We start from the raw sequence: 72,089 nt of genomic DNA on the forward strand, positions 1-72,089 counted from the left end.
TGCAATTTTCGGCTATTGAGTTTTGTCGAGTTTAAGCTGCTAGTTACAAACTAGGTAGTTGCAATTGGGAAATATTCTACACAGGAGTTGGTATCATCCGGCGTAAACGGGTCAGTAACTAAAGGAATTAGATTTATCTTTTGCTGTGCTTTTATCAGCTGTGTTTAGGCCTTTCTAAATTAGAATAAATCCGCACTATTATTTTACTGATTAGAAGTAATTTTCAGTGATCTGAAATAAACGAAATTTTTCAATTAGATGTGGGTTTTAAAAGTTACGTTCTAATGTTGACACACTTGAACTATAATAGTTATGTTTAGTGTTAATAATTATGATTTTGAAAGTCTGAAGATCAAACTTTCTAATATTAAATCTTCAATTAAATATCTGGCTATAAACAAAGCAAGTGAAAATAAATTGTTTTTGTAATGAGGGTAAATTTGTTTTATTAAAAAATGAGGTATCATTGGAAACTTGGAATACTTCTTCGCTGGCATATCGGCATGTATTTTATGCAATTGGCTCTGAAGGTTCCGAAATAATATACGATACGTTACGATGAAATGTAGATTGCTGTCAAGATTAGATTGATATTTTTTAGATTTTAGCTAAAAATATAGCAAAACGATCCCTAAAACAGTTGACCATAAGAAAAATATTAAAAAATAATAAACGATGCAATGATGCAACGAATGTGCATTGCTCACAATTCAGATTACAAAAAGATACACTACACGACTTACACTTAGGAAGCATCAAATAGTGCAGCACTAGAGCTCCAATAGACAATGGAGAAACCTAAGGATAAGAATGAATACAATTGATTTACGAAGCAAACGAAAATATGAAGTGTTTCATGCGTATCAAATATGTGCAATGAAGGATTGGCAGCAGTTTCATCGACCCATTACATTCACCGTTATTATAAATTTAACATTAGTCAATTTGGGTATTTCAATGTAATCGAATGAAAAAGTTCAGTAGTAATGTTTCGTGGTTTTTAATCAGAAAAAGAAAGGTAAATTACTAGATCAATATATTTATTGAGTTGTAAATCTTCTTTTCTTCTCAACAAATATTTCAATTGAATAGTAACACATTAAATTGCTTAGTAGCATATATCCGGGAAATAAAGTGTTTAATAAGCTATTATGCAGCAAAAATGTTTGTTGGGTTTTCATTAAATCTTCACATATTTTAGCGGCATGTTACGATTAAACAAAGTTTGTTACACAGTTTCTAGTCTGTTTTCATCCTGTATCCTGAATTAGTTGCTAATGCTCACTTTTTCACACTAATACAGCTTAAAAGAACATCACAATATGTATCTGATTCAGTCAGTCATAAAATATGAGCACAATTTATTCGAGGCAGCAATTTAGCGCATCACTATCACCATCCTTAGTCTCGAACGAACAATATACAGATTCGGTAGAATCACTCGCTGCGTCCGATACTATGTCACCATCACCGGATATCTCCACCGGCAGGATAGGCATATTTACAGCGAAGGCAGGAATATCGGCGTCGATGGCTATGATGGAATCCATCATACTGCTAGCGGTCCTTGTGCTAAATGAGAGCTCAGTTAAATCTTGTCGATCGACGGTTGGTGCAGAAGCTACTGTCAGTGGTGCCTGTCAAAGGGCAGTTTGGGAAAGCGTTAGTTTTGGAAATATTGTAATAGCTCTCCTAGCGATTAAGCAACGAATTTTTTTTCTATCTGATATATGAAATATTTCAACGTCTATCTCCCACCAATTTCTCAGGTTATATCAAAAGCATCCATTATAGTAAGTACCATGGTAGTTGATTGTACCATCGTTTATTATTGTATACTAGAGGTTAGTATTCACCATAATACCCATGTCATGTTTGTATAGTTGCATAGAAATAGAAATGGAGGCACGACACTTGTCTAACAAATCAGTTGTCGCGTGTTTGAATGTCTCCAGGGAAGGGACTGGTTAGTGTTGTAAGCGTGAAATACATTTAATGAAAAATTACTTATTTTCAATGACACTGACAAAAGCTTTTCAGCTTTTCAGCTTATTGAAAAATCAGAATGTAGTAATTTAATTAAAATGAGCGATGGTGTTCAGGGAAGCAAAATGGATGCATGACATTGACAGAGTAAAAAAAAAGAGTATCATATTATTAGGAACGTAACCTCGCTGTTTTTGTTTTTTTTTTTTAATTTTGTAAAACAATGATTGCAAATAATTCAATTAAAAATATTGCCATCGCTAACTGCTAACTTTTTTTCATCCTTTGGCACGCATCAAGCCATTATTTGAAGTCCTCATTTTAACTGTACTGCCGATCGGCTACACTATGTGCCATCAAACGGAATTCGATATCATTCCCCATTGATGATTTCGTTCGATTTCTACAGCTCCTAATAAATAACACCAAACTGGTTCCACGAAATACTCAATTACATTACTATATTACATCCAAGGCCAATCAAAATTTGGGCTTTATATTTCGAGTGTCCAAAGAGTTCAAAGATCCATACTGTTTACGCGCTTTGTACTACTCTATCACAATAGAATACGCTGCTGTAGTTTGGAGCCCTTATACTGAAATTTGATCTTCCAGACTAGAAGTAGTTCAAAGGATTTTTTTCACGATACGCATTGAGACACCTTCCCTGGCAAAACCCTTTAGTTATCCCGCCGTATAAAGACCGCTGTAAACTGCTCGATATGGAAACTCTCGCCAAAAGGAGCAATATTGATACTTGGTCAGGAAAGTTTTGCTGGGCGAAATGTCCTCACTCAAATAACATAAACGCTGCTCCACGTGCCCTTCGCAGTGCAGAATTTCTTCGGCCGGATTTTAGAAGAACCGATTACGAACAAAATGAGCCATTAGAGCTATGTCTTCAATCTATGTAAATATGTAAAATTATGATATGTAAAATTAGTGTATTTTATTCATGGAGACGCTGAGATGGATTAATGTTAATAAATGTTAAATGTTCATAACCTTCGCAGCGTGAACATTCGTCCAAGCAGATTATGTAGAACTAAGTTATCTCCATGCATGACCCCAAGAATTTCTTGGGTCGCTGTAATTAATCCATTTTTCAACACCCGTCATGATGCGACTACCTTTTCGCCGCTGGAGCGGTTGTTTACCGAGTAAAAACGACGCGCAACGTCCCTTGGTCTCAAATCAGGGCTGCGCTGTTCTCTGTGCACTGATTTCACATATTATACCATTTCCGTCAAACAAAATTTGAAGATGTTACGTATGGGACATTTGTAGAGCTAATTACAGTGGACCCCCGTTCGTTTGAACGATTCCTCATGCAAACTAACGGGATTAGTTTTTAATTTGAACAACTGGCAACCATAAATATGCTGAAACTTGTATGAACTGACCGCCCTGTGGATTGATTCAATTGGTAGTTAGTAGTTGGCGAATACCTATATCATTCTTCGATCGGATTTCCATCATAATAGTTGGGAAAACGGAATGTGAAACAGAGTAAACACGCTAGATCAGTACAAACAAATTGAACTTGGCTAAGGTGATACGGACAAACAAGCAAGAATAAGTCAAATCTGAGCACAAAAAGCAGGACTGTCTTGCAGTCTTGCAAATGACGATTATTTGCCATATTAGACCAAAAAGTGTGTGACGCTAACATGAATTACCTACGAATGGCCGAAACACAAATGGCCGAATTACGAATGGCCGAAACACAAATGGCCGAAATAACAAATGGCATAATATATCCACAGACTAACAGACGTAACACTGAAGCCTGATTCCATCGCCAACAAAAACGATCATTTCAAATGTTCATTTAAGCCAAAACTCAAACAACAATCGCTGCGCGAGAACGCCGCTCACTTTCGTTAGCGCTGTTGTCGGATAATATACAAGTAAATTTATAGCATTGCTAAATTTATAGAAAGCTGGTTTGCGTAGCGCGAAGACTGCTAGCGATTTCTCCAAGTTTTAGGGGTGTCATTGAAACGACGTTTTGTTAGAAAATTTGTTCGAAGTGTTACGTCTGTTAGTCTGTAATATATCCATAGGCCGAATCACGAACGGCCGAATCACGAACGGCCGAATCACTTCATATTCGGCCGAAAATAATCACGGCCTTCAGCCTGCACAAATGTTGGGTATATGCTGTCCTTACTCGCTTCCGATCGTTCGGAGTTAACTAAGGGATAATCCCTACTAGTCAGTAAACCTAGGAACATGCATGCCCCTAAATAGAAGTGGTTGACCCCCACCCCCGCCCCACCCTGGCCGGCACTTCCGACCACGGGTCACCGACGCACACTCGCGGCAGTCGCGCCCTGTTGGAATTCGGCCATTTGGATTTCGGCCATTCGTGATTCGGCCATTTGTGTTTCAGCCATGCGGTACCAGCCCCGCTAACATAAAGTATTGTTCTATCTTATGTATTGCCACTTTTATGACTATTTAGACTACTGTGATAATCATTTAGTGAAACATGCCGTATTTTGCACTGTTAATCTGACACTAGAATGACTTTCAACTTATGAGTTGGACTTCTTTATCCTCCTTGCCCTTCTTTTCCACTAAATTTTCCTTGAGCGAAATCGTGTGCGAGATTCGACTGTAATAATCGTGTAAATCGGGGTAGTCTAAATAGGGGCAAATGTCGCAATATTTACGGCGTACCTTTTATTCTTACTTTTTCTATATTGTTAGTAGACGTCTAAAGAAGACTTTTATAATTTCTGAGCATTGGGGCATCTTCTACAGTGATCCAAATCCCGGTTTTTTTGTCCAAATGTTTAGACCAAACAGAAACGTAACGCCGGTGTTGTAAATCTAATTTTATACCAGAGCAAAGCTACAAATTTTTTACATCTCTTATAACATAATTTTGGTGTCATACCCTCAACCCCAAGCACACGTCGGTCAGCTTTCTTTAGCGTCCATGATTTATGTCCGTAAAGGGCCACCGGGAGGAGGATTAGTGTTCTCCCAGTCAGCATTTTTATATGTATAATTAGATTGCAAATAAGAGTTACGTACTGATATGTATCCAACAAAATCGTATTCGACGCGCAAAAGCCGCTTATCCGTACCATTTTGGAGGCGATATACGCACTGAGGGAAAATCTTGAGCGATACACTTATATAGGTATTTCAATACGATTAGATCCGATTAAGCGCGACAAGCCTTATACAGCTATACGACTTTGTGCTGAAAATCGTATGTTTGTCAGCTACTAGCATTATAAACGATAGAATATTAACTTATGCGCACTTTGTTAGGCTTTATTTACGAATCCGAGTTTGTTAAGAGATATTTACGATAATTTTCGTACATTGAAATACGAGTTGGTGTTGGCTGGGTTGTAGAGCGCCAGTTTTGTGCGAATTTGCAAACTACGGGACTTCAGCTGGCTACTAATTCGTAAAAAGCCCGATTCGTGGCTGCAATTCGTCGTTTCACTTCGCGGCTTACATCGTTACCACATGTCACGAGTGTACCAAGGTATATAAATTCCTCGATTTCTTCATATCTTACTTACTTTGTGTTCATGTCCGCCGGTCCGGCAGAACAAAGGGAACCAGAGATCTCCACCGCTGACGGTTACCCGCCATGGCTTTTACCTGTCGCTAGTACAGGTTCTCGTCTACAGCTCGGATGTCGTTGGCTAAGCTGCGTTCCCATTGGCCTCTGGGTCCACCTCTTCTATGCTGTCCCTGTGGATTTCAGTCGAGTGCTTCTCTGCAGACCTCGTTCGCTCCTTTGCTCAAAATGTGTCCGACCCACTTCCACCTACGTTCACGAATTTCTGTGGCTATCGGCGTTCACAAATTTCTTTGGCTACTTCATATCGTTGCCCATCAAACTCCACCTCGGCACCAACATCACTTGGTCGCCGACGGTCCCTGCCAATAATCATGTACTTCGTTTTGGCGGTGTTAATGGTAAACCCCAATTTCACCACTTTCTTTTTAAAAGGCCTGAAGGCCTTTTTCACTGCTCTATAGTTGATTCCGATGATATCGACGTCATCCGCAAAGCCAAGAAGCATGTGAGATTTCGGGATGATAGTTCCATTCCTTTCCACGTTTGCTCTTTGTATTACATCTTCCAAGGCGATGTTGAATAGCAGATTAGAGAGTGCATCCCCTTGCTTCAGCCCATCCAACGTCACAAAAGCGGCTGAGGTCTCACCCGCTATTCTAACAAATGATTTGGACCCGTCCAGCGTGGCATGAATCAGCGTAACTAGTTTCATCAGAAAACCATGTTCTAGCATTATCTGCCACTGCTAATTTCGTTTGACTGAATTGGACGCCGCCTTAAAGTCCACAAACAGATTATGTATCTGCAAGTTGTACTCCCGGAACTTGTCTAGTATCTGACGCAGGGTAAACATCTGATCCGTCGTGGAGCGAACCAAGCCAACTTGGTACTCGTCGACGAAGGACTTCGCTAACGGTCTCATTCTGCAGAACAGGATACGGGAGAGCACCTTATAGGCAGAATTGAGCAATGTAATTCCTCGATAGTTTTTACACTTGAGTCGAGGTCCCTACCCTTTTTAAAAATTGGGCAAATGATGCTATTCAACCATTTATCCGGCATTTGTTCTTCCTCCCAGATCCTGACAATGATCCGGTGAATTGCTTCGTACAGCCACTCGCTCCCCGCTATTAGAAGATCAGCCGGGATACCGTCCTTCCCAGCAGCCTTACCGTTTTTCAGCTCACTGATTGTCTTCTTAACTTCCTCCTGTGTTGGTGACTCCACAGCTTGGCCATCGCTTACAATTCTTAGTCTGTCCCTGCTGATCTCCGCGTTTACCTCTCCATTCAACAGTGAACCTGGTTGCTACAAAACGGTTTCACCTGGTTGCTACCGCCGTTTTGTCAGTAAGCACTATCATTGCATATCACAGACATGGCAAAATTCCTGCACCTGCGAGCACGTGCTCCTCGTACTCGTGTTTTTGTAGACGATGAGTTCTTTTCTCCGCAGCTCTAGTCTCTCTGTACCTCTCTTTGTTTTGACGCGTTGCCGCAGTGAGCAAGCGGCTCCTTGCCTGGTTCTTTTCATCTATCACTCTCTGGCATTCGGCATCAAACAAGCTGTTACGCTGTCTTCCACGCGGCGTGTCTACCACCTCTATCCCAGCTGTTTCGATGGCACTATGGATGTCCCTCCACATCCCATTTATATCTTCTCCTTCTACTTGCTGTTCTGCGATTCGTTCATCAAGCTTCCTGGCGTACTCCACCGCCACGCAATCTGCCGTCAACCGCTGGATGTTGAAACGCAGCGCCCTCACGGTGCGAGCCTTCGTCGTGTTCGACAGCCCTGCGCGAATTTAACACACTAAAACACTAACACATACCGAAACGACCATACATCAATGAAATTCGAAAAGTGTCGACTGTAAATTAAGACATGATCGATCTGAAAGCTAGAGTCTCCATTTGGATGCCTCCAGATGTTTTTCTGAATATTCAAACGTAGAAAGTAGGTGCTACAGATGACCATTCTTCTAGCCGCGGTAAAATTTATGAGCCTCCGACCGTTATCATTGGTCGACAGATAAAGGCTATGTCTTCAATGACTGAATGAAAGAATTCCTCCCTCCCGATCTGTGCATTTGTATCTCCGATGATGATTTTCACGTCATGTTTTGGGTATTCTCCATAGGCCCTTTCGAACCTGTCGTAGAACTCGTCCTTAGCATCATCGGATTTATCGTTTGACGATGCATATACGTTGATTAGGCTGTAGTTGAAAAAATTCCCCTAATTCTCAACACACATATATGGTCATCTACGGGCCTCCACTGGATAACTCGTTGCTTTTGCTTTCCCAACACTACGAAACCGACACCATATTGTGCTTTTCTACTGCCACTGTAGTAGATAAGGTACTCGAAAGAAATGCCTGCAGTATACTGGCACCAGTGAGCGACACGCCCTGGCAGGTGTTGTGGGTTCAAATCCGGTTATAATCTCTGATTACAGCTTGGTTCGACCCATGCACCTTCCAGCATTGGACAAAAGGTAGCAGTCGCAACGACAACTTGTTAAGCATAGCTACCTATTACCCCCCCCCTTCCTTTCCACCCTTCCCCTTCATTCCCGAAAAAAATCCTTCTTCATTACTTTCCCTTACCGTCCCTTCATCAATTGTAGAATCATCGTTTCAAAAAAATATTTCAAGTTTTGTTTTTTGTTTGGATTTGTCCTGCATTAAGGAGAAACCGAAAGTGGCTAACGTTATTGTGTTAGTGCGACAAACACTGTACTGTACATCCCATGTGTTCGTTAAACACCTAAAAGTTTATTTGTATGTTGCATAAGTATTGGTAATGCATATCAAATAGCAGAGCTTGCATAAACACAGCTGATCCGCAGCCAAACGCACCGACTATGAACATCCCGAAATATAGTTTTCTTTATCAAGACATTTCGATTCATTTAAGATTTGCAGCAGCAACTGAATAATGCATAGAATCAAAAGGATGATTAATTAATCCGTTTGCATTCAAGCCCAGTTCAAGGCAAAAGTTGAAAGCTCTTTAAAGGCTCATTGATGTGGCGAAACTTTAAGACCGTGGTGCTGTTGTTTCGGAAATCGCTAGTGCAACGAAATATGTGCACAACCAAATATCTATTAACTAATTCCAGATTATACGTATTATGAATACGTAATGATCTATATGATCAGTTAAATTTATTTTCCATTAGCAATTATGTTTTGCTGAGCATTTATTGGTATATAGCGGATCGATAAATGGAATGATGAGTTTTTGGAAACTATAACAGCACTGGAAGCACTGATTACGTCGCGAAAGTGTGCACTACCAATACAGATGCATTTTTAAGGCACAAAACAATACATGCATCAAACGGTAGTCATTTATTCAGTCATCTTTGAGCCATTTTCGGTTTCCCCTTAAAGAAGGTGAATGCAGAAGCAACACAAAATTTAATGAAAGGTCTAAAACATAATGCAGTTGGAAGATCGGAAGCCCAACCAAATAATTTTCATGTGTTTTGTAGTTATCAAACTTTAAAGGAAAATAAAATTTGATTATTCCTTCATATAACATAATCAGTGTCCACTTAATCATGTTAACCAATTTTTGTTTTTCTCAATTCATTAATCAATCATTAATCAACGTGCACGTGGGATAGTACTAGTTGGGACTTTACTAAATTCGCTAATTCTTCGATGCAACAGAATGAACCAGTTTTAAGGATAGTAAAAGAAGCTAAAGAAGTACATAGTAATCAACTCAAAAGGTTTTCTTTTAGAGGGATAGTTATCCAAAAAATGCGCGTCCGATTAAGCTCCAAAAGGTGTCTAATGGCAATTTCCATGTTGGGCCATTTTGCATAGAAAATTTCGATCATTTTTGGCATTAAATGCCAAATAAAGTTGAACTTTTCATTAGACCAATTAAAATAAAAAAAATTAACTATTTTAATTGCACTAATTTAAATCTTTGAAATTAGTCCGTATCACCCCCGAATATCCACATACTAATAGTTCAACGTTTTAAATTTTATTTGGAAAAACCAACCAATTTTCAGTCACACACTTTGTAACAATAAATTGGCTCGTTACCATTTCTAAACTTCAACCCAAACTTTTGTTGCGGGATTAGCGGAAGCGCAAAACGCGTACTAAAACATGCAAACAGCAGAATAAACTGACACAGAAAACAGCACCCAACAAGACGGTACACGCGACAATAGAACAGAATGTTAAATGAAGGCCATGCAGTGAATATCGAATGGATGGCATTAAGCAAAAGGACTTTGACGATGAAAAAATACAGCCATGATTATTTTTTCTAAACAGTCAAAACTTTATTTGCATATTTTTTGCTCCAGTTTTCGCTATTTTGTTTGCTTATTAATTTTGTCTAAAAGTAACATAAAATGAATAAGTCCTTTCCCTTAATAATTCGTGTCTGTGTCTCACTATAATTTTGTATCAGCTTCTGATCTATCAATAATACACCTTGCTAGCGAAAGAAACGCCACATAAGCAGCATACCGAACTTTGCTAGTCTTTCTCGCATGCCTCTATCATTCGTCATCGTTGAGAAGAAGAAAAGCTCTCAGCAGCATCAGCTGTCGGAATTATTAGTTTTGGTTCGTGTTTGCAAGTGTTTTAGGATGTTTTGTAGTTGGCATCGAGCAAGGCGCGCGCCCAAAAAGAACAAAGAAAAAAAAGAAATAATGTAAAGCCAAAAAGCGATTTTTTTATTTTTATATATGGCTCAAGCTATACACCAAAAATGGTACAACTTGATTATTTTATAAAAAATGTATATAAATATTATCAGAAAATCTGCAGCCCTATAAGCAAAGCTCATAGATAAAAGCGTTTCTAGTACGATCTATGAAAATAGCAGCTTTAAAATGGACACATTAGTATGTGGAAAGCACGTGCAATTGGCAATGATGAAGAGATGAAAAATGAGAATCGAAGCGAGTCCATTAGTGTTTCTCAAGAGAACTACTAAAGAAGCCAATGAAGATCACTCGAACAGTATTTTAGAAAAAAAAGCGTACCTAACACTGGGGTGCCACTGCCCAACCCGATGCAGGTGTGAAAATATGCATTGTATGTAAACGAAGAGTGTGAGTGCCTAAATACTTTTATCACAAATAGAAATTTACCGTCGTATTACTATTGTTGTCTTCGGGTTGCACTTCTTCGTCTTCCTCGCACACGCTTTGATAACGCAGTCGGTCGTGGTCTGCAGCGTCAACGCTGCCACTGGCACTTCCACTGTATGTCGCTTCCTCCTCGTCCGTTACGCTAATGTTGCGTTCCTTCGAGGTGCTCTTTAGCTCCTCTGCTACGGCAGAGTCAACCATGTCTTGGGTGGAGCAAGGTCTGATAGAAGAATCCTCCATCGGGGGAGAACTAGTAGTTTGTTCAGTTTGTGCAAACGAATCGACGAGCAACCCGGAAGTGCCCGCGGTTGCACTCTGTTCCGTTATAGTGGACGAGGAACGACTAAGCGTTGTTACTTTACCTGAAATCGAGATTAATATTGGTGATTTTTTGATCAACGTTATGGTTACAACAAAATGATAAGTTTAACAATTTTAGGATCATTGGAAGTCCCATTTTCACCACAGTTACCACAACCAAATAGCCGAAATAGCCAAAAATGTCGATAACACGGTGTGACAAAAATTTTTTTTTTAATATACTTTGCAAGTGACCTAGTGTACGTTGTTAGTCGCACCTAGTACATCATAAAAACACGTTTGACATCATTCTAACACCCCCAAAATTTCAAGTTATAGCAAAAAAATAGTTTTTTGGCTAGGTATCCACATACTATCATGAATAACTCAATTATTTTCCAAGCAGTTTTAAGCTTTTTATTCATTTTTGGAAAGTTTATAGGACTAGCTTTCTGAATATATAGATATATACACATTCACGATGGTTCACACAAAAGTTAGACGAGATTTTTTCAATTCAATATGAAATTTAATAAAACAAATGAAATTTTTCTCACTTCAGGGGTCCTTAAAGCGACCTTAAAAATGACCCACATTCCTTAGCTCAACACCACTTGTTTTATATTCCATCTTAAGGCTTTGGTCAAAATTTCATATCGGTCAAATCGGTCGACATTTGCGAATTTGAAATCATTTTTAAGAGCTTTAGAATTTTTTGATTTTCTTATATCACCCGCCTAATCTTACAAAGGAGCATCTTTCTATCTAGATACCTAGTTGAAAGATTGAGCGGGATTATTAGCGGATATTAGAAAGTATATCCGGAGTGATTCGCGATAAGGGCGCAACTAGCTAAGTGCAAACAATGAGGAATATCACTGTGATAATTTGCCAGTACATTTACTTGTCTTAATTGAAATAAAAGTTACAAAAATCAAGTTTAAAGACATAAATTGGTGTAGAATAAATCAATCTTATAATTTTACAACAATACTGCATAAAATTTGTGCATTCTTGCTCAAAATCTAACTTTTATAGTTGAACCCCTTGGAATGAGCCTCAAAGCATTTTGACAATGAGATTCGGCAAGCCCTTGTTTCGCCTTGTTTTGATTTTTTTATTTAGTTTCGCCTGTTTACAATGCGCCAGTGCTTTGAAAACAACGCAGTTTACTATCGCCTGTTTACAAAACGATTTGCAAATAAGCCTGTTACTTCATAACATTGAAAGGGGCTAAACTGCAAATTGTCTTTTGTTTTGATTAAACACTTCTACATAACTGATTATGAAAAACAAGGCGCCTCCGTCTAATGGAAAATCAAAGGGAACCCATGGTAGTTTTTCCAGCTGCAACTTAATTTAGCGAACGTATAAAATCTCCTGAAATATCATTGAACTACACTGCAAGCCGTTTTTGAAACACACCAGGAAGTTTCTTTGAGTCGCTACGCCAGTACCAAACGTGTATCATTAGGTTGTATACTCCTTTTTTTTTTTCCTTTTTTCCTTTTTTTCGGGTTATCCAACTGGTCGCTTAATAGCGTATAAAACTCTGCGCTGGGCCCTTTTGTGATGTCAACAAAGTGTCAGGGAGACCTCAAACATCAGTTCTACCTGACGAGACAGGCACTGTCGCCCACTAAAACACAGGTAGAGCCCCAAGCATGGCCGTCACGCCTATACCCGCAGGCGGAGGCGTTTCGGCCCTGCGCGGACTCCACGAACTGACTCTAAGATCTCTCTGCCAAAGGCCGGAAAGTCATATTTTAAATATAATGATGATGATGACGATGATGATGATAATGATGATGATGACGATGATGATGATGACGATGATCATAATAATGACGATGATGATGAGAAGAAAAATGATAGATCGAATTTGTAAATGTGCTTTGGACTTTTTGTACCACTCGAGTTGCAATATGTGGTATAGTGAAGAAGTGGAGGATTCGTCAGCCCCGCCTGACACTGGTCCTCAACCGCGCGCCCGCTTTCAGTTATCCAACACAAACAACCACAAATGAACCAATAGGTAAGACAAATTTCGGAGCATTAGTGGTTATCAACTTATCAAAGCAAATTAAATCTTTCATCCCCTTAGCATACACAGTGTATTCCCACGATACAAAGTAAATTGAGCGCAGCACAAGCTGGACGTTCGCGGTAGTCGACAGAAGCTTCAAAATATAGAGACTCGCTCGCCTTCCAACCCTCGAGACCAAAGTGCTGTAAAGCTCTGGGCTTAAGCGTCTCTTTAAGACTCGACCCCTTCCCATCGACAGAGCCCGCGGGCGGCCATCAGAGCTCAGGACAGCCACGGGGCCAGTGCAAAAATCCTACTCTATCTAGCAGCACCGCCCAGCCAAAACTCGAACACGCGACACGAATTGACCTAATTTTCCCATCTGCTACCTAAGAAGTGCTATTACCCGTAATTATTACAGAGTGGTTCTTCGGCATCCAATCGGATCTGGTATCCCGCTTACATCCCCTTACTAACCCTAAGCCCCCGACCAACTCAATCAATCCGACATTTTTCGGAGATATTTGTGACAGTTGTGATAAATAGGGATGAATCCCAGAAAACTTAATCTATTGTCAGAGATCCCCATACTGGCCTTATTCTTAAACGGAATAAAAGCACTTTCTGAACAACGCAACAATCACATTTGGTAAATTTTTACCCCTAGTCCCACTTGAAATCACAAAAGTATTTTGATATATACCCACATTCAGAAGTAAACGTGACCGCTGTTCATTTACTGATTAGTCAAAAAGCCCTACACCACGACAAGGTTCAGTTTTATCGTAGGGGTGTATCATTAGGTTGTATACTCAAAACAAAACAACCGCAACTTGTTTTGGAACAGTATTCCAATTACCGGTTTTTAATACTACGGTAAAACTCGATATCCTGCATATAAAAAAACTCGGAAACATGCTGGACGTCGTTGGCAACTATTCTTTTTTTCGTATTCCTCTTAGTCTGCTATCATATATCCCATAATACAAATCCCAGAAACTAATGACGCGTGTTTGAACCTTAAAATATGAAATCGCATCACAAATGATGCCATTTTTTGTGGTTGAAAAATCATATAGGTATCATAATAATAATCAAAGGAAACACTGAAAACGCTGAGCTACGATCACTTACTTTTTTCCTTCTTACTGGAGTGTTTTTCGAAATCCACGGATCTCGATGTGTAGCTGCCACCTGTGCTGCTACTACCACTTGACAATGGTTTCACTTTAACCCGATAAAATCGGGTGCCTCGGGATACTTTATATCGGTTTTCGTCCTTACGTGCGTGGCAGTAATCTTTATCTGTTACAATACCGATGCAGGACACTATAAGCGGCACTTCGCCCACTACCAACGGCGTCATATTGAAAGCTGGATAACTATCCGCGTGTAAAAAGTACAGCACAGGAGAATTCTAAGCAACAAACAAGTTGAAGATTATTACAATTATACTTGGTACAAACATTAACCAATTGCATACCTGAACTATAGTGTACTGATTATAGGTGCTATTGTATTCAACCAACACGGTGTTTCCTTTCAAACATGTCTGCGTTGATACTGCTACAGATAATCGGTTCTGTTGTATTTCTAAATCTCTCGTCAGTTGCAGTTTCTCACGTTCCAACAACTCAATCTGCTTCTTAAAGTCAATTTGATTTGAACAGAGCTCAGGATCTGTCAGCGATTGGATAGTTTCCCTGTACCGCTGGTTTTCTTTTATTAAATGTGATTCCTTATCCCGCATCTCATCTAACTGTCGTTCTTTTTCTTCCAATATTCGCTTGAATACATCTTGACTGCTGGTTGGAGTTCCAGGGGAGCTTCCAATCGAACGTTGCGGCTGAGCAAGCGACTTTTGCTGCGAGGATAACTCCCAGCGTTGCCGTTCTTCTTCGATGGCGATTTTAATTGCACGTTCTTTTTCTCGGTTGAAATCCTCTCGAACCTGAGATAATAGCTGTTCATGGCTAGCTATATCGATCATATCGGGTTTTTCGATCTTTTCTAAACTGGTATCCGACGGTGAACGGTCCATACTAGTCATTAATTTGTACCTGCAACGCAGCGATTCGATATCAGTTTTGTGCTTGTGTTCGAGCTGCTCAATGGCTTCTTGTATGGCCTTCTTTCTGTCCACGCTCACATCCGCTAACTGCTTCTCCAATTTGCAAACGACCTCTTTCATTTCTTCGATTTTGTCGGTCAGTTCCTTTTTTTCGCTTTCGTACTTCGATACCGTCTCAATCAGGTTCGCTTTCATTGTCGAGTTATCCGATCGCAACGATTGGATTTCGTCATCCTTCTGGTGGATGCTTTTGCGAAGATCGTTCATCTCGAGCTCATGATCAACAGTCAGCTGCTGTACGGTTTCCCGCTCTTGATTACGAGCTGCTTTTTGAATGTCGACCCAAGACCGATTGATCGCTTCAAGCTGCACCTTGAATTCCGTTTGGTGTGCTGCATTTTCCGATCTGAGGGCTGATAACTGCTCACGAAGAACGACAATAGACGATTGCGACAGTTGACATACATCGCGCAAGAGAACCTTGAGTCTCTCTACTTCAATGCGTGTTGCGCCGAGATTTTCCTAAGGAATAAAGAACGGGGAGAGGGTTAGTTCGCAATGCACACATTCATTCTATAAAACGATTATAAAACAGAATACTGAGAAGTTATGCATAGCGATTATTTCAATTTTGGCTTAATTTTTTGATCAACAGCTGTTGCAGTTACTGTTTGAACATTTCCTTTCCTTGTAATTTTTTCTTTAATATTTTAAGGGTCTGTCACATTTCCTTTTTTTTTTATTCGATTATAGACACGTTAACAGCTTGGGTCATTCGTGACTTTTGCAGGGTTGGAATTTGAACCTAAATCCTCGGCGTATGAGATGTCAACTAACCACTACACATACCGGGATTGACCTCTCCTCAATTTTTAATTTTTTTTCTTGAACAAACTCTTATATTTCATAAATATATATTTTATAAAGTATAAAAAATCAGTAGAAACAGAGAACGTGATTCGTTGTTCTATTAGAAAGTAATCATTGAATTATTGTTAGTAAAAGTAAAATAGTAAAACTAAAGAAGTAAAAAAAAGTAAAAATAGTTAGCAAACCTCTGTTTGGAGCAAGAAATTCTTTTTACAACGGTAAAAATTTGAAGAAATTCTAGGACATCAGCACAAACTGACGGACCGCAATTACCCGAAAATATCATTTCAGTGCAAGCAAGGGAAATCCGCCGTAGATAGAAAAATTACAATCAAGGAGCGGATCTGGTGTCCCGAACGTTCGGCTGCTCAGAGTTCGGTAAAATTCACCGGACTCGATACCTTTTTTTAAGTGCCCTACAGTATTTCTGGGGAGTCGTTTCTGATGAGCACAGCCTGGGCAACGAGTCTATTTTTGTTCCAGTGTTTGAATACCCAGAAATTGACAGTGATCACTCGTGATCCAGGTGCTTTGGTACCGACACCAAACAATAGAACTGGTTTCGAGTATCGGTCGCACTAAAGCATACATAGTATAACGACTTGAGACACAACGGATCCCGAAGATCAAATGCTATTTTAGAAATGTAACCAAGCTGTCGGTTAGCTTTCGTAATAATTGCAACCTTGCGGTACTCCTGCGGCATTTATAAACTGTACTGAAAGTTGCAATCCGATTTTCACACAGAGTGCGGTTCTTCAGGTAAAATCGGAACTATTCCACAAGAGCAGGCAAGATGCCTAGTTTTTTGAGTTTTGCTAAAAGATTTCCGTGATAAACTCGGTCAAAAGCCGCTTTCAGATCGGTGTATAGCGCATCAATTTGAGCACCAGCACTCATGTTCAGCAAGCATGCCGAGCAGAAATAAACTAAATTAGTGATTGTCGAACGTTTGGAATCTAACCCGTGTTGCTCCGACGAGATGTAGTGTTTGCAGCACATCATAATTCATAATTTCAAAAATCTTAGAGTGATGTAATGCCTCCGTAATTCTGCACATTACATTTACCACCTTTTTTGAATACTGGAAACATAACGGAAAGCTTCCAGCTGGCGGAAAATACGCATTGCCGGAGCGATAGATTAAATTGTAGGCATAACGGACGTATCAATACAGCAGGAAGGAGGATTTTAGTTTATCGATAGCAGCGATTTCAACGTGACGATGCGTGATTTCAGCTAGGTTAAAATTTATAACATTGCTAGGTAAGTTGCGTAGAGCACCATCACCTTCAGCACTCGAGGCAGTAGTGTTATGGAATGTACGGTGAAAGTTTTCAGCAAAGAGAGTGCATTTTTCAGCTAGCGAACTGCCATGACTATCACCAAGGAACATGTCAACAGGTAGCACTGCTTCTTTACTGCTTGGTATTTACGAACGACCAAAATAACTTGAAATTGCGTGCAAGATTATTCTGCATTCGGAAGGTGTACTGATTGTAGAGGCATCGGTTATATTTTCGGTAGAAGCTGCTAACATGGTAGAAGTGCTGTTTAGAAATTGGACATCGCAGTTTACAGTATTTTCGCAGAGCCGAGGAGCGCTGTCTTTTTAACTGCCGGAGATGCTGCGGGTCTTCGGCAAGGAACAAAACGAGCGATTGCTGACACAATAGCCGAGTTGAAGTATTTCAGGGCTTCATCAACCGGCGAGGAGAACTCCAGAAACTGCCAGTCAATTAGGGTAACGGCAACGCTCAGTGACTTGAAATCAGCTCTGCGGAAATCCAAACTCGAAATGTCTGGGATATCCCAGACAGGTGACCGTCAGAAACAAGTCGTCAATTTTAGTCCGAAGTCCACGAACGTCCTGGTAATATGTCGGAAGTCCAGTAGCCGGTGTACCGTCAGTAAGGTTTCGCTCTACAGAGACTGACGAGCATCAAGTTTCGTAGTACTAGAAGCAGGGTAGGAGTCAGTGGGTGAATGAGAATTATCAAATTTGTTTTTGCCATGGAGAGTGTTTTGAACACCCCGTTCCGCGCACCCACACCTAGGACTGGGACGACAGACGAACGCTGGCAGCGGAGGCACGGCTACGGTGGGGGGGTCGAGAGCATCCATGATACCAACCACGGTGCGTCCCATTGTCACGTTATTTGAAAAGATAAGCGATCCTCTGAAGATGGCGGAAGCATGGGGGCAGCAGTCGGCAGGCAAACTCAATGAGCATAACGTAACGTCGGTGTTTCCCAAATTATGGTCCACCTACAACTGCAGGAGTCTGCGCGAGACCGAAGTCGATGGGTGTCATAAAGGGACTGGAGAAGTAACCACTATCGGAGTCACCGATGATGAGCCGGAGCCAGAGTTAGCGCGAGGTTCAATCGATGGAGTAATAGGAGGCAGTCATACCGCTGAATTCGCCGAAGCATCGTCAAATTCCTTGAATACAGTGTTCAAGGCCGCAGTTTTGTACACCAGAAGAAAGCCAACTTTGAACGAAACGAAGTTGAGCGATAGAAGAGCGGTCCATTTTTTCACCAATGGATCAACACGAGTGAAATCCGTAATTTGTTAACGTAATACGAAGATGACTATTGTGGCACGAAGCTAGGTGCTGGAAGCCGATTGCGGTAATGCGACCTGAGACCTCAAGATGAGTGAGGTCTGAGGTGCTGTGCGCGTCTGACCTCGCGATTAATTATCTTTTGGTAGATGGCCTCTACGAGCTGTCCGAAAGGAAAAAGCTCGTTGTGAATTTAGTTCAGGATGACGCACGCGAGCTGTGGCATCGGTGGACATCTCTTTACTACGGGAAAGAAGGAAACCGTCTTGGAATTCGACGTAAAGGATCTTGTGAATCGAGCATCCAACCTAAACATTGTCGTCAACATGAACATCAATATTCATATTTTTTTTGTAAACGTAGCCAAATTTGGAACGCACTTGGTGTATAACATGAAAATATATTTACTCTACACTGCCGCTAGTCGCATAACAGTCCCATTTTCTATGGAGTTTTCTATATAAATGGGAATGTTATGCGAGTAGCGGCAGTACAGTTTCTACAGGTATGCTACCATGGGACAGAGATGGTACATTTTGTTTTTGTTCTGCTACCATAACCTTTATGTCTCTTTGACAACTGTTTGCGAAAAGTAGACATAATGAAATAGGTGCTGGATAATGTTAAAGTAGTGCTGCACCGAAAAGTTCTAATTTGGGAGAATTTTCCAAATGTTGTACACACTATTTGCATCCGTATTAGTGAGAATTCAAGCAAGGCTAAGACTTGCGTCTATGAAAGCATATGTAGGATACTAGCAAGCAAGTGTACCGGTTTATTATTTTCAGGTTGTGTCGATCGTGATGATGACCCAAACAATCAAATAATAAACATCTTTTATACACCTCTTTATAGCTTACTGCATGCTGAGGGTTTGACGAAAGAATGAATCGCACATTTTCATTTCTTCTCTCGATATTTTCTTGCTCAATATAAAAAACCGAAGCACCGATAATGGTAGATGATAGTCATGTAACTAATTAAAAAAATTGGATCAGCTCATGTTAACCTATGGATGTACCCAGCTCGTCGTAATTCTAAAAAATCATACTGATGTTCTATACTGAGTAATATACAATATTTAGATACTTCGTACGAATAATTTGATTATTCAGAAGAATCATCAAAATTCGTACTTCAACTTAACAGGCCGATATACTTTTTTTTAAATCAAGAGTACAAACCAATTATTTGCAAAAATTAAAATTCATGCCAGGATATAATTAGAAAAACTAAAAAATTACACCTGAATGAAAACAAAACTCGAAAGTACCTGCAGCAGCAAAATAACAGTTTCTTCATCATAATTTCCCCCCGGATTGTTCTTGGTCAAATAGTCGGCAATAGTCTGTCGGATTTCCAGCTGCTGCGTCATCAGTTGCCGCTGGTACAGTCCGGCGGCTGCACTGGTGGCGCTTGACGGCAACGATTCATCGATGTAAAACTCCGAATCGATAAATTCATCGTCCTCGGCCGAACCGAGCCCTAGCAAGCGATCCTGAGAGTGTGATCGTTGTTTACTCGCAATGCCGTGAACCGCTGACACATGAAAGGTCATAATTGTCGAGGATCGTATACGAATTGCACTCTGACTACTGGTAGAACGAGGCAGCGATGGCAAAACACTACCACGGCCATGAGACAAATCACGTGGAATACTTTCATCCGGCGTATTAGTCGAAGAAAGCTGACATTCGTTGTCGAAACATTCATTAAGACAATGCCTATCACTAGCAATTTCTCGCATTAATAAATGACTGCTACGCAGTGCTACTTTCTGAGCTGGGTTAACAAAAAGTTTTTCGCTATCGAATTTTTCGACGGAAACGGCAGTCCCAAGATCAGCAACGTTTTCATTATTGTTAAAGTTAGTGTTAGTAGTGGTAGTATTTTCGATTGATCGCACCTCTGTTAAAGTTTCTGCGCTAGTTTGCAGTACTCGTTCGGTCGACGTGGCTATATTGCATGTGTCCACTTTCGGACGGGCTCTATGACGCCGATCGATCGGGCTTTGCCCTACTTTCTCAAATTCTTCCGTATCGGTTTCGGACTCACACGCTCTGAAAATAGGATATAAAGTTGAAAATTAGATACTTAAATAGTTGAGTACACTCAACACACATACTTTTCATCATCTTTTGGTTGCAGTTGTGATTTCTCTTTCTCAGTTTCCGGAATTTTCATTTCAGCCGAAGATGCTTCTAATATCTCGGTAACTTTTTCCTCAGCATCACCGGCACTAGCTTCCTGCGTAATGTTACTCTTGCTCTCATTAGCCTCTACCGGTTTAGAAGAGAAAAAATCTATCACAGAATCAATATTCGGTAGCTGGATCTTCTCTGTTAGCTCAGGCAGGAATAGGGTCAGCTCTTGTAGATCTGTAAAGTATATAGAAATATTTTAAAACTGTTTCAGCGATGCATTACTGTAACTAACTTACCTTGCTTATTCAAGCCCGGCAGACTAGAATCGAAAATAGGCGGAGCTTGGATACCGTACGATGGTGGCATGTCATCCATGCCAGGAAAAAGAGAACTCAAAAAGTGACCCTCAAATTGCGAGGTGAATTCGTGCCTGCGCATTACTTCCTCGTTGTGGATCGCCATCAACCGGCATGCTAGGTCAGAAGCCCACTAGAAAAAAAACACGAAGGTTATTTCAAACATCAATTGATGATTTATATGATTCGGAGCTTACTCGGAGGAAAGCAGTCGAAAACATCTTTCGGCGTACAACTTCTGTAACGGCAGTAACGTACATGCAGGGGGCCATATGTATCTGCTCAATGATTCCCAAATGCTTTTGCAGACGCTTCAAGCAACTGTGGTAGAAGAGCAGAGTGTTGTCAATTTCGGACACCTTTGTCTCAACGTGAATGATGTACCTGAGAAATAAGCATTTACTTGTAGTATTGTATGGGCACAAAGTAGAACAAGAACCACTTACTTCAACCGTTGAAATAGATTACATCCTAATTCGTCTTTTGCCTTGGCACAGCGACGTCGGATGTCTCTCAGAAGATTGTGATTTTTAAGCATAACCACCAATTGGCTTCGATGCGATGCGCAGAGATCTGGAAGGATCGATGTATCTCCTAGCGTATTTGCCCGATTCTGGTTTTGTTGAAACGATTGGGCAAGCTCGTTCTGATCTTGTACGATCTTTTTTGCGTCAAACATTAGACGATCTAACCCACAGAGACGTTCCTCTAGTCCCTTGATTTCCTTCATATCCTCCTATGGGATAAAAATAATGGAAATAAAACCATACACTTGCACAAATTGTAATATCGACTTACCCTTTGAGATAAATCAATTGCAATCTCTATTTTATCTTTGAGTGTAGTCATACGGGGCGACTCGAATTGCCCCAGCCCTTCGAGACATTCATTAGCCATACGCTGCAGCGTTTTTTGCCCTTCAGAAGCTGATATCCAATCCAATAGCGAAACACAGTTCGCTCGAACTTTTTCCGCTGTTATCGCTTCCAACTCAGCCGTTGGTTCGCTGCCCGTTCCATTTTCGATAGATCCTGAACCTTCCGGTCCGGTAGCACTTTCCGCACTAGTACTTGTTGGCTCGTGATTACTGGCAGTCTTACTACTGCCGGTAGATGTGCTTGTTGCAATATTACTAGCATCTGCGTAAACTTCGTCAAAAGCACCATAGGGGCGTGATTCGGCATTCTCCATTAACGTTGATAGAATCGGAATCTCTGAGAGCTGCTTTAGGGCTTCACCGAAGCTGCAAAATAAGAAACCCCACTTTAGGATTTACTCGATGAAAATAGTAACTGAAATTACTCTGATAACATTTTCTTGTTCTCCGCACTACGCTGCTGGTGGTCATCGTACCGCCTGTAGTAATCAACGACGCGTTCTTGGAACTCAGTTACTGCGTCCTCCATGTTAGCAACAACGGCTGCCCATCCCTGTTGTTGCAGGTGTTGTTCGTGCACCAGTGTTTCACAGGCTTTAACCTCCTCCTTGGCCATCTCGCAAATCTGCAGTGCTAGTTGGGCCCGAGCCACAACCGTTTGGTAATTAGCCGGCATTTCGAGGCACTTATCCACCAGAATTTTAAGATCATTGTCTGAACAGAAATATTAATGTGTGTAAAAATTTAATATGTGCTAAATTAAATGGTAAAAGGTATTTTTAACTTACCGGATTCTATGCTAGGCCATGGTGGTGGTTGATTTTTGGTATCCAACAAACACGTGCTAAACATGTATATCGGATTGGTGTCAGTACCGGCAGAATAATTGCACACTCGTTGCGGGTCCTGCAGCACTTCGCCTCCGCTGACCAACAGAACCACGCTGTTGGCTGGTATCCCATGATGCCGTTCAATAGTTTCTTTCAATGAGCGGACACTGCAAAAAAATTTTGTTGTACAATACTGCCTCAGTTTGAGTGACAAATAAGTAAAACTTACTTCTCAAAAGCCTTGTTCATTTCGAACTTCAGCATCCGGCCGGTGTCAACATGGAAAACATAAAGCATGTTTGCGATTGAGCTTATTCCTTCTGCCCGTCGCAATAGATCAATAGGCCTTCCAGTAGCAGTAATTACCAGTTGGTATTATGAGGCATTTAAAAAGCGTGGTCTGCTGCAGATGGTATGGTTACAGAATTATCTGGTAGAAAATTTCAACGTTCAACGAGCACATTTAGTCGCACAGAATATGTCTGCACAGAGCAGGATGATGAAAGCTCCTCGGGTGCTCGCGAGACTCCGTTAGTGTAAATTGCAACTAAACACAATGGCTTCCATTCGGCAGCGAAAAGCTTACTCAACGTTATCTTTTCCTCTTTCACTGTTTCTCGGACTGGTGGTGTTGATAGCTAACTCTCTACTCCTTACCTTTCACTATAGGTCGTACATTATCACTATATGTACAGAAGCAGTCATTGAAAAACACAACCAACGTGTGTTTGTATATTTACAAGTCTCTCTTTCTATTTATATTGGTGCCTGGAGGTACCTGAAAGCCGCAGAATAGAATGTATTAGTCATTGATGTTATAGTGTCAATAATCGGAAACAGAATATCATATTCAACTAACAGGATAATCGATGAAATCAGGCGCTTACAGTAGTGATCAATATTCGCCACATTAGGAGAGATGCGGTTGTAGGAGTAACTTAAACTTAAACTTTAGTATTGTTATACTCCAGAGAACGTAAATCACAGGTAATACTCAGAACGCATGTTTTATGTATGCGTGAGATGATGCTATTTTTTTTAATATAAACACAGGCCACAACCAAAAGATTTGGTTAGTAAAACAAACAAACCTTGTCTGCACTATAAATATACGTCGGTGTAAATCTGCGAAAATTCGCTTGCGTAAAATGTGGCATATATAGACTACACATACATTTAGTAAAACATGTGGTTATAATCAATTATCGTTGATCAACCCGACCTAATTAAAAATGGAACTCGACCGGTCGTTGCTACTAGATCTTATAGATGTGTGGAACGCCAAGCACGCCCGCCGTCCGTCAGTTGGTTTTCCTGCGACCGGTCGAGGCACGTTTCATCCACATTCACACGCTAGGCAAACAAAACCTGCGGCAATCCGCATACGACCTCGTTCGAAGTTGCTTCCTACTAAACTCGTATACACAGTCCAACGCTGGCGAAGACGTCAATCACCTCCGCGGATGTGTACCTTCAGCTGTAGTAGTAGCGCTGATGATGAATCAATTCCGCACCGCGAAAAGACAACAAAAATCATATGCTCTGCACGCGCAGGATTTGCTTTATTTTGTTTTTACTTGTTCTTCGTTTTGTAAGGTGCTGCGAAGCGCTCGCGTGGGAAGATGTTTTTAGTTTCATCACCAATCAAACTCCACGGTGATGATTTTCTTTGTTAGATTCCTGATAAATGATACAACTGCACCGGTAGATAGAGGATGGTAACTGTTATATTTATCCTCTTTCAATATTGTATCAAATGATGTTAAAGGTCAAAAAGCAACCTTCGAGATTTTTATAAATACAATGTATCCAAACCTTATCTGAAGAGTACACAGAACGCCTCCGTTTTCGATACTATTCCTCGATATCGCCACAGACAACTGACCACAAACCTAGTTTCGTAAAACACTTACTTGCAATATTCGTTCACGAATACCAAAGTCATAGCAGGTTTTGAAAGAAAACACACAAATTCAGTGAAAAGTTAAATAAACACTCGCGCTCACCATGAAGGAACGCCAAAGAAAATCTGAATAAAGGTTCCATATGTACAAGCGGCCGTTTTCAATTGTCCAGCAGGTATGAAAAAGCTCTGCTATCCTTATTGCCTGCCTAGATTTCTATCAATGTCTTAACAACTGTTGTTTTAAGAGAAGACACACACTAAAACATAACGATGGTACACCGGGGTTAGCCTGGAACAGCAACCGGGTTGTTCTGTGATGAATCACAATCTCCGAGTAAAAAAGAAACGTAAGGCCTAGGTGCTATCCTTCGTTTTTGGAACTTGACCTTCTGTTTTTTATTCGGTAGACTTCGCAGCTAGCTATTAGGGCATAGAACAATTGCAAGACTAGTGCTACGATCCTATTGGTTCTCAAGGTTACCCCCGGGCGAAACTCGAACATGCAACCTCTAACTGACTTATGTTAGACCAGACATCGGCGCCAACTGGGAGGATAGTGATGTGTCCATATGACTAATTCATAACTTGCGTGATTTTAAATGAACCTACTAATGCGCGAGAATAAAATGCCATTTTTCCTTTTTTTCGGGTTATCCATCTGGTCGCTTAGTAGCGTATAAAACTATGCATATGCCTGGCCCTTTTGTGTTGCTATCATTAGAGTATCAGGGAGACCTCAACTGACTCTGAGATCTCTCTGCCAAAGGCCGCAATGTCAAATTTTATATATAATGATTATGATGCCGATGATGATGAGACGAAAAATGATAGATATAAATGTGCTTTGCCCGGGACATTTGCTGAAAAATTTTTTGTTGACATGAGTTGTAAAATATAGTATAGTGAACAAGTGGAGATTTTGTCAGCTCCGTCTAACACCGGTGGTCCTCAACCGCACACCCGCCATCAATTTTCCAACAGAAACAATCACAAATGAATCAATAGAAAGACAAATCATGGACCATCAATGGTTATCAACTTATCAGGGCTCGACCCATGGAACAAATCTCATCTTTCATTCCGCTGGCATTTATGTATTGTCCCAAGATAGATCCACAAAGTAAATTGAACGCAGCACGACCTGGGCGTTTGCGGCAGTCGACAGAAGCTTTAAAGCATAGAGTCGCACCCGCCTCCCAACCCTCGAGACCAAAGAGATAGTGCACAGGGAGGATTTATAACGAGAAGTCCTTGCCAACCCCAAAACCATCCGCTAGAAATATTATTGTGAATTAAATGTAATAAGATACCCCGGGGCAAGTGGGAATACGGAGTAAGTGGGAACGGAGCCCATAAATCGCTTCAACATGATTTTCTCAAACTGAACCTTTCTAGAAATGAAAGATGCATCTTCAACGCATACATAAAAACTATAGTTTAATTATAATTAGATATTTCAATTTGGGTGTCGTTTTCAATTTATATTATGGTCTTATTCTCAATTGGAACAATGGATCGGAACTAGGGCTGTCTAACCGGTAGTACCGGTACTACCGAAACCGGTAATACCGGCCAATTTTTGAATACCGAAATACCGGTTTTGTAAAGGCAAAAAACCGGTATTTCCGGTTTTTTTCTAATATCTTAGTTTTTTTAGTTTCCTTATTCAAAGAAGAACCAAGTTGGATAGAAAATTGCAAAACTCATAGAAAAACAATTTCGTGTTAATCCTGACGAGATTCTTCGATTACTAGCAATGAAGAGAGTGAAACTGTGGATCAAATAATTATACCTCGTTTAAGGCACAGTACAGCATCTTTGGTGAATGTTTCATGCAAATGTTTCATTGTGTAAGCCAGACGTCTGGTTTGAATTTATTTTTGAACAAAGGACTGAATTTGGAATACTTTTCAAGTTTTTCGAGTGATACTTTGATTGAACAAGCAGATGAACTCTCCAAGCCACTATCTGCGAATAGTGGGATTGATAACAGAGAACAGAATGTACCTGTGAATGATGCTTAAGAGGATGACGCTATCAAGAGTTCCGGTTGGGGAATGGAGGAAAAATTCGTGAAGAGATTGTAGGAAACCGAGGCATTCATTATAGTGGAAGCTACAATCCCGGGATATTCGAAAATAGTTAAGCGCGGGTTTCCCTACTATAAATTTGAAAAAATAAAAGGAAAATTCCTGATGCGCTTAGAGCCGTTCCTAAGATTTGGATGAAAGCGGAAGTTTTTTCAATTGTTGGAAGTGTTGGCAATAAAATCCGTTCTAGCAAGGGAAATAAATCGCTAAGCGTACTATATCTGCTTAAATTCTACTTTGCTAAGCAACTATACTGAAGCTAAAGTTTGAAAATAAAGTCATTTACTGAAAAACATCAACATTTCTAGTGATTCTGAATGATCTGCCAATACCGGTATTTTACCGGTACTACCGGTATTTTCTACGCCAATACCGAAATACCGGTTTTCACCAAAAGAGCCCAATACCGACAGCTCTAATCGGAACTTTCTGAACAACGCAATAATCACATTTGGTAAATTTTTACCCCGAGTTCCACTTGAAATTAACAACAGTATTTTGACATATACCCACACTCAAAAGTAAATGTGACCGTTGTTCATTTACTGATTATTTAAAAGGGCCTACACTACGTCAAGGTTCGTAGGGATTTGTTTATGCCCAGTTTTCATAAAGATAATAAAATTAAAAAAATTGTCGAATCAAATTTAACGTATTCATTTCCAGTCGTATATTTAGAATCATGCACCGTGATTTTTGAATCGTGCATCACGGAATATTATTGGTAAATGGTCGGATAATGCGCAAAACAGACCCCATAGTGGTCCTTAGTCTCTTATCCAGCAACTCCTAAATATCCCTATCGCCAAGTGGTACCAGCCGTAATACGAGCAACCTTAGCGGAGATCGGGTAACCAACCCCTGGTGGAAACTAAGGTCGTACACCAACAGGGGGGGGAGGCACAGTGTTGTCGCGACACTATAAGATTGCAGCCCCATCATGAGACTCAATAGCGTAGGCCCTAGCACGACTACCTATCTAAATCCAACACCCTAAAAAGAGTCAAGAAAATTCTACTCGGAACAGTCGGCATGAACGAAATAAGGACATGGAATGGAAACTTTGTACCTGGAACAGCAGATCACTATATTTCATTGGTGGCGACAGGGTGCTGCTCGATCAGTTAGAACCGAGAACCTCGAAAGTTTGGCATCGTGGCACTGCAGCAAAGTCGAGAATGTGTGGAGGATCCGTGGCGGCAAAATCCAATTTTAGCGGTGGAGCGACCATCGAGCCGGGAACTGGCTTCATAGTGATGAGCAACATGTAGGATCGCGTAATGGACTGGGAAGCGATCAATGAGAGGATGTGCATGTTGAGGATAAAAGGCCGTTTCTTCAACTACACCATCACAAACATTCATTGTCCACACGAATGTAGATCCGACGACAAGAAGGAAGTGTTCTATGCGCAGCTGAAAGCTACGTACGAAAGCTACTCGCCACGAGACATCCAGATTTTCATCGGGGATATAAACGCCCAGGTCGGCAAGGGAGCAATGTATGGAACGATGATGACCGGGCCCCATAACATGCACACCGACACAAACGATAACGGCCAGCGATGCATCAACTTTGCAGATTGCTGAGGCTTGGTGATCAAAAGAACTTTCTTTTCCCGTAAAGATATCCACAAAACTACTCGAGATCACCTGACCATCGAACCTTTAGATAAAATCGACAATATTCACATCGAGGGCCGGTTTTTCTCGAACATCACCAACATACGCTCCCTACGGGGTGCAAATATCGACCCGAACCATTACCTAGTAGCAGTACATGTACGGCGAGCGGGCATCGAAACGAGAGGAACGATCTTCAGCAAGAATAGCCAAATCCTAGCCTTCGCAGACGACCTCGAGCTCATGACTAGAAACATTGGGACGGCGGAGGCAATCTACGCCATACTAAAAACGCAGGCTAGGAGGATAGAGTTTCAAATCAATGCGTCGAAAACCAAATATATGGTAGGAAGAGGCTCCACAAAAAGCAACGTTTACCTCTCACAAACAGTGACTATTGACGGCGATGAACTGGAAGTGGTTGATGAGTTCGTTTATTTGGGATCTCTGGTTACCGCCGACAATAATACGAGTAAGGATATCTAACGACGCATTCAAGCTGAAAATCGGGCCTATTTTTCCTCCCGCAAGACGCTTCGATCAAGGAACATACGCCGCCGCAGAAAGCTGACAATGCCCAAAACGCTAATCAGACCGGTAGTCCTCTACGGACTTGAGACAGTAACTTGCTTACGAAAGACATACGTGCACTTGCCGTATTTGAACGAAAGGTGTTTATGGCGAAGTACAAATGAAAAGCGGAGAGTGACGGAGGCGTATAAATCACGAGCTACAGGTACTGCTTGGAGAGATTCTCATCGTACACCTGGTGAAAGTTGGGAGGATGCCGGACGACTGTGTAGTGAAATCCGTTTTCTTTAAGAACCCCACCGGCACCAGGAATAGGGGGGCCCAACGTGCTAGATGACTCGACCAGGTTGAAGCCGCCTTGGGTGTGTCGAACCGCGCAACGAATTAGCGAGGAGTAGCCCAGGGCCGAGTACAAAGGAGAGGAATTCTTGATACGGCTGCTCTCGGCTGCTAGAGTAAGTAAGTTTTATTCCTCCCAGTCGAGATTCGTATGATTGCGATAGCTGATTTGTGAAATCAGTGCTGTACATATCTCAAGGTCAACTGGGAAACTGATTTTCCGTAATCTGTAGTCTGCGGGGGGTTGACTAGCTGGACGCTGATGAGCGCATTACTTCTACACTAGGCCCGAGGGGTGATCTTATATCGGGGCCTCCAAGAGTCATTTCTGCCTGCCGAGACAGCACGCGAAAGCTAATAAAACGCAGTAGCGAATTGACTCTGGAGATTCCAAGATCAGACAATGTCAAGTGATTGGTCAAATAGTCACGTATTAGTCTAGTTATCAATGTTCTATGTTCTATTCTATCTAGTTTTTTTGCCAAAAACTCGCAAAAAAAGAAAAAAATAGCATTCGAACCTAAGCTAGACTTTGCGCAATCAATGAAGTTGGGTTGTATAATAACCACTAAGTAATTCCAATATTACAGGACATTATTATTATTATTATTAATATATAAGTTTCCTTGTGTCTGACTGTACGCTAGATCCTAGCAAGCCAGTAAATAAACTGGGAAACTGATTTTCAACCAAAAAAAAGCCGGAAAAAGAATTAATGGCTGGACAAGCAACTGACGGTTAAAAGTACATTGTCTACTGCATTGTCTAATTTAATTCTTCCACAATCTCTTGAACTCAGTTCTTCGTCAAATTATGAAATCGCAATACATTTCAACAAACAGAAAAGTGAGCAAAATAGGAAACAGAAAGTAACATATGAGGTTTGAAAACACTTCCTAGTTTTTCAGGTAGTAGATACTCTGATCAAACTCTGAAATTCATTGCAATATGCTCCGCATGTATACATATATAGTTATTCCAGCCTCCGCTGTTGCCGTTACTTTTTGGCGAAAATAGATGAGCCATGAAATTATCAAGCGATGTTTGTGTTAGTTACCTCTACTAGTGGTTGAAAATGAAGTAAAAACCCTATTGACAAAGTATGGCACCATTTCGTCACCAAAGTACGGAATTATTTTGTTTTCTGCTAGCTTTAATGACTGCCCATTTTTTATAATTTTAAGCAGAATATATTATTTTATTTTTCGGCTCATTTACAAATCATATTTTCCCTCAACTACATCTATGTTCTGCGTAGATCTGAAAATTAGGAGATTAAACTATGCTGAAAACTATAACGTGCATACATACATGCGCATATTTTGTTCACGTATTACTCGGCTTAGTTTGCGACTGTCGGAAAGCTCAATCAACTTTAAACATGTATGAGAGAATGTGTCACAGAGATATATAAAGGCATATTGAGGGACATGATGATAGGAGTTATTGCCAAGCGTAAGTGTATTTCTGACTTAGGGGACATATATACCTTAAAGCCGGGAAAAATAAATATTATTCTTTAACTTTTAATTTTTTCCTCCCATCCAATGGACAGTCTTGGTTTAAATGGATTATCTACACATTTTTCGGAGGTCTCAATCCATACCACTTGCCACTGATGGGAATTTTTCACACAAACTTTACTAAAAAACGTTGCATATTTTGAAATTTTTTTTGAATAATATCTTTCAAACCGTTGAAAAGACCTAAAATTTATAAGTAGTATGAAAATGTGAAAACCCTAAGGTGGTAATAACAGCGGTATAATAGTGTTAGTATAATCCTTTATTCTTTTCTACCGCTTTGTCAGTCCTTCGTACGACTAGAGTTTGTGTACCAGTTATGTATAAGCTCTTTCCCTGTTAATGACCCTCGTATATATTGAGCTGCTTATTTCAAACGATATACAAGCCACATCTCTTATCATATAGAATGTTTTTTTTCGGCCTTCGATAACTAATACTCAATTTTTACATCAACCATCTCGCAACAGAGTGGTCTATTAGCACTTGAGTAAAATTTACAGGAGAAAACACTCTAAAACAGTTCTATTTGATTATTTTCTTTCGAGCATCAGGGGTTGATTTAATGCAGCAAGAATTCATAAAAATTCTGCTTCAGTCAAAACTAACTAAAAATAACCACATTTTTGGCAAAATGTGATTTTTTCACACTAATGTACATGTAGCAAAGCTTTGGGCTTAAACATTTTTCTAAGACTTGACCCTTCTCTAACGAATGACTTCGCAACCGGCCGTTAGAGTACAGGGCAATCACGAAATCGTACCTTGAATCGTACATGCTTTTTCAAAAACGTTCCGAAACAGTGGATAATGTGTCTGGAACTTGCAAAAGACAAAAAATGATATAAAATCGCCTATAAATTGGGTGGTAGATAAAAAAGCTTGGCAAGTAAGAGTTGAATATAGTTTTCTGATCCCTTCTTTATATGCTAGTCTAAGTCGGTCAGTCAAAGATGCATAAAATTTTATTCAGCTAGGACGATTGCCTTTCGACACTCGCTTAGTAGACCTGAGAGCCAGTGAAGAATCGATGGATGAGCAGAACAGAATCGTTTGACACCGTGCGTATTGCAATTCTATCCATTGGTCATACACGTCATGTCACCGCACAGCTTGCACTCGACAACGCTGGTAGCCGATTTCTGAGCACCGTATGTTAAGTCGATTGTCAAGCACAGGTTCTTTAAGATACGGTCAGTATACGTCTGGTCTTCCCCCATCCACCAGGACATAAAGTCACTGGATTTCGTGTGATAATTGAACGGATAATCAAACAAATCATATTTGTATCAGAACGAGCCTGTATCTGAAAACGAGCCTGCTTGATGTACCCCCAACAAACGCCTCCAACTACCACTTTGTCATCGCTCAGATCCGTCTGTGCATCGCTTGCGTATAACGATGCGAAGAAAAAGCTGGATGCCGTTTACTACGCCCACCGAATCCTGAGGTAAAAAGGGCACCGTCGAACGACCAGCATCCCTAGCCTCGGCGTCCGTAGTAGAAACCTTCATCACTAGTGGTAAAACAATTGTCAAAGTGCGCAATGGAGATAGGTTAACCGAGCTGGAGCGTTGTTAAAGTCATAGACGAGACAAGAAAACCTGAATCAACTCCTTAGTTTGGGAGGAGTAAGGAGTCCTTGAGTGGCTCTACTCAGCATTGTCACTGCGGATGCACCGCAAGTGGAATCCGCAGTGACAATGCTGAGTAGAGCCACTCAAGGAAAAAGTTAGCTCATAGATTTTCGGCCTTCGATAACTAATACTCAATTTTTACATCAACCATCTCGCAACAGAGTGGTCTATTAGCACTTGAGTAAAATTTACAGGAGAAAACACTCTAAAACAGTTCTATTTGATTATTTTCTTTCGAGCATCAGGGGTTGATTTAATGCAGCAAGAATTCATAAAAATTCTGCTTCAGTCAAAACTAACTAAAAATAACCACATTTTTGGCAAAATGTGATTTTTTCACACTAATGTACATGTAGCAAAGCTTTGGGCTTAAACATTTTTCTAAGACTTGACCCTTCTCTAACGAATGACTTCGCAACCGGCCGTTAGAGTACAGGGCAATCACGAAATCGTACCTTGAATCGTACATGCTTTTTCAAAAACCCGAATTAATCCACCTAGCGGCGTGACCTAGCCTTTCTACTGCCACAATAATCACTATTTAATTTCTCAGGAACATCTATAATTAACTTGACTATATTTTTAAATATGTGTTCCGTATTCCTCAAAATCCTTGTTTGCCAGTAAAATTCACAACGTATTGCGTAGAATAATTATATTTTCTTTCCTTGGGTGCGTAAATACTTGTAAGCGTCATTTATGTTACTTGATGAACACCTTATTTAGTTTTATAATATTTACGTGATTTATCGAGAAATAATACAAAAGATAATTTTTACAGATTTGAATGAATATATATATAGAAAATTAGAAATTAACCCACTAACGGGTCTACAGACGGCCTTAACTTTCGGGATTCAGAGCCATATACGAAACTTGTTTTGAATTGACAATTCAAGATTTTTTGATATTTTGATATTAATACCATGCGTTCAAAAGGTTAGCATCTTTGAAAAACAAGAGTTCAGAAAAATCATTATTATACTTCGCTTTTGAAGAAAAAGGATATCGACAACAAAATGATTAATCTCAAAATTTTACTATTAGTTTGCTTGGCATCAATTTTGCAATATGTCTGAATTAGAAAAAATAACTAAATAGAGCATTAGATATGAAAAAGAGAAATTGAATTTTTTCTTAGCTGGCGCTCCTTCAGATAATTATTTTTGCATGAAAATCAAAACTTAAGCTTCTTTTGAATGTACCTTCATGAAAAGATAGTCATTAGCTTGATCGCATCGTTTTTACAATGTTAGAGGGTTAGGAAAACAAAATGAGGTCGAAAAATAGTGCAAAAGCTGCGCCATTAACATGCTTGAGAATGGGAAATATGATCGATATGATTTCCAGTGCTTGTCTTTTTTTGATTTATTTATTAAAACATGATACATGACATAAGACATCTGTCCTTTAAAATGTCACTAACGAAAACAAATCTTACAAAATTACTATCGTGCAACGTGTACTTCCAATTTTTCATATAACATTTCTAAGCTCTAGTATCTATTGATTGAAAAGAGCATCTATTGATCAAACAGAATTTGTTTGAAATTTGTATAAATTTATTTGGAAAAATCGTCTCACTAGTATTTTTAATCCTATACACTACTATATCTACATGCTTAAATTAACTGCTTTTCTTCGCTTTTTGCTTTTCTTGTACAATTGTGAGTAACAGCAAATGAACAAAATGACAATTGAAATCTGAAATCAAAGAAAAGAAAAAGCTTTTCGATTGAATCCCACTATTTAATATTTATTTGCAACAGATACGTAGTTCGCCTACGACGCGCAGGCTTCATCAGTGTCTTATTTCAAAGCGTATACGTTTCGTATTCCATTAAGAGGCTTCAAAAACTTCAGTCAATTGACATGTTTCTCACTTTTCTTGAATTTCAATGCAAATTTAAAAATTGCAAATTGTCATCACATACATACACATACATATATACATACATACATACATACATACATACATACATACATACATATATATATACATACATACATAGATACATACATACATACATACACACATACATCATACACATTGCATACAATCAACATTTGTTTTGATTTCACACGTTTTAACGGTTTAATATACGGTGCTTAAGTGTGCTTACGGCGCTTAAGTTTATATAACTTTTGAATGAACCGTCCGATTTTAAATAACTCGGTTTCGTTTGATAGATCTCAGCAGTAATTTTCAAATAATCATAAAATGTGTGATGTTTTTCATTAAATTAATGCTTATATGTTACATAAATATGTTTTAAATACTATTTTTTCACATTTCTTTATGTAACTTTCAAACTACAAGTCCAATCGTCATGAAATTTGGAAGTTAAGGGTTTGCAAGGCTCCTCTTTCATATGCAATCAATTTTGTTCAAATCGGTTAAGAGACCTATGAGATAATGAAGTCCCATATTTTTCGTATTTTTATACATAACTTTTGAACTAAAAGTCCGATCAGTATGAAATTCAACAGCGACCAATGGGACACCTAGACCTTTCATTTGACACTAAGAACATTAAAATCGGTCCAGCCATCTCCGAGAAAAGTGAGTGAGATTAAAAGCGTCACATACACACACACACACACACACATACACACACACACACATACATACACACACACAGAAAATGCTCAGTTTTCGAAACTGAGTCGAATGGTATATGACATTCGGCCCGCAGGACCTTCTTTCCATTTCCGGTTTTCCAAGTGATTTCTATACCTTTATACTATATATTTATATAGTAGAAAGGCAAAACGTTCCGAAACAGTGGATAATGTGTCTGGAACTTGCAAAAGACAAAAAATGATATAAAATCGCCTATAAATTGGGTGGTAGATAAAAAAGCTTGGCAAGTAAGAGTTGAATATAGTTTTCTGATCCCTTCTTTATATGCTAGTCTAAGTCGGTCAGTCAAAGATGCATAAAATTTTATTCAGCTAGGACGATTGCCTTTCGACACTCGCTTAGTAGACCTGAGAGCCAGTGAAGAATCGATGGATGAGCAGAACAGAATCGTTTGACACCGTGCGTATTGCAATTCTATCCATTGGTCATACACGTCATGTCACCGCACAGCTTGCACTCGACAACGCTGGTAGCCGATTTCTGAGCACCGTATGTTAAGTCGATTGTCAAGCACAGGTTCTTTAAGATACGGTCAGTATACGTCTGGTCTTCCCCCATCCACCAGGACATAAAGTCACTGGATTTCGTGTGATAATTGAACGGATAATCAAACAAATCATATTTGTATCAGAACGAGCCTGTATCTGAAAACGAGCCTGCTTGATGTACCCCCAACAAACGCCTCCAACTACCACTTTGTCATCGCTCAGATCCGTCTGTGCATCGCTTGCGTATAACGATGCGAAGAAAAAGCTGGATGCCGTTTACTACGCCCACCGAATCCTGAGGTAAAAAGGGCACCGTCGAACGACCAGCATCCCTAGCCTCGGCGTCCGTAGTAGAAACCTTCATCACTAGTGGTAAAACAATTGTCAAAGTGCGCAATGGAGATAGGTTAACCGAGCTGGAGCGTTGTTAAAGTCATAGACGAGACAAGAAAACCTGAATCAACTCCTTAGTTTGGGAGGAGTAAGGAGTCCTTGAGTGGCTCTACTCAGCATTGTCACTGCGGATGCACCGCAAGTGGAATCCGCAGTGACAATGCTGAGTAGAGCCACTCAAGGAAAAAGTTAGCTAGGGCTGAACACTTTGGAAAACTCTTCCGAGTTTCAAGTGTCGCAGACTAACACCAGCCAATGATAATAAATAGACACTTTATTATCATTGAACACCAGCAACACGAGACGGCCACAGTACGTCATATAAGCCGCACCAACAATTGAAGTGCTGTCGTAAATAGAAATAGAATAACAATTCAATGTTATGTTTGAAACCCAGTAGAGCACCAGGAATAGATGACATTTTAGCCGAGATGAATAAAGCTGACATCAGCTCTGTTGCACTCAACAATATCTGGGAAACCGCAAAATTTTCAGTGAAATGCATGCATGACGTCTTGGTAAGTCTCCAAAAATCATGTAGGTAATGCTTATAATACTCCCAAAGTGCACTGCAAGTTCCATGATCCAGGAAAAAGTCGATGCTGCTCTTCACTGCATTCAGTGTTGAACGATCATGAGTGGAACATATCATGACATTTCATATTATACTAGAGCAAATCAACGAATTCCAGAACTCTCACCCAGTGTTTGTTAGTTTTAAAAAAGTATTCGACCGTCTAAACGACGAAAACATCTGAAGCATACTAACGCGTCAAATCCCCGATAAGCTAGTCCATCTCAACGAGGCTCAGCAACGGCCAATTACCAATGCAGACAGACAGAACAGGAGGGCCAGCCTTGCTTTGTGGGTCTACGGAATATTGGCGAAGACAACGCGTAAACTGCTGGCTTACATTAGCCGTTACACGCTATACATCAGTCGAATTTGGTGGTCTCACACATGGAGTTTCAATTCAAAATTCCATCGTCAATGTATCAAACGCACAACAGGAACAGGAATTATGATATGCAGGGGGAGGACTGGATCGAACCTACAGTCGCCTGGAAGACGCAAAGACAGTTCTGAACAGGCAGGCCCAGAGGCTCGTGGCGACGTAGCCAATATTCTGACTTTTGATGCGAACCTCCCCCTGGGGACAGGTAAAACCCATAGTAGGTGACCGGCGACAGTGAAACAACCTGACGTCATTTCTTTGTTCTGCCAAACCGACAAGCATGGACACACAGATAAGTATGAACTTTTGAAAACTTGTAGTTATTTCAATTTTTTTTTCCCAATTCAAAACATAGAGAATCAATTTGTATCTGATCAACATTCTAAACAACTGCAGCACATGTACCTAATACTGCAACTCAAAAAATAATTACGCTGCTTGAGTGATAGTTATATACAGTTCAAATAAACAGGATTCTCGCAAAACTATAGCCAATCATAATTTAGCACACCATATTATCTATGCCATTGACCGAGCTTGTATTATACTAATATAAGTATGTTATTATATATTATGAATTCCATCGGACTGCATTAGAAAATTTACTTATCAATAGTAAACAGAAGATTACTGCAAAGGCAAATTTCAATCAGAGTTTCATCATTCTTTCTGGGTGACGAGGTAAAGTTGTTCGATTGTACACAACATCCCGACAACCGTTATCAAGAATTTCAATGCAATACTAGGCATATATCAAATAGTATACTAAATGTTTGTACAGCAACAATCGACAAGTAGCATCTGGAAATACGCAGTAAAAATATGTAATCATGCTTAAATTTGCTTTCCAATAAATAGAACGTTATTTATATAGGTAGGTACATTATTCGATATTTGGTTTTAAATTATTATCTTGAATTGATTAATATCAGTCCTAATTCGCTGAGTTAATTACTTACAATTAGCAGCTATTCGCACAGTCTACTTCACTACCTCAAACACTCAACTTTTATTTAGTTGACTTTAATAGCAAGTCGTAAATTTCTACACCTAACTACTACAAGCGGAGACTCTACAGAAACACCCGCTCAGTTCCCAGCTTGTCCGTTTGCTCTTTGGTTGCCACGATGTTAGCTGACGATAGAGACCATATAGATAGGCCAACCATTTGCAGGACTGATGCAAAAATGATGACAAATGCGTTGCACGATAAAATTTCTTATTTGTAAACACCATACCATGTAATGACGTGATGCTCCCATTCACTGTTTGTTGACGAGAATTGAAACACCACAGACACAAGCGCGCAGTTCCTAAATCGCAGCTACGGCAGCTACCATTTTCTTGGTGTTCTTCCACACTTTACATTTATAGAAGAGGCAATATAACATTTCTCTCACTTAACTTTCAAACTGTTACAATCCGGACACTTATTTTAGTAACATTTAAAACATACAAATCCTTTACTTTACTGATTTCATTCAACACAATGATACATAATGTTTGGAATAATTATTATGAAACGAATGCGTACTCAAAATACTTAATTCTTCCCGAAATATATTTTCGGAACCAGATATCTACACCACCACTTATCACGGTTGCTTTTAAAGTACGTATAAAATGTTATTTCCTGCCATTGGAGTTTGATTAAATTGAAATGATAATTAAACACTTGATTATAAAACAAAATGAATATGTCCATTCATTCAGTAATTCTCGGATTCAGCTAAGTGCAAGGAAAGACGCATATAGCGTTTCGCCTATGCCCCCTATGCCCGACAATGCAGAATGCTTGGAAGTGAATCGATGAACGGGAGTACAAGCGAGATGGCTACAACGAAAAGGTAACACGCAAAACGGCAAAGGAAGCAGGAAGCAATGCCTCCATCGCCTCCATCAAACAGGCCAGCAGAATGGTTCGACGAAAAATATTTTCCACTGCATCATTTTTGCTCAGAAACATACAGCTTTGATTGAATACAAATAGCGCAAAACACTACGCGAAACTTAAGCTAATCTTTGACGATAAAATTACACCAAAAACTCTCACCTTCGGAAAAAATTCCGTTCTTCTAAGAGCAACACAACTAGAGACTTTTGCTTAACTTTTCAAAATGGATTGCCAGAAAAATAATTTGTTATGAGACAGTCAAGCAGCGAACAAAGAAAGACAAAGAGCGACAATCAAAACAGCTAGCGCGCGAGCGAAACACAAACAGCTGACAACTGACAGCTGACATTCGTCGATTGTGCAAATTAAAATACTCGATGAAATAATCAAGCTGTCAAACTCACGCTAAAGAACATTTCACGAAGGTATAAGCTTTTACCACAGAGAACAGACTACCATCAGGTAATTAACAAAAAGTGTGTAAAAGGTTTTTATGTAATCTACGAGTAATCCTTCAATAGAGCACCCCTCGAGCAGTAAGTGGCAAACTAAATCTTGATGTCGCTGTCATCGCCGCTATGTAACTCCAGCACAAAGAAATAGTGATAAAGGTACATGGATATGTGAGGATGCGTTTGACAAACTATTTCTGGAGGGCGCCACCGACAGATTTTACATACAAAAAATCGATTACTTCCTTCGTGCCTGTTAATCTGTTCTCTGTGCTTTTACGACTTATTAACCGTTATGTGTGCAACAGGGTACCCGGGTACCTTTTCAGTTTTAAAATAGTTATAACTCATTCAGTTTAAAACATACGCCATTGAAATTTTGCGACATCGTAAAACTCGTTGATCTTAAGTAATTGAGGTGTTTTTGGTGCATATCCACAAAGGGGATTAGCCATGACAGGCACTTGAATTTTTTTATTACGTAGGAGGGCGACAAGGGTACCCGGGTACCCATGATTTGCTTTGTTCATAACTTTGTCTATCTTGAACCGATTTGGATGAAACCAGTGGCATTTGATTCGTACATTTATCTAGTTTTGATTAGATAAAGCATTTGGCCATTAAATGACATGTAGTTCCCGGGAATCGGTGATTCCGGAGCAATGTCCGGTAAAACGTGGGAAGTCGTTTGTTTTAAAAGAATATCAGCTTTCAGCAAAGCTATTAGCTTTGAACTTGACATTGTGGACCCTTTTTTTCATATTATTATATAAATTGGTGACTTTAGATAGCATTGGCCATTCCAGAATTGGATTTCTGTCGGGTTACAGATGGCCAGTTGGGCGCCTAATCCAATATTAGAATTGGTTTAGCGGATCTTTTAGATGTTTTGAGCGATATGGCCAGTTTAGTACTGATTAATACTTTCGGAACTGATTCCAAATGTATAACGGATGGTTCTACGTTTTGAACTGTTCTGATAATGCTGGGCATTATCTTAAATCCTGCGGTATCATCTGTGACCCCGTAGAAACCATTTTCGAAATAACCAATCAAAATACATCGAAATGTAAAAAATATCACCTACCGAACTAATTCCAAGAACTTTGATACCCATATTGCTAGGTTTTACCTCCAATCCTAGACTGGCCACCCATGACCCCACAGGAACCTACTCCGGAATGGCCAACCTGATTCATCTCATTATATAAAATAGATCATTGTATGAATTTTTAGATTTTTTATATCCGCATGACTGATTTTCCTGCAATACAGTCAGTTCTCTACCTCACAGCGGACACTCTGTCGGAATTCCGGATTTTCAGGCCCCGTATGTCTTTTAATGGCCAAATGGCCAAGTAATTCAAGACTAGATTAATTAACGAATCAAATGACACCTATTTCATAAAAATCGGTTGAAAATTGTTGATGCTATAACAATATCAATTTTGGGTACCCGGGTACCCTTGTCGCCCTGCTAAAGGTGTTTTTTTTTGTCGCACACATAACGGTTAAACATGGTGCACTGAAACGAAAGCACAGAGAGCGCCTTTGTGCACCATCTAGTACTTGATCCAGTATGAACTAAAACTGGGGAGTGCGCCGTTAATACGAAGCTGGCAGACAATTTAAATACAAAAATAAATTTTGTTACAAGTTCATGGGAATGTTCTTCATGGATAAATGTGTCTAAATGAGATATTAAACAACTCAATTGAATCATTAGCACAGAGAGCAGATTAACAGACTCGAAGAACGTAATCGATTTTTTGTGTGTAAAATCTGCCGGTGGCACCCTCCAGAAATAGCTTGCCAAACGCATAAAAAATATGCATGCACCTTTACTAATATTATTTTGTGCTGGAGTTACATATAGTAGCGATGTCAGCGACATCAAGTTTTAGTTTGCCACTTACAGCTCGAGGGGTGCTTCATCGTATAGGATTACTCGTTGATTACACAAAAACTTTTTACACACTTTTCGTCAATTACCTGGTAGTCTGTTCTCTGTGTCATTAGTTCACACATTCATAATGTTACAAATAAATACGTACAACATAAGCGCATGCATGAAATCCATGAAATAGACATGGAACACTGGACGATATCCTCTGTGACTATATATTTTTAAATATATGGGTCAACCCAGCCCAGTTAGCTACGAGTTGGTCTGACAAAGATGGTGCTGCTAGAGGCAGTAGGATAATTGCACTACTTCATGGGCGCAGCAACGGGGGGGGCGCCCCCCTCCCCCAGGAGAGAAAATTTGTTATACACTTTCAAGCTTGAAATTTCACAGCCAGCTGTTGTTTAAAGCACAGGATAATATACGGGGCTGATTGTACGATCCCCGTCGGCGTCGTGAACTCGGAACTCGGTGGTTCGTGCTGTTTTAGGCCCCATTTAATTCGATCTTGGGTTACTCGACGCCCATTTTCCAGGTATCTCTGAAGCCAAGTTTTTTACTTAAAAAATAAAATATGTTGCTGGACCTGGACGAGCTATCTCGCACGTTGAGTCGCTCTGTGCCGGTGTCGGTGGGGTTGTTGTATGGAACCGTTTTCCTTACGACGGTTCACTGTAGTTTACCGACTTTCGCCAAATGTACGTTGGCAATCTTCCCAAGCAGGGGATGTTGCCCTTGATTCATGCCCCTCCGCTACTCTTCGCTTTCAGCTCGTACTTCGTCAAATGTCGTCCGCAAAGGCGCGTAAGTCCTCCGTGAGCTTGGCCTATCGGTCTAATAGGGGGTGTGTACATTGTCAGGTTCCTAAGGCGGCTTATGCCCCTTAATCGCAGCGTTTGGCGAAGCTCAAAGTAAGCACGTTGTCCTGCCCAAGTAACCAGTAAGCACTAAACACTAGTCCTTGGACAACATTGTATAAGCATACAAAACTATGATTAAAAGCATATTTTTCTTTATATACTTCTGTAGAACTCACATAATGCTAAAAAGGTGAAATAGCGGGTTGTTAAAATGCTACGCCACAAGCATCCAATAAGCATTATCAGTGTTTGTTTGAGGCTTAAACGAAACGTCATTTTGTCTACATTATCGACGTATCGAAAAAGTATCGATGGCATATCGTTTGCTTGTTATGGTAAATAAAAACATAGATTCGGTCGGGATTTAAAAAACTAAAAAAGCTAGCGATTTTTTTTTTTTTTGCTGCATCTCAAGGGGAGCAGGATAAACAGAACCATTTTTGGAAATGCTGAATAATCTTACCACCTAGACAGGGCTCGAACCGGGAGTTAATCATGCAACCTCATTCGTTTCCTTGCACCTTTGCTATCTAAACCATAGCCGATGTGATTGAGTGAGGTGAAATTAGTCGTATTTAAATCTTGGTGATATTCCCTCTCATATCATAGCTACTTGTCCTGCATTACCAATAGGGTAGAAAAATACGGCAACCATTAGATGGAAGAGGGCACAAATAGTGGCCGCAGAATAGCAAAATAAGAAGTCAAGTACAAGCCGTTCATCAACACTTACGGCTCGTTTTAATGCAATTGACTAAATGCATTATATTGTTACGTTATATGCGCATATATTGCTTTCTTTAATGCTGATTTACGTTAATGCTTCTATGCATCAACAATGTTAATATACGTTTTATAAGCATTAAGATTGTTAATATACAAAAGTTTGGCACTTGGGATGCAGAATTATTTCCAATATACGGTTTTAGATTAATGCTTATGGTTACTTGGGTGCTTGAATATGCCGCTGGATCTCCTCCAGCAAATTTTGAACGCGTTTTTCTCGAAATAAGATTTTTGTCACTTGAATCGGTCTGACTTAACAGCGACCATTTGAGCTATCATTCATGTATTTGGTCTTCGACGCGTTGATTTAAAGCCCAATCCTGCTAGACTCCGCCTTGAGTCTAGCACTGATGGCCTTCGTCGTGGCAAAGTTTCTGTCACCTGCTTAGCCACCTGGCAAAGTCATCTGCTTAGCCAATAAGTTTGCTTCATTTACTGTGAATCAAACCTCTCTTTTTGAAATCTGATTATCGGATCACCTTAAGAGCGATGTTGAGAATCATACAGGATAAGTTGTTCTTCAGCACCCTCGCTGCGTCTTGAAGAGACTCAGTTCTATGGACTTTAACAGCCTCTCCCAGCCTAGATTCGGACATACAACGTACCTCAATGCCGGCTGGGAAGCCATAACTTTAACTCTGTTATTTCAATTTGATTTTTGATCTGATGAGCAAAGAAAAGTGGGATTAAACGTCCTTTCTAAGACTTGACCCTTCTTTATCGACAGACTTCGCAGTCGGCTACGAAGGCAAAGTACAGGACAGTTACGGGGCTAGTGCAAAAATCCTACTGACTCTATCTAGTAGCATCGTCTAACCGAGATTCGAACATGCGACGACTGGCTTGTTAGACCAGCATCGTACCTCGAAGCCAACTAAGCGGCATTTGTCTGATGAAGAACACTCAATTTCAACCAGAATAGTTTTTAACTGAAAATAATTCTCCATTTCCTGAATAAGCTGCTTAGGGTTACTTACTTACTTACTTATGTGTCCATGTCCGCCGGTTCGGCGGAACAAAGGGATGAAATCAGAGATCTCCACTGCTGACGGTTACCCGCCATGGCTTTTTTGCTACGCTGTCCTTGTGGATTCCAGTCGAGTGCTTCTCTACAAACCTCGTTCGCTCCTTTCCTCAAGGTGTGTCCGATCCACTTCCACCTACGTTCACGAATTTCTGTGGCTATCGGCCGTTGATGACACCGACGATGGAGTTCCTCATTGGATATCCAATTATCAGGCCACCAGGCACGAATGATGTATCGCAGGCACCGGTTAATGAATACCTGCAGTTTTTGCGTTGTCTCCGCTGAGACGCACCACGTTTCGCAGGCATACAGCAGTACGGATTTAACGTTTGAATTAAAGATTCGGGTTTTCGTACGTAGAGTGATCTGGTTTGAGCGCCAGATGTTTCGCAGACCTGCAAAGGCACCCCTGGCCTTCCTGATCCGTGTGGCTATATCAGTCTTGGTACCACCATCGGGCGTTGTTTGGCTACCAAGATATTGAAAGGCGGCTACCTGCTCAACTTGTTGTCCCGCTACTGTGAAGTTGGTGGCATTCTCAGTGTTCACTACCATAGACTTAGTTTTCGCTACATTGACTGTGAGACCTGCTGCTTGGGAGCTCTCGGAGAGGTCATCTAACTTGCTCTGCATGTCGTTTCGGCGTTGTGCGAGCAAGACAATGTCGTCGGCTAGGTCGAGGTCATTTAGCTGCTTACGGTTAGGCTATGTCAGATTTGTTCGTGTAAACCCTCCCCCCCCCAAGGAACTTTTCTGGCTACGCCCGTGCACTACTTCCTTTAATCATTCAGAACTTTAATAGCCGGCTGCGAAGTTTGTCGATAAAAAACGATTAAATCTTAAAGATGTTTATGTATAACTCAAGGCTTTGCTATTTTTCGCTGCGTGGGTTTAGGAGAAATTTTGTAGATTTTTGGAGATTTTTTGTAATTTTCAGGGTGTCGACTCTAATCCAAAAATGAAATTCTCTGACTTTCCCTAATTTTCCCTGATGCATCAAATATTTTTCCCTGACCGTCAAAACTCGAATACAAAGCTTATTTGGGGGATTTTTTACTTTAGTTTTTAACCCTTTCATATCAAAGATTCCTATCCTATTTCCTACCAGCGTTTCGAAAACGCGACGCACTCTTCTATCGATTCTAGGGACAGTTAAGTTTGAGGTATTAACCTGAATCCAAAGACACAAAGATAGAGAAAAAATCTAATTGACTTGTTTTTGCACAAAGCTTAGATGTTACATATAACAAAATTATCATGGCACCAACAACTACAAGGGAAGTAGTTGGCACGACGTGTGGAAGACAGTGTAACAGCTTGTTTGATGTTGAATGTCAGAAAATGGCAGATTAGATGAACCAGGCCAAGAGTCGCATGCCCACTGCGGATCACGTCAGAACAGAGAAAAATGTAAAGAGACTAGAGATGTGGGAGAAAGAACCCACTGTCTAAAATAATGTGAGTATGAGGACTACGTGCTTATCGACGCACAAGAGATTCGTCAGCAACGACACACGGAATATCTATAAGACGGTGAGGAACTCCCATGCCTATGATTTACAATGATGGTGCTGGCAACCTGCCTACTGATAAAACAGCAAACAGCTAGTTAGCAGCCAGCCAGAAGGAGCACTTTCAGATGCTGTGGGGCTAACACTAAGAAGGCAATTAGTACGGTAAAGAACAGTAAACATGCTAGGAAGGACGGTATCCCGGCTAAACTTCTAAACGCTGGGAGCAAGCGGCTGTACAAAGCAATATACCGCATCATTGTTAGAATCTGGGCTGAAGAACGAATGCCGGAAGAGTGGCTAGCTGGCCTCGTATGCGCTATTTTTGAAAGATGATATCGTCTCCAGAGTAACTACCGCCAAATCCAAGTACACAATTGTTGACAGAGATCGTGGATGTTCAAATAGTGTTGTTGCCGAGGTGGAGCTGGATGTGGTTCGGTATGAAGTAGTAGAGATGCACATACTTTGGTACGCTCATGACATATGGCAACGATGTAGGCCGCGAAGTAAAACGACGCATTGCAGCCGCGATTCGAGCTTTATGCGTATTGCACAACCAGCGGAAGTCCCGAAGGTTACCAACTCGCATAAACGCAAGTTATACAGTAACCCTTTAAGGACATTAATCATGGACGCTGAAGGAAGATGATCAAAGATTGCATGGGGCTTTTGAGCGTAAAATTCTGCAATCAATACTTGTTGAAAACGTTGTAGATCGCGTGTAAATAATAGTCTGTATCCCACTTTGTGCTGCAGATGTCGGTACCGTGAAGTTCGTGAGGCTTGCCATTGCCGATTTCGAGTACTACAGTGAGTAAAGTCTGACAATTGTACGGTGCAAAACAAATAAAAAATCTACGACAAACTGAAAGATAATCAAATCGCCTCCACATGTGATAAGTTTTAATGCAACCGATCAATCTACGCATATTTTACACAGAAATTAATTCGATTCCGAAGTTGATCAACAATATTGCCGAGTAAATAAAATTTTCCTGATTGAATTTCGAAATTCCCTGATATTCCCTGATTTCCCTTGTCCAAAAATGAATTCCCTGATATTCCCAGATTTTCCAGGGTTTTCCAGGATATCAACACCCTGTCAGATGTATAAGAGCTGAGAAACGATTTTTATTTCTAAAACTTAACCATAGTTCAGCCACAGGTTGAATAAATCTGCTAAAAAGTGTCATACACAACCTGAAATTGTTCCTTGGGACTCCTCTACTAGGCATTCCGCGTTCAAAGTCAACAAACAGCAGCAGAAGAATCCTAGAAAGAATCGCTGATCTGCTCAAATATAATGCGGAGCGTTGTGATATGGTCTACACATGATCGGCAACCACGAAATTCAGTTTGTTGACGTCGGAGACTATCGTCGATCTTCTCCTGGATCCGGTTAAGCATTACATTACAAAGTACTTCAAAAGTACCAGTTACCGCATTCAGTAAGTTCTCCTTTTTTAGGGACCTTCACCAATATGCTCTGCATCCAGTCTACTGGAAAAGTTTCGGTTTCGACTAGAAAGTACGTCCAGGTCTATTGTCCCAGTTACAGTCTACAAGTCCTTGTTAACAGCCCACTCCAGTTTAGCGCATCGTTAACGGGCAGGTGTCTTAGCCGCTCTGGTTCACGCACGCTCCCTACCGGTTCGCTTCTTTGCGCTTGTCAAATTTCTTCCAAATTTTATACGAAATCCACTCCCTTCGCCCGCTGCGCACTTTACGGAGGATTTTGTCAGTGGTCGTACTGAAGACGTTCCCAATGCCGGTCCATTGCTCTTCTACCGTTCCAGGTGCACGGAATTCAGGTTGTTCCGTAAAGGCGCTTTTCGCCACAGGATTATTCAAATGGCGGGCGTCGTAACGACACTCAGCTATCTCCTCCCGTCGTCGGACACGTGCAACGAGCAGCGCAGGCATATTTCAACAATAACAAGATGACGGTCGGTGATGATGTACGCTATAAGCAATTGCTTATAGCTTATATTACTTATAAGCACTTGCTTATAGCGTACATCATCACCGAGCATCACTTTGTTATTTTTATATCTCAACATCCTGCGTACATCAAGAATGCACCTTCTCCACGTTCGGCTCATACAGATGTGGTCAGTGTCCTCCCGGTTCACTCCGGGGTACGATGCTGGTCTAACAAGCCAGTCGTCGTAGGTTCGAATCTCAACTGAGCGGTGCCGCTATTGAGTCAATAGGATCTTTACACTAGCCCGGTAGTTTTCTTGTACGCTTATAACCGCCTGGAAAGTTCGTCGATAAAGAAGGGTCAAGTTCTTAAGGACGTTTATACCCATGGCTTTGCTTTGCTTTAGATGTGGTCAATGTAGTTTTCTGTTCAGTAGTTGCGGGAAACCCACGTGATTTTATGATGTGGCATGCAATCTTAGCATAGTAGCACTTTTTCCGCGGGTATTAGCTGTACAAAAGTTGAACAACCTACTATTCAATACGCATCATTTATTCGTTGACTTCAAAGCCGCATATGATACCATCGACCGGAAAGAGCTATGGAAAATCATGGACGAGAACAGCTTCCCCAGGAAGCTCATCAAACTGATTAAATCTACGACGGATGGTACACAGTGCTGTGTTCGGATTTCGGGTGGATTGTCAAGTTCATTCGAATCACACAGAGGGTTTCGTCAAGGTGATGGTCTTTCATGCCTGCTGTTCAACATAGTGCTACAAGGTGTCATGAACCGAGCGGATATCAACACGCGGGGCACGATATTCAACAAATCTATTCAATTCGTCTGCTTTGCCGATGACATGGATATTATCGGCAGAACATCTGTGGCGGTGGGTGAACAGTACACCAGACTAAAGCGCGAAGCAGAAAAGATTGGATTAAAGATAAATACGTCTAAAACAAAGTACATGATGGCCAGCGGAACCGATGCCGAACGACACCGCTTGAGCAGTAGTATATTGATCGACGGCGATGAGTTTGAGGTAGTCGATGAATTTGTCTACCTTGGATCACTGGTAACGGCGGACAATGATACCAGCCGTGAGATTCGGAGGCGTATTATCAGCGGAAGTCGTGCTTACTATGGGCTCCACAAGCAATTGCGGTCGAGCAGACTAAGTTCCCGTACAAAGTGCACCCTGTACAAGACGCTTATTAGACCGGTTGTTCTCTACGGGCATGAAACATGGACAATGCTCGAGGAGGGCCTGCGAGTGCTCGGAGTCTTCGAACGACGAGTGCTAAGAACGATCTTCGGCGGCGTACAGGAGAACGGAGTATGGAGGCGGAGGATGAACCATGAACTCGCACAGCTCTATGGCGAACCCAGTATCCAGAAGGTAGCTAAAGCTGGACGGATACGATGGGCAGGGCATGTTGCAAGAATGCCGGACAACTACCCTGCAAAGATGGTGTTCACCTCAAATCCGGTAGGAACAAGACAACCAGGAGCGCAGCGAGCAAGATGGTTAGACCAGGTGGAGCGCGATCTGGCGGAGAGTACTCGGTGTCCGAGGAATTGGAGAGCGGTAGCCCTTAACCGAGTTACATGGAGAAATTTTGTTCAACAGGCTTTGTCTTAGGACGGCAAGCCACCTAAGTAAGTAAGTAACTATTCAATGAAAATGTTGCAAAAAAAGCTCGCTGGGCGATAGGCAGTCCAGGACCGAGTACACTGGAGAGGAATTCTCGATACGGCAAGCAGGCTTGTCCTGCACTCAGTGAACTTATTTTGCTTTTTTAACTGTTACACCTCAGGAAAATAAAATTCAAAAATATTATATATGGGGAATTTATCGAGTAAATTATTATCCATAAGATTATTATCCAACACCTGGATAAGATCACAATAGATCAAAATGCTGCTCGTAGTGATAATATCCACACACACACAAAAAAATCCATAAGATTGCTGAACTAAGTATTGCTCTATCTTTAGTATTTACGGCGCACTCCCAGTTACACTGGAAGCGCACCAAGGCGCGTACCTTGCCAGTGTGAACTAGGAGTGCGCCGTAAATACTAAAGATAGAGCAATACGTAGTTCAGTAATCTTATGGATAATAATTTACTCTGTAAATGCCCCATATATAATATTTCCAAATTTTGCTTGGCTGAGGTGTTACAGTTAAAAAAGCAAAATAAGTTCAATGAGTGCAGGACAAGCCTGACAGCAAGAGCCACCCGACTCTATACTGTTAGAAGAAGAAGTATCAGCTGGCTCCGAAATTTGTCGAATAAAAGCAGAAAGTCAAGTTCCGAAAACGGAATGTAGCGTTTAGACTTTGCTTTATGTTGTTGTTGTACTAATAGTAGCTTCTCATATTTTCGTTTATACGATTCAAGGATCGCTTTGAATGAGTAAAATATACCTAGATATACATCGTCTTCGAAAACGAGCCCATCAGTGGCAGCCTATAATTACCATACATTTTCTATGGCGATGTAAGTATGGACTGATGAGTGTATCCTTTATCGAGACCACAGTTTACGCCTCAAAACAACTATGCAACTCGAAATCGAAGCTGCGAAGCCAAGATCGAAGCTAAATCCAATCTCGTACTGGACAAATTGAGTCAATCCGAAACAGTGTAAAATTGCTTGACACATAATTGACCATTTAATCACTTCATTATTCCAGCAAGTAATTTTACTCATGTCGTCAAACTGCTCAAGACATAGTCACCTCTTTATTCTTATGCCGTTGGTACAGAGCTAGCTCGGGCCATGTCGCATTTACCGGTTTTACTTCCGTACAATTTTTTACATGGTGTTTCTGGAAACCATAGAACTTAAAGGGAAGAAGCTGTTAACAATTTTTTTTTTCGAAAATGAAACAAAACGGATGACTAACGCATTTGGCTCAGTGAATGACTGTGATATTGTGACATGCAGGAGCAGAGTGTTTATTTTTACACCGTTTCCAACACCGAAAGCACTTACTTATCGGCCGAAAGGTCGTCTTCGATTACGACGCACTTCGAGGAGGTTTAGCCCGGAGCATACAGTAACTCGAGCTCGAGCATGTATCCTGAAGCCTTGTTAACAAGAGGTGAAAACGAAAATAAACCGTTATCAGGGAACTGGGAAAACGAGAGTAAAATGAGAGGCAAATTATATGTGCACTGACTGCAGCACATAATACACAATGAACAAGCACCGCCAAAACGTGCAATTATTACCAATTTAGCTGACGGTCGAAAACTTACTGCCGATGAAGGATCCACTCATCCTCATTCCCCCGCCGGCGAAGAAGTTACGATTTGTTGGTAGTCGTACAAACTTTAAACTTGGTATTTACTTTGGCTAATTTACCGAAATTATGATTGATTGGATTTTTAAACGACATCATTGAAGGGTGCCAGGCATAGCGACATAGCGTTAACCACTGGAAACATGACATATTTCGTGGACAAAATTATGCATTAACTTGACGCAAGCGAACTGGTTGAAAACAAAATGTATAGACATAAAACCGAACATTTTTAGCATAATATAAAAATGTATTGTTATCATGTTTTTTGTTTATATCTAATATTTATACTCTCGAAGAAAAACGATTTGATTCCTGCATGTGTATCATACCATTTTGAACTAAAATTGAACTTTTTTTTGAGATTCTATCAGTTTCAAACGATCAAGAAGAATCGAAGATTCATCTGAAAAAAATTACATAGGCGGAAACCTAATTAAATTATCTTCTATTTTTAATCAGATTAATTTTCAAAAATGTTTGCCTAACCTTCCGTAAAACAATATAAACTTTTAAACCTCGAGTATAAGATAGATCAATAGAAATTAATTTCATAAGCTTTAAAACTAAGAAACTAATATAATATACACCTTAAGGTGTCTTACAAAATATTTTACGAAAATATTATGTTGCCACATGGTACTTTTTGATAAATCGGTTTATGTAGGGTTACGGACCCTCTTCGTCATACGTAAGCCATATTTTATTGCGATCCATATTCTATTGCGAGTTTTATTTTGTTGTTTTTTTTTGTTGTTTTTTTTTTTTTGATTACAGTCACTTTAACAGTTTAGGTCATTCGTGACTTCTGCGAGGTTGGGATTTGAACCCAGGTCCTCGGCGTGAGAGGCGTGAATGCTAATGCTACGTCATACTCAAACTTCTCTTCGTCATACTCAAAACTGGTAGAAAAATCAAGAGGACTTCTATTTTTGAACAAACAGTGCGAAATAGTAATTTTCTAACATGATCTTTTCCGCGAAAGCGAAGAGACAATCCCTAAATATCAATACCAGGTTAGTTTGACTGTAATTTGCATCAAAATTGGTTATAATGCTGGTTTCTTGTCCATATATCTGGAAGGTAGACGAAGACCCGCAGTAGAGGAACCCATCCAGCACCCTATCTCTTCTTTTTACTTCTAGCAGCATAGGGCGGCTCATGCGTATCAAGTATTCCTCTCCACTGTACTCGGTCCTGGGCTACTCGACGCCAATGCACTTAGCTTCTCGACAGACGCAAGTCAGTTTCAACCTGGTGGAGTCATCTAGCACGTTGGGCCTCTCTATTCTTGGTGAAGGTGGGGTTCTTAAAGAGAATAGATTTCGCTGCACTGTCGTCTGGCATCCTTGCGACGAGACCGGCTCACCGTAGTCTCCTAACTTTCACCAGGTATAAGATGGGAATCGCTCCAAGTAGTGCCTGCTACTTGTGGTTCATACGTCTACGTCACTCTCCACTTGTACTCCTTCTAAAATAGTGCGCAACACCTTTCGTAAGCAAAGTTACTGTCTCAAGTCCGTAGAGGACTATCGGTCTGTGTAGCGTTTTGTACGTCGTCAGCTTTGTGCGGTGGTGTATGCTTTATGATCGTAGTGTCTTGCGGAGGGAAAAGCATGTTCGACTTCCAGCTTGAATGTGTCGTTGAATCTCCTTACTTGTATTATTGTCGACGTGACGTGACCAGTGACTCCACATATATGAACTCATCAACCACTTCCAGTTCTTCGACGCGTTTTCCTACCATATATCCACCTAGCCTCCGTTTTTAGTCTAGCGTAGATTGCCTCCGCCGCTCCAAGGTTTCTAGTAATGACGACGAGGTCTTCTATGAAGGCTAGTGGTTGGCTATCTTTCATCGTCACTCCCGTTATACGTACAGGACAATCAATTCCCTGGCTGCGACACACTGCGCGATTCGAAGGGACACGAGAGTACCTTCGAAATACGCGGGTAGTACATCACTTGCTCCATGGTAGCTTTGATCAGCCGCATCGGTTTGTCCGGAAAACCGTTATCGTGCATGATCTTCTATAGCTGTTCACGCTCGACTGTATCGTGTGCCCTTAAATTCACGAAAGTATGATGCGTGGGCGGCACATTGTATTCCGATATTTCTGGAGGATTTGCCGGAGAGTGAAGTTTTGTAGTAGCACGGGACCCCATAAAGCTCGGTTGATACTATGTGAATTCTTTTGCAATTGGAGATAGATGACGTAACAAATCTCGGCTGGGAGAGGCTGTCAGAGTCAATAGGATCATAGCACTGACCCCGTACTGTCCTGTATTCTAACAACTGGTTGTGAAGTCTGTCGTATAAAAAACAGAAGGTCAAATTTCGATAACGGAATTAGCACCCAAGCTTTGCTTTGACGTAACAAATCTGGAAGAGCACTTAGTAGACGGCATTGATCAGCGTAATGCCGTGATCAGGTCTATGACAGGAAACCATGTTTTAGTGACAAGGATCGCAGCTCGCTCCTCACACGTTTTACAAGAAGCTGAAACTACGCGTACGCTTCACGAATACTTCTTTATCCGTGGCAAGGTTTGTTGTGGGCTCGAAAGGAGACTGGCTCAAAATTTGTGTCACAAACAAACCCTGCGTATTCATATAGGGATGTCACCGGCCTGGTCGTGATAATTACAGCAATCGAACCGATCGCCCTTTTTATAGATGGGACAAACCACACCTCCCAACCATTCCTCCGGTTGCTTCGCCTCCGCCCGAATCCTTAAAATTATCAAGTGAACTGCCGTTGCTAGTGGTTCTTTGCCATTTTTGAAGAGTTCTATTGAGAGTCGATCCATGCCAGCGGCTGTTTTGTTTGTTACAAGTTTTTGTATTGTCTCCGCCAATTTAGTATGCTATTACCAAACTGCTCGAAAACCCTATATCCTAAGTCCACTTGTGAGCAAACTGTGAGTAGGAGTGATAGTTCTCCAAGTCTTCGGACGGAGAGATCACTCACAAGGGGAAGTTTGCCCCAATGTGGATTGCAAGTATCCATCTCCGAGCGAGTTGTCAATCGTGTGAGTAATAACACTTCAAGTCTTTGGACGGGGCGGTCACCCATGCGAGTTGGCATTACCAAAATGCAAAAAGATGACTGTATGGGTGATAGCACTCCAAGTCTTTGGACTCATACATAGCCGCGTCCAGCTACGTCAAAAATACAATAAAGGTATTCAATAAGTTCACATGATGAGATTGTTGCCAACAGGCCTATTTTTTACAATCCGAAAACTTCGGAAAGCACGATTTTACACTTTCGGATGTTTCACTATTCGTTACAGTGGCCATTGCTGTGAAGAGCAGCCGATTGAACCATCCTCTACGGTGGCCGAGACCGGGCCAACCGTCCCGACACGAAAGCCCACGCAGACGTCGATAGTATAATCCGGATTCTAGCCTCGTTGTACACCAGAAAATGTAGGGTTTTGGGTGATAAAAATGTAATGTAAATGTCCAAATATGTATGTCTTTTCCACATAGAGCAACATTATCCTCAATTTTACATTCCCTTGCTATACGCGAACCGACCTCGTAAGGAGTAGTCACTGACTAGTATTCAGTCCTCGTCGTTTAGTTTCCACTTTGAATATTATTTGGTTATTTAGTGGGTTTTAAACAGCATTGAGGCGAAAGGTAAGATTTTCCCTGTGGTATTATAGTCATCCGAGATCAGTGGTTTGCTTCCACAGTTCCTGACCCCGAGTGAAGTTACTATCTGAATTTGCCCTCACCAAACACTGAGCAGCTACAGGCTAACACTGTTATTCTTTTGCTAAACAAGATCGAATCGTCGAATCAAGATCAGGAGCCGACACGCTATTCTCGTTCTTAAGGCACTCCTAGGTTTACTTCCGTTCCATCTCCTTCTGTTATATCGCCATTGAGACGCTTATCGAAGAACCGCTACCTCCTGTCAACCTACCTCGCGCTCGTTTGTGACCAGGTTTCCCTCCTCGTCCCTACACATATCAGACTTCGGTGTGTATCCTTTGCGAGGTTGGTTCACCTTCCCATACAACTTGCGCGTCTCATTGGCCCGGAAAAGTTGCTCTAACTTTTCACGATCTACGACCTCTTTCTGGCGCACATATTTAATTAAGTGTTGCTACAATGACCCTCCCTTACCTTATTTTCCGCTCTTTCCCCTTCTTGTCTTGCCCCACTCTGTTTGGGTACTATAAACACCTTTGTATCATTACTTTCTTCTATCGTCCCTTACGTCGATTGTAAAAACTAGATACCGTTATGAAAACTAGTGATGCCAGCAACGGAATAAAACAAAGCTGATTTGTTAAAGTGCATTGATATCACCGTGATAAGTGGAAGAGAGGAAACACGAAAAGATCCGCTCATTGTCACTTACGTCCTTTTGAAAATGTGATCGAGAAATACATTTATTAGCAATTCTAATAAATAGATGCTGCGAAGATGTATATCAATTAAATGAGTATTTTTTGAGATGAGAAATGAGAACTGTTGATAAAATAAACTTTTAGATGATTGTTCAGCGTATTAAGGCGGAACCGAAAGTGGCTAACGTTATTGTGTTAGTGCGACAAACACTGTACTGTACATCTCATGTGTTCGTCGAAAACCTAAACGTTTATTTGAATATTGTATCAGTATTGGTAATATATGTCAAATAGCGGAGCTTGCAAACATAAACAGCTGATCCGCAGCCAACCGCACTGACTACAAACATCGCGAAAAAGTGTTTGTTTTCTTTATCAAGGCATTCCGATTCAATCAAAATTAACAGCAGCAACTGAATAATGCGTAGGATCACTAGGATGTTTAACCTTCCTAATGCATTAGAAAAAAGTTACATATTATGCATTAAGGGTCGAAAACGACCCAAGTTTTGAAATTGCTCTCATTCATCCATTTTCAATCCGAATTTCGTTTTCTTTACCTCGTTTGAAAGCTATGGCCAAAAACTAGCACCCAAGGTATGTTGGGGAATATTTGTTGACTGATGGCCACTTCTGCGTCGGTTCCGGAACACCCACTACCAGGTCCCGGGGAACATTTTTATATTTTGAGATAATTCATTTTGCGGCACATCAAATCACATTGGCTTGATAAAATAAGATTAATGGAAGTGCAATGGGAACATTTTGGATCCAAGCGGCCATTTCCTCATTGGTTCTGGAACATGCGGTACCCGATTTTTGAGGACAATTTTAAATTTTAGGATGATTTATCTTGCGACACGTCAAATTACATCAGCTTGATAACGTAAGACTATTGAAAGTATAATAAAGACATTTTGAAGGCAAATGGCTACATCAGCATTGGTTCCGGAACATCCGGTACCCGGATTTTGGGGCCATTTTTGTATTTCATGATAACCCATCTTGCGACACATGAAATCACATCGGCTTGATTAAATAACACTGATGAAAATAAAATAAGGTCATTTAGAAGCCAAATGGCCATTTTACCATCGGTTCCGGAACATCCGGTACCTGGTTCCGCGGGATATTTTTGGATGATGAAATAATTCATCTTGCGGCACATCAAATCACAACGCCTTGATCAAATAAAACAGTTACAAGAGCTATGGGGACCATTTGAAGACAAATGGCCATTTCATCATCGGGTCCGGAACATCGGGTGCACGGTTTATGAGAACATTTTTGGATAGGATAATTCATCATACGCCACATCAAATCACATTGGCTTGATGAAATAACACTAATGGAAGTACAATGGAAAAATTTTGGAGCCAAAATTACCATTTCACCATCGGTTCTGGACTATCCGGTATCCGGGTTTTGGAGACATTTTTGGATTACAGGGTAATTCATCTGCCCCGAGTTACCCCGTTTTACGGTTCATTATAAATACCGGGTACCGGATTATATGCGACTGACGCCCCATTATACTTCCATTGTTGTTATTTTATCAACGCGATGTGATTTGAGGTGCCGCATGGTGAATTATCTCAAAAGCCAAAAATGTCCCCCGAAACTGGTACCGGATGACCCAGTACCGATGGTAAAGTGGCCATTTGGCTTCTAAATGACATTGTTTTACTTCCATCAGTCTTAATTTATCAAGCCGATGTGATTTGATATGTCGCATTATGAGTTATCCTAAAACACAAAAATGTCCCCAAAAACCGGGTACCGAATGTTCCAGGACCGATGCTGATGTGGCCATTTGCCTTCAACATGTGTTTATTATACTTTCAATAGTCTTACGTTATCAATGAGATGAAATTTGACGTGCCGCAATAGAAATCATCCTAAAATTCAAAAATGGCCTCAAAAACCAGGTACCGGATGTTCCGTAACCGATAGGGAAGTGGCCATTCGGGTCCAAAATGTCCCTATTGTACTTCCACTAGTCTTATTTTATCAAGCCAATGTGATTTGATGTGCCGCAAAATGAATTATCTCAAAATATAAAAATGTTCCCCGGGACCTGGTAGTGGGTGTTCCGGAACCGACGCAGAAGTGGCCATCAGTCAACAAATATTCCCCAACATACCTTGGGTGCCAGGTTTTGACCATATCTTTCAAACGAGGTAAAGAAAACGAAATTCGGATTGAAAATGGATGAATGAGAGCAATTTCAAAACTTGGGTCGTTTTCGACCCTTAATGCATAATATGTAACTTTTTTTGCTGTGGCTCTTCTAGATGTCGCTGAAAGCTGAAACTCCCCCACAATGATAATTTTCCAAAGTTAGGAAAAGTCAGAAAATTTCAAGTCTCTAGCTCGTACCGTTACTGAGTATCAAGCTTTGTAAGTATGCCGATGGGTCGAAAACGACCCCAATGCACTAGGAAGGTTAATTAATCCGCTTGCATCGGATTGCGTTTTTGATTCCTGCGTTTGCGTTTTGTTTGTTTACTTCACTCTAAGCTCATCGATACGGTGAAAGTTGAAAGCTCTTTAAAAGCTTATTGATGTGACGAAAGTTTGATACTGTGTTGCTGCTTTTCGGAAATCGCTAGTTCAACGAAATATGTGCGCAACCAAATATCTATTAACTAATTCCAGATTATACGTTTTATGAACACTTAATGATCTATATGATCAATTAAATGTATTTTCTATTAGCAATTATGTTTTGCTGAGCGTTTATTGAGACACAGCAGATCGATAAATTGAATTACAAGTTTTAGGAAATTATAACAGCGCTGGAAGCACTGATTACGTGGCGAAAGCGTGCTCTGCCAATACAGATGCATTTTAAGGCACAAAACAATACATGCTTCGAATGGTAGCCATTTACCCAGCCATCTTTGAGCCACTTTCGGTTTCCCCTTAAACAAAAAAATCTTAAAATTAAATTTCATAATACCTCCAAAAATTTATCCATTTTCCTTAACATTTCATATATAAAAAATAGTCCAATTCGGCAAAATAAGACATTTCAAGACATAGCCTTCATGTAATTCTGCTAATCAAATTTCAAAATGACATTTGACTGACTTGACTTGACATCCATTTTTAATGTATTGCTTTTAAAGCACTTTTTCTTCAATAAAAACTAAAAAAAGTTGAAGATATGTTCGTAAACTGCAAAGAAATACAGGAACACACATGTCCGACAATTAGGTAAGATTCATAAATTGAATACAAAAATTCTCAAATGTTCTTCATTACAAGCATAGTTCTACTTGCAGAATAATAAAATTACCTATATTCAGAAAATCAAAAGATCTTTTACGATTCAAATATTTTTTTCAAAAGTCTCTGAAGCAACCGCCAAATATTTGGCCAAACGCCAACTCTTTATTAGGTACGTCCAAAGTTATTATGTCTGTCCATTTTTTGTGTTTTTTCAAAATACCTATCCAAACTAATTAACTATCACATAGATCTTATTTTTCACGCTAGCAAATTATACGGCTATTTTCCAAGGTTTATTTAAGCCCGTGATTACGAACCATCTTTTATGAAACTGCCAATAAAATGATTTACAACTAGGATATCGCCATAAACAATGACGGCATCCTCTCCGGAAGGCAGCGACGTTGCAAAATAATGTGCCATCCGATGTACGGTTGTATCATGCAAATACTAATTTGCATAACACATGTAAGTCTCGTATTGACAGCCGGATGATATATTTGCTTTTTCAATCACGAGCGCCCTTTTCCGTCAAACAATTGCCGTGCACTATAGAAGTCCTGGTTCCTGGGGTTTACTGTTTTGAGAATCATGCATATTCCCGGTCCTTCTCATATCAGACGCATTGTGCGAGACTACCTTTCACCAGAAAAGCCAATAGGTAGAAACCGATAATATATGCAAATCACAATGATTAATATGATATTTATTTAATTTCAACTCGAGAGGTTCTTAATCTGTATTAATATTGTGCCCCGACAAAAAATAGATTTGTATTCATAATTTTTTGCTGTTCGCTTCCGTTCCGGACGGTCGTCGAGTGGCACGCTTCCGAGTCATGTTACAAAAAGCGTCTGTTTCTCTTGGCATGTAAAATTTGAAGGGGTGGTAAAAAGTTTACTTCATAATAGAAATATAAATATTGTTTTGATAAATGACATATTTTAACGTTCGTCTAGTCTCATAGAGCCAACACATGCAATAGGATACCAGTCGGAGAGGATTTTCCTGCATCAATATGCGAGATGAACGGTATGGAGCCACAGAGCGGGAGTGAGAAGTCACCATCACCAGTCAAAAGACTAGCATCCCTTCGATTCGGTAGCTAGGACATGGCTGCTAGGGTGAAAGGAAAATGAACATCAACCGAATATATCAACCCCTCTCGGTCGTCAAATTAGAACCGCTTTTCATAAAATGTGTTTCGTTTAGCGTATGTTTGCTGTTCAGTATGGGTTTTCACTCTATTTGTTTGATTGCAGAGGCGTGAGTGTCGAATTAATCAAAATTTAACCCCTAAGTATGGTTTAATTCCGTGGGATTTTGAACTTTCATTTGGTTTGCTACCCCGATTCGTTGGATTTGATTATAAATCTAATTCTGCACTATTTATGTTCAGCGCAGTGTATACGTTCGTTTTTTAGAAGAGATTTTTTGACGATTCTTTCCACGGTGGAAACATATGCACTCTATAACGGTCTATCAAATTCCTATAATATTTATTTGATATACTTTCCAACCGTTTTCCTAGCTTATGCTAGTGTTGATTCTGAACTAGCTCATAATTTGTATTGAAATTGCATAATTAATACTTGTTTTCCTCAGACTATCAAAAACAACTATTGATAATCTATAGACAAGTTTTTGGATGGGTATGATATCTCAACTTATAATATGAACCCTTATGGACCTCCGCGGTCTCCCAACATGTTATATGATATGTACAGTTACGTTAATGAAATAGGATAGTTTTCAATGTTTAAGGTGAAATTAGTCGTCATCGATTCTGTCAATTTCAAAAGCAGTATTTTTGTTTGAACCAAAAATTCTATTCATGAAAATATATTCACTGTGTTCAGAACGGCAAGAAGAATGCAGTGAATATATTTTTATAAACAGAACTCCGTTTTTGGGCCCAAAAACTGCTTCCGAAATTAGGCTCTCCGATGAAAAGTTAATGGCTGCTAATTTCCCGTTTACTACCTAAAATTTATCTTTTTGACTCTCAACATTGTAAAACTGCGATTGACGAACAACATTGTAAAACTGCGATCAGACTAATGACTATTTTGTCATGAAAGTACGCCCAAAAAGTATTTAAGTTTTGGCTTTCTTTCAAAAATAATTTTCTAGAGTAGGACCTGAAATCGGCCACTTGGCCTCTGAGAGACAAGAGACGTTCGCCAATCGCTATTTTGTCGAGTGCTGATGTTTGGTGGTGACGATATCCATTACTGATGATTAAATGTCCCTTTATCACTAGTGTGTCTAGACATAATCAAAAGGTGAGGCACCCGAATGGTCGGGTTTGAAAGTTTTGAAGAATCCATTATTACTTATCACAAAAAACACCCGTTGATTAGGATGAAAACTTTTAAGACATTTTGGTGCAATTCGACTAATCAAAGTTGAAATTGGACCAGAAATTAGGCTTGGAACTGGACTTGAAACTGAAGATTAAATTGGACTTGGCATCTGATTTGACACAGGGTATTGAAATTAACTTGAATTTGGTATCAGGTATCAGGTATCAGCATCTTTGGCTCGAGTAGCACGTTCCTCACAATCATGTGGAAGATTTGTGCCTTGCCCATCTTGCCCGTGTCATCATTTACCTGATGAGGACGGGAAGGAAAACAGGAGGAATAGGAAGGGGTGGATGAGGAATTTGGACAAACACAAACATATATATATATACCGAGAGATTTTTGTACCCCCGAGGGGATACTGCAATCCTTGGTAGTTAACTTATCAAAAGTACACCCCCTGGGGGGTATACTCATGATAAATAAGAGCTTATAGCTTAATACCGCTTTCGGTAAGGAACATCAAAATGTCTCGTAATTTTAGTTTTCTAAAATCCGATTCATTTAAGACGTAGGATCCAAAGATCCTATGACGCAATTGTGCTACTGCAGGACAGTTGCAAATTACGTGATATGGTGTACCGTAGTCGGATTCACATAAATTACAATGAAACGATTCAGCTCGCTGAATCCTAGCCATATGATAATTTAGTCTGCAGTGACCAGTCAGTGATCTGACAAGAATACTGCAATTTACCTTTGAGTGTTGCAAAAGAAATTTCGCAACCTTCTCACAAGGCTTAACAAAGAAACTTTTCGTTTGACGACAAGTTTCAAGATTTTCCCAATAACGTACATGTTCAGATGAAAACCAAGATCGAATCTTTTGTTTTATCCAACATGCCGCAATTGGTAAAGCAGGCTACGGTCCGTAAACCGACTTTTCTGCTTCAGATCTTGCTAGTTCATCAGCCCATTAATTTCCGGTTATAACAGAATGGCCAGGAACCCAAACCAGATGAACGGCATTTAGAATGCTTAGTTCTTCTAATTGGGTGTGGCAGGCGATGACTGTTTGAGATTTAGAATTAGCCGCACAAAGGGCTTTTATAGCGGCTTGACTGTCAGAACAGAAGTAGATAATCTTGCCTATCAGTTCTTTCTGAAGTGCAAACTGAGCTCCGCACATAATTGCAAAAATTTCAGCTTGAAAAACGGTGCAGTAACTACCCAACGAATAGGATTCCTCCAATTCCAGCTCACGGCAGTAAACACCAGCACCCGCGCGGCCTTCGTATAAGGAACCATCGGTATAACAGACCACATAGTCGGAAATTTTCCTTTCCATGTAGCCTGACATCCAATCCTCTCTAGGAGGAAAGTCTCTCCTAGCCGGGATTCGAACATACAACGACTGGCTTATCAGGCCAGCATCACACCTCGAGGCCAACTGGGAACTTGGGAACTTGAACTGGACATTTGATTTAAAATTCAATTTAGAATTGGAATTAAAAGAGAATTTAAAGTTTTTATCTAACATTTGTCATGAAGTTTTATTTGAAATGGGAGTTGAATAAGACTTGTAATTGGACTTGAAATTAGATTTGAAATTAGATATACACGAAATTAAGCACGATATTGAAATTGGCCGTCAATTGGACTTAAATTGGACTTTAGATTAGGAATGGAATTCAATTAGTGCCAGGAATTGGACTTCAAATCAGAGTTTAAATTTGACTTAAAGTTAGAATTAATTAGACTTGAAAATGGGATTAAAATTAGACATCCAATTGAACTTGAAATGTAATTTGACAAAAGCCTTGGGTTTACTTATACCATCTTTAGACATTACACTTCTTTATCAACAGACTTCGCAGCCGGCTATTAGAGTACAGGAAAGTTACGGGGCCAGTGCAAAGATCCTACTGACTATATCTAGCAAGCACCGCCTAGCCGAGATTCGAACATACGACGACTGGCTTGTAAGACCAGCATAGTACCTCGAAGCTAAATGGGCGGTTGACAGTGGACATAAAATTAGATTTTAATTTGGAAGTGGACAGGAAACTAAACACTAAATTACTAGAAATTAGGAATGACATTTTTCGTTTTATTCTCTCATACCTCTTTACCTTTTTTGTGTATCTTTTTTCTCCTTTCCAGTCCCGTTTTCCCACTTTTTGTTTCGATTCTTGTTTGGTACTTGGTTTGTTTTCTCACCTTCCTTTTTTTATCTGCCATTGTTGCTGTTTTCTCTCGTTTTCTCTTTTTTCTATCCCGTGTTTTCTGTATCATAGATCCATCATTTACTGTCCCATTTTTCTCGAATTTTCAGTCCCGTTTTTTCTTTTATTTTCAACTCATTTCTTGCTCAACAATTTTCTTTCCCATTTTCTGTCTGTTATCTTCGTTTTTTTCAAATTCTCCGCCCGCTTTACCTGTCTTTCTTTTCTTCTTTTTCCATCCCTTTTCTCCATCCCATTTTCATTCTGTTTTCCTCGTTTCCTCTATCGGTTTTTTTCTTTCACTATTTTTCTTTTTGGCTTTTCTTGTTTTTGTTTCTTGATTCGTTTTTCCTTTTGTCTGCCCGCTGTTTCCCCTCTTTTGCTGTCCCGTTTTTTCCTCTTGTTTCTTTTTTGTTCCATTTTTCGATTTTTACTTCCGTTTTTCTTACTTTCAGATCCGTTTATTTCTTTTCGTTTTCGTCTGCTCTGTTCTTCGCCTTATTAGCCCTGCTTTTCCATTTTTTCGTCCTTTTCTGCTTTTCTTTTCCGTTTTATCCCGTTTTTCTTCCGTTTTCGTTTTTATTTCTCCATTTTTCTTTTTTTTTGTTTTCCTTCTCAATTTTTCTGCTACCGTAGTTTCTTCTTTTCTTTTTCTTCTTTTCTTTTTTTGTTTCGCTTTTCTTCTTTTCTGTCCAATTTGTTCTCGTTTTCTTTCTCATTTTTCTCGTTTTCTTTATCAGTATTCCTTCTTTTCTCTTTCTTTTTCACTCTTTTTAGTACAGTTTCTTCTTTTTTGCCTTGTTTTCGATTTTATTTCTCCTGTTTTCTACTTTTTTACTTTTTTCACTCATTACGTCTCGTTTTCCTTCCCATTCTGTTACGAATTTTCTATTTTTCTTTTTTTTATGACAGTTTTTCTTATTTTTCCAAAGAATCAAGTGGAATTAAAAAAGATACTTAATTTCATTTAACTCATTGAAGCCAAGGGGAAGGAAGAAAGCGTGGACCTCCCGTACCAGACGCTTCCCTTGAAGATATTGATTAATTTACAGATTACTTTATACAGTTTGCAGTCGTTGGGAGTCTTTGCTAATAAAGGTTAAGTGATACTCCGGACCCTCGGTGATGAACTTATAGTTTTAGATCAAAAGCCAGGCTGCAATAGGCCAAGGTTATAGCGCCTTATTTCACTCTCTGAAAATAGACTAAACTCACAACTACCAAGATCCAAATCAATTTCAAAAAACTACAAGGTATACAGCCCTAAGGGTTGTACGAAAGGGTGACGTAGGACTATATCAGATCATCAGATTAAAGACTAATGTAAACTGCATTTCTTGCATATGTATGTTTATAAGAATCTGTGAGTGTCATTGTTTAAGTGAATGTTTAAAAGAGAAGAGCGAAATATTCAGATTCAATTCTTCATTTAATGCAATGGTGGCTTGAAAATGCGTGGCGGGGGTACAACGCCTGCAACCTTTAAGACATAGAAATTTTTTTTAAAAATCACTTGGGTGCATCATAAAGGTTGAAATGGTAATGAATTATCATCCTACCACAGCGGTGAGGGCTCTCAAAGCATCGTAAAATAGATAAATTCAAAATAAATGTATGCCTCAAAAAACACAACACGCCAAATTTGGTGCCATTCACTTGATTAGTTCTCGAGTTATGAAGAAATTTGTATTACATTTGTATGGGATCTCCCCTTCTTAAAGAAAGCAAAGGTTCTAACCCCACAATAGAAAAAATCCCCCCCTGTTAAAAGACGGATGGGTATCAATATACCATAGAAAAAATTCCTGCCTTCTAAAACCCCCACATGCCAAATTTGGTTTCATTTGCTTGATTAGTTCTAGAGTTATGAGGAAATTTGTATTTCATTTGTATGGGAACCCCCCTTCTTAGAAGAAGAATGGGTCTAAGTACATCATAGAAAAACATCTTACCTCCAAAAACCCCCTCAAGCCAATATTGGTTCCTTTTGCTCGAATAGCTCTCGAATTATGAGGAAATTTGAATATTATTTGTATGGGGACCCCCTTCCTAAAGAGAGGAGGGGTCTCAATTCACCATAGAAAAATATTCTTGCCTTCTGAAACCCCTACATTCCAAATTTGATTCAATTTGCTTGATTAGTTCTAGAGTTTTGAGGAAATTTGTTTTTCATTTGTACGGGAGCCCCCCCCTCTTATAAGGAGAAGAGGTTTCAGTACACCGTAAAAAAAATAATCCTACCTTCTGAAACCCCCACATGCCAAATTTGGTTCCATTTGCTAGATTAGTTCTCGAGTTTTGAGGAAATTTGTGTTTTATTTGTATAGGAGTCCCCCTCTTACGCCCCCCTTAAAATTGCCCTTCTACCCCCCTTAAAATTGCTGGTCATTTTATCTATTGAACGACATATAAATTGTTCAGAAGTTTACTAGTTATAAACATTTGAAATCTTTCATTTAAACGTTACACTTCTATGTTCGTTTTTACAAAGTGCTACCCAGTCCCAGTATAGTTATCAAAGACGTAGTCTTACGTCAAAACAGTGTACATTCACACAAAATTAGTCATAGTTACATAAAACTTTTCTGTAAGAAACAAAATATATTGAAAACGATCTCACCAACATCAGCTCTCTTTCTCTTCTCCTTTGTTGCCTTTTATCATCTTCTGCGTTAGATAATGCTGACCTTTTTACCAATTCGTGAAACGAAACGTCCAAGATCCAAGAGAAAAGCGCATGGTCTTGAAATCAAAGTTGAAATTGAATTCGAAATTCGAAATAAATTGGAACACCGGCATAACTCCGGGACCATGTAACGCATATGGCTATGAGTACGACCTGTAGAAATTACGAAAATAGAAAAGATTTGCGAGCAAATTCCCAAATTTGGTAAAACATATTGAAAGATAAAAAAGTTACGGCCATTTTGATGAATTTTGCGGTGCCAAAAATGATGTAGATTTTATAGAGGTTAAAATGTTCTCTTTTTCATGAACTTAAAGCGTTTAGAAACATACAGCTTTGCAATATTTTTTGCAGATTTGCTGTTTATGAAATTAATCAATCTATTTATAATTGAGTACATACAAATCTGCAGAACAGGTCAAAAATATTTTTAACTGTTTTTCTCAATTGATTATTAAAACGAATGACCACCCCTTTAGAAATAAACTTCCAAACAGGGCTATTCGAAATTTTTTAATCTATCATGGCCAAAGCTAGCCGTCCGCTTGAATAAAGAAAATAATGCGCGTCAGAGCAATTGAAAAATCATTTCAATACGTCAGATTATCATCAACGTAATTATTACTTCTCACGTAAAACTCTCACCAGAAAATCACCACTTTACAGGATAACCAGTCGATTTTCCGTTCCACCGCATAACCATGCTGTAGATTCGTCGCACCAATTTTCCATCGATAAAGCGTCATAATAATAAACGGCCACCGTTTCTCCGTCTCGCTCTCGTACGCTGGTTTGCTTATCGAATTAACACTTTGGCCACGTCTGTCGCGGCGTTCTTCCAGTTCACCGCCGCTACTCATCTCCTGTCACCAGCAGCAACCAGTCAGACGCCGATAGATTCGATTATTCTGATCCTTTCACAGTACTGTGAACATTTTATGAACAACAAAAGCAAATTTAATAGTAGCACTTCGGCCAGAGTAGCATATTTAAGCTCACCCCTTTTTTCCTCCGGTACTGTGGCAAATGGAACCTTTCCCACTCATTGGGGTGAAAATCGTTCTGAGACATTGGACTTATTGTGGTATATACGTCCTCGAGTGCATTTAATGATGGGTTCATTTGCAACGTTATTGTTGCGTCTTTTTCACGTTTATTAGAACTTTAGGGACCCTCCTGTGGTGCTAAAGGGCTCCCTCTAAGAAATGGCTCAAAGGGTAGCAAGAAAACATTTAGATTATAAGAAATGATACGTGACGAAATCACAATACACTTTTGTTCCGTTTCACTGCGACATATTTCCGACGAATTTCCCGAGGTAGGTTTAGAAACGATCTCGATTGTCACAGCAGCTCTTCCCGCTAGCGAAACAATATCAGTCTTAGGAGTAATTAGTTCAGCAACCTAATTCCACCCTAATCCCACACTCAAATAAATTGTTTGATTACACAAAGCGACAAAAGTACAAGAGCAAATACAAATATTTGTCCGGTAAACTCTATCGATGTTCGACACGGAAAGCTGTGCAAATAACATTAGATCTCCAGTAGTAATGTTATGCGTTTCAAAAGCAGTGAATGAAATCTGATATCTGATCCTAGCGTCCCTTTCGTAGGCCTCTGACACCAATATTGACACGATGGATAAAACGAATAACTCTAACTTTAATCAAATAATGGACGGAAGCGTGTATCGACGGCTATGTATATAAGCAATCCGTTATTTTTACAGAGAATTTAAGAATTAATTGTTAAACTCCTGCAAGAGTCATGATAATTTCAAAGTTGGATATAGCTGCATTTTAGCGGCTTTTCAGCATATGTTTTAATTTTTAGCTTAACGTTTTTTTACACATTAGACTCTATGTCTAATTTTTTGCTTTCTCAACAAAAGCAATATTTGCTAGCTTTTAATACAGAATACATAAATCCTTTAAAAAAAGCAAATTCCAGTATAACAGTAAGTACCAGGCGTTCAGAAAATTGTCGTTAACACGTCAATCGACAATGAGGCGCTTGCCTCCCATGCCCACTTCAAAAGCTAATAGGCCACACTCGCAAACAGAGGTCGAAACGCATCATAGAATTGCTATCGATCAAATCACTGACAGCACAATGATATCTAATTGAACACTTTGATGTTTGGTTGTGAAAGGAAGGGTCGCCGGATATTCACGATCGAACGGCACGAGTTTATGTACAACACAGTCGTGTATACAAACATGAAGAGTAGGACATCGAAAATTTTGAATCCTGTTTGGCAGAGAAAAAACGGCCAATCCAAAGAGGCAAAGAGCACCTCAGTATTACCTTTTCCCGTATATAATTTGGAGAGGTTCATCGACATTTTCACTTTCAACATTTCGGTTATCCTCGAGTGCATTGGTCCAGGCTGCACGCATAACAATTCTCATCGAGGAACCAAGCGGACGGAGAGCTGCAGATGCAGCTGCATGCTTCCCGAATTGTTGTATATATAGTTAGTAGTCTAACCAAAATTATAACAAGGATAACGCAGAAACTGATCTGCGTATTTATTGAAATTGTCGAAAAAGGTACTTTGAAATTTTAGGTTGGTAGGTAATAACGCTGTATGAATCTACTCAAGTCTTGATATCTAGTTATAAAATAATTTTCCTTCGTTGTAAATCCCCATTTCATAATTATTCAGAGAACATAATATATTATATCAATCGATTCAAACTAGAGACTATTAATTAAGCACGCTGCACGCGTATCGAGTTTGAGAACAAAAAATACAATTAAAGAGTGTTACGATGAAAATTTGGTCATACAATGCGTGTAAATTGTTCAGTTATCCACATTCAGTAAATTGTTTTGATTGACTGTTACGGTAGTAATGAAAACGTCGTTTTTTAAGTCACAGGTACAGATATTTCTTGGTAAACATCGATTGTTTCATATGCTTGAAAATGTCTGTCAACTTCCCCTTTTGGTTTATGCTAAAAATAACTGCCAAGGAACAGGGGTGGACTGGCCCACCGGGCAACCGGGCAAATACCCAGTGGGCCCCAGTAAAAATTTCGTTGTTACACAAAATGAGATTTTCCAAAATTTTTGTTTCAGTTAAACTCTTTCTACGACTCACGAATGTTCAATTGCTGGGGCCCCATGATTTATAAAATCAACCGATTTGATGATTGAAAATTCAGCTTCAAATGGGACTATTGGGGCCCCGAACTTTAAACTAAAATTTATATTTCAATTAAACTTTTTCTATGACTCACGAATGTTCGATTGCTGGAGCCCCATGATTTATAAAATCAACCGATTTGATGATTGAAAATTCAGCTGCAAATGGGACTGTTGAGGTCCCGAACTTTAAACCAAAATTTCTCTTTCAATTAAACTTTTTCTGTGACTCACGAATGTTCGATTGCTGGGGCCCCATGATTTATGAAATCAACCGATTTGATGATTGAAAATTTAGCTGCAAATGGGACTGTTGAGGCCCCGAACTTTAAACCAAAATTTCTGTTTCAATTAAACTTTTTCTATGACTCACGAATGTTTGATTGCTGGGGCCCCACGATTCATAAAATCATTTAAGTTGAGCTGTTGGGGTCCAAGCTCCGAAAATATTACCAGCTTCAATTCTGAGTATTTAAAAATAGAATTAGTATTTCATCCGCAGTTATTTGACTACTTATAAATATTTAACTGTCGGCATAAGCTCCATACTCAGTTTACTTCAGTGGCGACGGTCCGTTATCGATCCTGCGTCGAATGAATTATGGTCCTCCAGTACTTAATCCTGGGCTACCAATCTTCAAACCCCTCGAATATCAGCTGAACGTGCATCATCCTCGATAGCGCACATCTATCAGTACGATGTCTACTCCGAAATCTACGGTCTCTTCTTGATTCTCTGCTTAAAATAATTTTGGCTACTCTTTCGTCGAGCATTCTAGACACGTGACCAGCCCAGCGCAGACTGCCACACTGTACTATCTTCATTATAACAGCATATTTGCATTGCTAATATAGCTCGTGGTTCATGCGTCTGCGCTACACTCCATTTTGGATTTTGCCAAATTTTACGCTAGAATCCCAAGCATTCGTCGATCAGCTTCTTTTAGCGTCCATGATTCATGTCCGTAAAGGGCCACCGAGAGGATTAGTGTTCTCTAGAGCGTCAGTTTCATGCGAATTTGCAAGCTACGGGACTTCAGCTACAAAATGTAATGCCTGCGTAAAGGCCAATTCGCAGCTGCAATTAGTCGTTTTATTTTGCGACTTACATCATTGTCACATGTTACGAGCATACCAAAATATATTCAGTTCCTCTTCGACACTAACACCATTTGGATTTCCATGCCATGTACTTCGTTTTGGCGGTGTTAATGGTAAGTCCCAATTTCTCAATAATTCACCTTCTTTCGCTGCTCTACTTTTGATTTCGGTGATATCGACGTCATCCGCCAAATCAAAAAGCACGTGAGGTCTCATCTGCTATTCTGACTCATAATTTTTACTCATCCAGCGTTACACGAATCAACGTAACTAGTTCTGTGGGAAAACCATGTCCTAGCGTTAACTGTCACAGCTCATTTCGTTTGACTGAATCGTATGCCGCCTTGAAATCCATAAAAATAAGATGAGTCTGCAAGTTGTACTCCCGGAACTCGTCAGGTCCTAGACGCAGGGTAAATATTTGATCCATCGTGAAGCGACCCTCATGAAAACCGGCTTGATACTCGCCGACGAAGAACTCAGCTAATGGACTCAGTCTAAAACACAGGATAGGGAGAGCACCTTATAGGCAAAATTGAGCAACGTAATGTCTCGATAGTTTTTACGCTCAAGTCCATGTCCGTTTTTGAAATTATGGGAAATGAGGCCATTAGACCACTCCTCCGATATTTATTTTCCTCCCATATTCTGTTCCTGACAATGAGGTGGCGAATTGTTTCGTACAGCTGCTCGCTCCCCGTTTTTAGAAGTTCAGCCAGGATACCATCCTTTACAGCAACCTTACCGTTTTTTAGCTCACTGATTGCTCTTTTGACCTCCTCCTGTGTTGGTGGCTCCACAGTCGCTCAAAATTCTTATCCTGTACCTGCTGAAACCTTCGTGTTTACTTCTCTATTCAATAGCGTCTGGAAATACTCTTCCACCTGGCTGCTACCGTCCTTGCACCTGACCGTTTTGTAGAAACTTCGTGTGTCGTTACTGATGAACCACTCCTCTGGACTAGCAAGCACGTGCTCTTTGTACTGGCGTTTTTAGACGGTGGGTTCTTTTTTCCGCAGCTCTACCAGGACGAACCAAAAAGATTCGCACAGAGTCTCGGGGATTCCTCACATTGGAATCGTGTGAAGAAATTCTACAGAGGATTCGTACAGAATACCTTGCTTATAGAAGCAGGATTCTTATAGGAGAATCCAAGAGTTTAATCCCATGAATAGCTATAACTCGGCACGGGAATCGCCTGCACTATGAACTGTTCGGTTCTGACGTGTAGACGCAGACTCATATATATTGAACTATTGACATCCTATCATTTACCACGCAAATCAAATCAAATGAAGATAGAATTAACAAAAGGGCGAATGTCGCAAGCGTAAACAAACCGAGTGAGAGTTGATTTTCCTATGCTGGTCCAGCAAAAAGTAACTCTCACTCGTTTTGTTTACATTTGCGACATTCGCCCTTTTGTTAATTCTATCTAGAAATATTCAAGCTGCGGCAGATCCTCCAAAAAGTCCATGAATACAGAATTCAACGCACAATTATTTCATTGATTTTAAAGTTGCGTATGATACCATCGACCGTAAAATCATGGCCATTCTAACCTCTCAGGGGACTTTATCAACGTGATGGTCCCTCATGTGGGTTGTTCAACATGCCGTTACAGGATGTTATGAAAGGAACAACACACAGGCACAATCTTCAGCAAATCTAGTTAGTTCGTCTGCTTTCCCAATGAAATGGATATTGTCGATAGAACAACATCTGTGGTGGTGGCTGAACAAACTAAAACTCAAAGTAGCGAAGATTGAGTTGAAGAAAAATGCGTCCAAACTAAAGTACCGTGAACCGCCAATATGACGCACACGCTAAAAGATGGTGAGTCGGTCCTAATGACGAGTGAGTTTGTTTTGTTTCAATCGTGCATCGAGCATGCTGCCCGTTCTTCCCGTACTCGACACTCGACAATGAATGAGCCGAGTCAAGTTGCACGATATGACTTACAAAATAGAGTCCATAATTATTCGATGTACTGTCCTTCTAACGCTGATGTCTCTTGAGTAGATGCCGTTTTTTGTATTAATTTACTATCATGAGAATATTGCAAAGTGGGGCCTCTAATCTCAATGGCTCGGTGGGCCCTTTGGCTCCCATTCCGCCCCTGCCAAGGAAGCTAACATAGGTTTCGTCGTCTTTCACCGCGCAATCGGACCAGCATCGCCTCGTTCAGCGTACGGGATCGTGTTTTGACTGTCCTGTCCATTGTACTTTAGAATCACTACCTTATTCTAAAGTTGACAATCTGGCTCGTTTTTAGCTCGATACAGGGTTTGACAACAATATCAGCTTGTTTGTGATATTTTGGACGGTGAGTTTGGGGTTCCGCTTGAAAGCGCTGGCCACTCTGTCGCCTCTACGTCTTTCAGCTTTCTCTTTTCCTGCAATCCAAGTGTCTTGGCTGTTGATAAACGCTTCCCGAGCACTTTTATTACCTTGATTGCAGTTGATTTGGCAACTATGTCAGAGGAGTTGAGTTT

At 40.1% G+C, this 72,089-nt stretch overlaps 1 protein-coding gene across 4 annotated transcripts; it reads right to left on the reverse strand.

Annotated features, from left to right (window-relative positions):
• Positions 1 to 430: 430 nt before the first annotated feature.
• Positions 431 to 39,010, reverse strand: LOC128742001 (RB1-inducible coiled-coil protein 1). 4 transcript variants are annotated; one of them, XM_053838165.1, is made up of 14 exons: positions 38,897 to 39,010; positions 22,944 to 23,492; positions 22,673 to 22,881; positions 22,310 to 22,598; positions 21,806 to 22,250; positions 21,454 to 21,743; positions 21,205 to 21,391; positions 20,948 to 21,140; positions 20,633 to 20,885; positions 20,414 to 20,567; positions 14,481 to 15,590; positions 14,132 to 14,414; positions 10,672 to 11,033; positions 431 to 1,637 (listed from the first exon to the last, which is right to left on the reverse strand). In XM_053838165.1, exons 2-14 carry the CDS (start codon positions 23,009 to 23,011, stop codon positions 1,362 to 1,364), a joined length of 4,119 nt encoding a protein of 1,372 aa, XP_053694140.1. In that variant the 5' UTR covers positions 23,012 to 23,492; positions 38,897 to 39,010; the 3' UTR covers positions 431 to 1,361. The 4 variants fall into 4 exon arrangements, with proteins under 4 accessions (XP_053694140.1, XP_053694141.1, XP_053694142.1 ...); XM_053838166.1 differs by lacking the exon at positions 38,897 to 39,010 and adding an exon at positions 38,378 to 38,539; XM_053838167.1 differs by lacking the exon at positions 38,897 to 39,010 and adding an exon at positions 38,082 to 38,260.
• Positions 39,011 to 72,089: the final 33,079 nt, after the last annotated feature.

Source organism: Sabethes cyaneus, chromosome 3 (genome assembly GCF_943734655.1).
Source record: "Sabethes cyaneus chromosome 3, idSabCyanKW18_F2, whole genome shotgun sequence".
NCBI classification, from domain to species: Eukaryota; Metazoa; Arthropoda; class Insecta; order Diptera; family Culicidae; genus Sabethes; species Sabethes cyaneus.

Excerpts from the sequence above, each read along its gene's own strand:
- LOC128742001 (XM_053838165.1), bottom strand. The coding sequence starts at position 23,011 with ATGCTTTATGTTTTCCATGTTGACACCGGCCGGATGCTGAAGTTCGAA. Across the intron at positions 22,882-22,943 it reads ATGAACAAGGCTTTTGAGAA|TGTCCGCTCATTGAAAGAAA; the intron begins GTAAGTTTTACT and ends ATTTTTTTGCAG. Across the intron at positions 21,141-21,204 it reads TTTCGACTGCTTTCCTCCGA|TGGGCTTCTGACCTAGCATG; the intron begins GTAAGCTCCGAA and ends TTTTTTTTCTAG.